This window comes from Malus domestica, chromosome 06 (genome assembly GCF_042453785.1).
Source record: "Malus domestica chromosome 06, GDT2T_hap1".
In the NCBI taxonomy this organism is placed as follows: domain Eukaryota; kingdom Viridiplantae; phylum Streptophyta; class Magnoliopsida; order Rosales; family Rosaceae; genus Malus; species Malus domestica.
In genome coordinates, this window is record NC_091666.1 from 27114984 (window position 1) to 27180514 (window position 65531).

At 38.0% G+C, this 65531-nt stretch overlaps 6 protein-coding genes, 1 long non-coding RNA gene and 2 other non-coding genes across 16 annotated transcripts; 4 read left to right on the top strand and 5 right to left on the bottom strand.

Annotated features, from left to right (window-relative positions):
• The first annotated feature begins 5319 nt into the window (after positions 1-5319).
• On the top strand, positions 5320-8805 carry SPL2 (squamosa promoter-binding-like protein 13A). 3 transcript variants are annotated; one of them, XM_029103691.2, is made up of 4 exons: positions 5320-5727; positions 6203-6726; positions 7317-7450; positions 7821-8666. In XM_029103691.2, the coding sequence occupies exons 2-4, from the start codon at positions 6299-6301 to the stop codon at positions 8504-8506; spliced, it is 1248 nt and encodes a 415-aa protein (XP_028959524.1). In that variant the 5' UTR covers positions 5320-5727; positions 6203-6298; the 3' UTR covers positions 8507-8666.
• Positions 8806-10326: 1521 nt separating this feature from the next.
• On the top strand, positions 10327-11585 carry LOC103437521 (uncharacterized). Of its 2 annotated transcripts, XR_011581818.1 has the most exons (3): positions 10327-10671; positions 10794-10902; positions 11171-11585. It is a non-coding gene; the product is annotated as an uncharacterized lncRNA (long non-coding RNA). The 2 variants fall into 2 exon arrangements; XR_011581817.1 differs by lacking the exon at positions 10794-10902.
• A 13124-nt stretch (positions 11586-24709) lies between these two features.
• On the top strand, positions 24710-29252 carry LOC103437520 (F-box/LRR-repeat protein At5g63520-like). Of its 4 annotated transcripts, none has more exons than XM_070824031.1 (10): positions 24710-25090; positions 25187-25294; positions 25410-25502; positions 25601-25744; positions 25943-26044; positions 26161-26200; positions 26381-26536; positions 27231-27412; positions 27613-27731; positions 28552-29252. In XM_070824031.1, exons 1-10 carry the CDS (start codon positions 24851-24853, stop codon positions 28985-28987), a joined length of 1620 nt encoding a protein of 539 aa, XP_070680132.1. In that variant the 5' UTR covers positions 24710-24850; the 3' UTR covers positions 28988-29252. The 4 variants fall into 4 exon arrangements, with proteins under 4 accessions (XP_070680132.1, XP_070680135.1, XP_070680133.1 ...); XM_070824032.1 differs by having other exon boundaries at positions 24722-25090; positions 25187-25213; XM_070824034.1 differs by lacking the exon at positions 27613-27731.
• A 508-nt stretch (positions 29253-29760) lies between these two features.
• MIR171H (microRNA MIR171h) lies at positions 29761-29836 on the bottom strand. Its single transcript, NR_120910.1, has one exon. It is a non-coding gene; the product is annotated as a microRNA MIR171h (primary transcript).
• An 8120-nt stretch (positions 29837-37956) lies between these two features.
• Positions 37957-42003, bottom strand: LOC103409653 (gamma carbonic anhydrase-like 2, mitochondrial). The gene is made up of 2 exons (XM_008348463.4): positions 40897-42003; positions 37957-38617 (listed from the first exon to the last, which is right to left on the bottom strand). Exons 1-2 carry the CDS (start codon positions 41267-41269, stop codon positions 38241-38243), a joined length of 750 nt encoding a protein of 249 aa, XP_008346685.1. The 5' UTR covers positions 41270-42003; the 3' UTR covers positions 37957-38240.
• A 172-nt stretch (positions 42004-42175) lies between these two features.
• LOC103409652 (agamous-like MADS-box protein AGL19) lies at positions 42176-44728 on the bottom strand. Of its 2 annotated transcripts, none has more exons than XM_029103824.2 (8): positions 44347-44728; positions 44168-44255; positions 43333-43394; positions 43110-43209; positions 42934-42975; positions 42772-42813; positions 42542-42627; positions 42176-42431 (listed from the first exon to the last, which is right to left on the bottom strand). In XM_029103824.2, exons 1-8 carry the CDS (start codon positions 44556-44558, stop codon positions 42392-42394), a joined length of 672 nt encoding a protein of 223 aa, XP_028959657.1. In that variant the 5' UTR covers positions 44559-44728; the 3' UTR covers positions 42176-42391. The 2 variants fall into 2 exon arrangements, with proteins under 2 accessions (XP_028959657.1, XP_008346684.3); XM_008348462.4 differs by having other exon boundaries at positions 42542-42633.
• A 793-nt stretch (positions 44729-45521) lies between these two features.
• On the top strand, positions 45522-46121 carry LOC139196906 (uncharacterized). The gene is made up of 2 exons (XM_070823261.1): positions 45522-45605; positions 45783-46121. Exons 1-2 carry the CDS (start codon positions 45522-45524, stop codon positions 46119-46121), a joined length of 423 nt encoding a protein of 140 aa, XP_070679362.1.
• An 11476-nt stretch (positions 46122-57597) lies between these two features.
• LOC103409651 (uncharacterized) lies at positions 57598-58324 on the bottom strand. The gene has a single exon (XM_008348459.4). It carries the CDS (start codon positions 58168-58170, stop codon positions 57961-57963), a length of 210 nt encoding a protein of 69 aa, XP_008346681.1. The 5' UTR covers positions 58171-58324; the 3' UTR covers positions 57598-57960.
• A 2298-nt stretch (positions 58325-60622) lies between these two features.
• LOC114825689 (U6 spliceosomal RNA) lies at positions 60623-60724 on the bottom strand. Its single transcript, XR_003774521.1, has one exon. It is a non-coding gene; the product is annotated as a U6 spliceosomal RNA (small nuclear RNA).
• Positions 60725-65531: the final 4807 nt, after the last annotated feature.

Consider the following 65531-nt stretch of genomic DNA (forward strand, 5'->3'; position numbering starts at 1 on the left):
TAAAGACTCGAGCTTTGTTCCGAATAACATGTTACGTGATTGATTTGAAATGTGTATTCGTGGTATCCATATTTTTATTTATTTATTATTTTATCAAACAATAGAAGGGAGTTATTAATCAAGTCGAATAGCAATATTTACATCGATAGTTAAAATATGAAATAGAAAATCAGGAAACAATAACCCTCATCTATGAGATAACCCCTCTTCTGATTGACATACAAAGCCACCGAGTGATTGCAAGTGTGGGGCACAAAGGTAAACTCAATGGCATCCATTCGAGAAGCTAGTTTACAAATATCGAATAGGATGCACTCAACCATAGCTTCAGAGACCACAACTAGTTATTTTTCTTTTCTTATACAAACGATATTAGTTGAAAGATGGTAAAATTTTGAATACAGTAATAACGCTCTCTATTACTTGAATTACAAATTTCATGCATGGTATAGAGCCATGGGTATGAACGTGGCTCGGTCAATTCAACAATCACCAATCCTTATAATTGCAAAAGAATATTAACTAGGTTTTGAATGGTATGAAACATAAGTGGAGAAAAACGATTCCAATTAAGAATGTATGAACAACATCTATTTTGAAGGCATTGTTAAAACTAAAACCACTTTTTTGTTTTTTATCCTTCAAAAATTAAAAACCTTTTGCAAGCTGTGTTTAAAATATCCACGAAATTGTTGATATTTCTGTCGATATGAAAAGGGGTGAAATGCAAACTTCACCCTATGTCGGCAAAATTTAGGAAACTCAATGAATATCAACTAAGTCTGAATAAGTTGATATACCCACCCCATTGCAAATTTTTTATAATTTCAGTAGAAGGCAACCGATATCAATATATACATCAGTATTTTCATAAATTGCATATCAAATATTTTCACTTGTTTCTAAGTTGGTTGTAGCTCAACTGATTAAGAGCATGCACTTTGCACCAGATTTTTTGTGTTTGAATCTCCCTTTTTAAATATATTTAGTCTTAGATTATCATATCGTTTGTACAAAAAAAAAACTATAAATCTTTCGATGTTATTAACACTCCAAAATTCTTATTGTACACTCCAAACTTAGAAAGAAAAATACACTCGTGAGTAGTGTCCAATTAAATCTCCAAAATACAGATAACAATTTCCGAAAATAAAGAATTTTAAAAGGAGGTGTCATGACACAAATTTAGACGTTGGATCTTTAAAATGAAAAAAAAATAAAAATTATACAGTATACTGGTGGTTTATTCCTATCTCATTCTCTATGTCCTTCATAACATATTCCTCAGATTTCAAAGATTTTGGCCCTAAAAACAAATAGTAAGCAAGAAATTCCGAAATTGAGTTGTCCACATATGACGGATAATATGAGCATGTCGACGTCGAGCTAGCTAATATACATTTTTTATGTTAAAAAATTTAGCATTTGCTAATTAGTGAAATGACATCTTGTACCGGCTCTAGAATTCACGACGAAACTTGACACACGAAATTTTATGTGACTCACGAATCCTATGCTATCTGTCTAAATCCGGAATCTCGCCAAATCTTCTTTGTGAGGATTTTAGGAATTTGTAAATCGTGTTCGTTTATCGTATATTGTGCAATTAGAAAGTATTTTAAATATTTTTATTTAAAATTCAACACAAACCGTACCTGACAAAAACAGACTATACGATGTACGATGAACAGACACGATTTACCGATTTTCAAAATTTTCATAAAAAAACTGAAGATAATCTTGTTGGGGTCCGTCAAGATTTTCGTATAAATGTGTCAATCATGTTCGTGTAGATGATGTACTTTGAGATTGGTGACAAAATCAATATGACTTCATGGTAGCATGGCACACCCGACAACTGAAAACTACACTTCAGAATTGTTTTTTCTTCGAGGTGATGGAGGTAGAGAAGGAAATGGAATTACTTTACGTTCTTTGATACATTACCGTGTCATTTTAAATTAACAAAATTAATGTAATTTGACGTTTTATTGGTTTAAGATGCTACGATTGCATACTAAAAGAATCTCTCTCAAGCGAGCGTTATGTGACATCTTAATCAAATAATATAGTACGACTACGTTGAACACGTTTCATACCAGTTGCTTTCCTCTAAAAAGGAAGGTGGGTAAGGCGACGCATGACGAGTAATTTTCAGCCTACTCTCTAATATCTATGAAGAAACCATTTCACCAGAAAAATCTCGATGAAGAAACCTTTCTTCTCCTACTGACAAAGAGTTTGGACCCACGGACAGTGTCAATACAGCTGCCCACACTGACTTTTTTGGTTGTTGCAGATTTAAAGGACTTGTCTCGCTGCTAGAGCATGACTTTTTCACCCTTCAATAATTTACACATATCACACCTTTTTTCATTCGAGTCATGATGCTGGTAATTTTTTTTTTTATAAATCATTTGTAAAAATCATAAAAATTGTATTAGAACTCCCACTATAAGTTTTTAAAGAGACTTATCATATATTCTGACTCTCGAAGCCTCCCCTCATTCTAAACTTTTTTGTACCGAAAAAAAGTTATTAACTCCTTATTGGCCTTTCTTTAAATTAATAAATAAAAAGAAAAAAAAATCACTTAGTACTACAATTACCGATATTTATTTTTACTTATAAGTGAAAGGTTTAAAATTCAAATATGATTAATGACGATATTTATTTTTATTTGTAAGTAAAGGGTTTAGAGTAGATACATTGTTGTACAAGTATGATATACCTCCAATTATTATACTAATGTTGCTTTCCCGGGGAAAAATTGTATGGTGATGAATATTCCACAAATCATATATTTTCATCTTCACACTTAAACAGTTACGCATGTAGCAATTTACTCTTTTACATCTAAATTTTTTCTTACATTTTTTGTTCTATATTTAAGATATTTTTTATTTAAATAAACTAAAGAAATAAGGGAAGAAAAAACTACCCAGGTAGTTTTACATCTAAATTTTTTCTTGCATTTTTTGTTTTATATTTAGAATTTTATTAATTAAAATTGTTATATATATTTTTTATATTTAATATATATATATATATATATAGTCAGACAAAAAAGGTAAAACATTCATAATTTCAAAATTACCCCTCTCTAATTAAATTTTTATAAAATTAGACTATAATCATATTTCTCAAATTAGCCATATTGCTCAAATTATTTCATAAAATTAGACTATTATCAAACTATACCTGGTCATACTTCTATTTTTCATGAAATTAGCAAAAATAGTAAATCAGATTGACATAACTCCTCATAGAAATTTGAAATCAATATGAGTGGTTCCTGACACCATCAATCATTTTGGTTATTATGTGAAAGTTTCTGTTAAATAAGGACCAAAATGACAAAATACCTCAATTTAATAAACAATGCGCCAAAATAATTTGACAAAAATTGAGTATTTTTATCATTTCACCCTTATTTAACGAATATTTTTTACGGAATTACCAAAATAATTAATGATGAACAAACTAATAAACTAGTACTATCGATTTTAAATCTCAATTTCTAAAATAAGAAATCATAACAATTTCAGGACTGCTGTACCTAAAAAAAAATCGAGAAATTTAGGTCAGGAGTTATATTTTGGGCCATGAAAATCAAAGTTGGAGGTGAAGTTTTTGGAGTCCGACTCTGACAGCGCCTACCTTCCCTTCTCTCTTTCCTTCCATGGGCCTTCAAAGATGCACAATGATTACATTTATATTTAAGTCTCACGCGCTCGGCTAGCAAGAAGCGAAACTCCTCAAAAGTCCAGGGACCTAATATTTCTAGCTATTTGGTTGTCAAATTTCCAAGGACCACAACCATTACCATGTTTGAAATTTCAAAGACAAAGAGTAATAGGAACATAACGAGAAAAATATGTTATTTACATCACATTGTAACGCCTCTTTCTTATATAAAATTTTTGAGAATCACAGCGTGTGGCCGGATAATACTCAAATGCATTAAGACTTGTTTCTTTATGAGAGTGTTGATTATCCAACTCGTATTAGTGAACAATGGCAATACATCTATTAAAAGGTGTTCCAATATGCGGTTCAAAAATGTGTTCGCTTTAGCGGTCTGCGATAATGGAAATTAACCTAAGTGATCAGGTTGAGTAAGAAAATATGTTATGATTGCACGGAAATTAGTTGATTTTAATTTATCAATTAGATAGCAAAGTCTCAAAAAGCCCAAAATTATTCATGTCCATGGAATCCATTACATTGGTGAAATTCTTCATTGTCAATTTTGTCAATATGAATGCAACAAACCCAACCATTCGATATCATTGGTATGGCACACACAAATAGACAAAGAGAATTTGAATATTATACCTTTGGCTAATTGACTCCCTGACCTGAAATTGATGTAAAGTACTAATGTAGTTAATCAAATTCAATTGGAAATGTGATTCATGCCCAAAACTTGTCCCACATTTTGCATGTTTTGCTCTCGATGTCTTACTCCTAAATCTTTCTCCTCTTATTCGAGAGATTTTTTAGTATGCTCGGAACACGGGTAGACCAATTATATAAAGACATATGGTGTTTCATCCTACTTTATAGACTCATTGAAAAATCTCTCATCTTATTCTTCTTCTTCACCACCTAACATAACATGGAAAGCCCCTTCCCTTAATGTCCCAAGACAGGTCGATACTAATCTAGTTATTTTATGGGAATCTTAACGAAAAACTCTCGGTACTGTTGACTTTAACGAAAAACCACATTTCTATACTAAAAAGTCAATCATGGTATTATTCACTTTACCCTATATTTTGTCCTTGTAGTTAAAATCAAAGTTTTTAAACAATTTTCATTAATTTTCCTTTATTTTATTTATGTTTTGGTAATTAAGGTAGACAATTATTAATCCAAGCTATTAAGGGACCCATTTATCACAACCCTAGCGACAGACAGCCCAGCAAAAGTCTTGCATAAATTTTTCTAAAGTTTCAATTCAAATGAAAGCAAAGCATTGGAATTTTAGTGCTTTAGGCTTCATCTTGAGAGACTTACTTGGATCAGGTACGTAACTGGAATAGTATTTCAAGGTAATATCGTATAGTTGTGTAAGAAAGTAAAAGCGTACGACTAATGTTATTACTTTAAGAATATTAAGACAACGATGTATCCGCTGTAATTAAACCTTGAACGAAAAAATTGAACGTGGGGTGTGAGTTTCCCACTCGCCATGAGAGGGGCGTGGGGTGCACAAGAGGGGTTTGAACTTTGAAGTAAAAGAACCCAAAAGGAAGGACATGCCATGAAATGTGAAACACAATGCCACATGGGTTGTCCTGAGCATCCATCCTTGTACTTCTTTTTCTTTGGTTTGTGAAAGTCTGAAAGCTACAAGCAAACTGTCGCTATTTTCTCTTCTCTCCTCCCTCACCAAAATTTCATACAAACCCTAAAATGGACAAAAAGAAATATTTTAATAAAGCTCAAGTGAGACTGGCCCCTTCTTTGTAGTGCCTCTCTCTCTCTCTCTCTCTACTTTCTCTTCAGTGTGTGTTGTGCAGCAGATACCTCCAATGGTATTTTGCAGACGGGTACAATAAGTGATTCTTCACTTCCTAACCTACACACCCCCAACTAATCAATTTTTAAGCTTTAGCTTTATATTTTATTTCCTTTACTACCCACTTTATTGGTTATTAATGCAATCCATGTCAGTGAATAAATGGCTGGAAAACCATACTTCTTCTGCACCACTTATCTGTAAGTTTACTCTCTCTCTCCTCCTCCTCTCTCACTCTCTCTTTGTTCGTTTGTTTTTATTTATTTGTTTAATAATGGTCTAAAATAGTAAAGTTTTCCATCTTCTTAGCTTCCCAAATTCTTGGGAAAACACTGCTTCCATATCATTAATTTATTGGAAAGAACTGAAGTCTCTGACTTTCTAGTCTGGGGTTCTAAAAAATTGCAATGTCCAGAGCTGCATTTCTTGCTTTCCTTCTTTGTGTTTTCTTTGTTAAGTAGTCAATTCTTCTTAATTCTGCATATTGCTGTTTTATATGATGTAATACATTAATACCCTTTTGAATTTGAGAGTCCATAAGCTAATCCGGAACTAAATCTTTGCATAATTTGATTTCTGATGTGGTTAATTTTGGTAATTTTAATCCGTTCATGTTGTTTGTTGTGTGAATTTTTGAAATTGCATTCTTATTAAAGGTGTTACAATTACAAACAGCAAGATAGAAGCTTAATTGAGGGTGGTTGAGGGAGGGAGGGTGGGGAAAGCAAAAAGGAGTAGTCAGAACAAGCAGCTTTTGAAATAAGTGCTTTTATGGACTGGAACTTGAAAGCAGCTTCTTGGGATTTGCCTGAACTAGAACAAGGAACCTTTTCTAACTTAGACACTATAGTTGATGGGTCTAGCAGCTTTGGAGATCATAGGACTTTCAAAGGCAGCAACTTTTCGGTTGATTTGAAGCTTGGTCAGTTGGGTGGCTCTGGGAATAATGAGCTGGTGGGTATGCTGAAGGAGCCAGGTGGTCTGAAAACTACCTCATCATCTCCTTCTGGACCATTAAAGAGGTCTAGAGCGGCTTACAGTGGATCTCAGATGGTTTCATGCCTCGTTGATGGATGCAATTCGGACCTTAGTACTTGTAGGGATTACCATCGGCGGCATAAGGTCTGTGAGCTACATTCAAAGACTCCTCAGGTCACTATTAACGGTAACAAGCAACGATTTTGCCAGCAGTGTAGCAGGTATGAGATTTGATGAATGTTTCATTTGCATATTTTGAATTTGCATTTCGATTTCATTTGTAAAACGATCATCCGAAATTATTGTCAATTGGAGTTTGTTCATCCATCTTGCATTCTGCTGCCTTAATGGATCATCATGTAGTTTTGTTTAGTGCTATAATTGTGGAGACATCACATAAAAAGTGCATATTTAAGGCCATCTTATGTTTCCGCAATGCTTCATTGAATTCGTTTAGTGCGCCGATCCCTGTTACTTATGAGATAAAGGTTAAGCTAGTTGATCAGTGTTGTTTCGAAGGATCCTCATACAGAATTGCCACTATACTGAGCTGAAATTTTCTTTCCAGCCGCTTACTTGCTTCGATATAGAACAAATTGCACATCCTTTTTGTTAACTCCTAATTTTAGCTGGACTCTTGTATTGTGTGTATTATTTTTTTTATGGAACTTCAGTGATAAGCTAGCAAATGTTTCAACTTATATGTGCGTATTCGATAGCTTCATTCGCATGAGTTATTCCCTCTGTTTTGAGCCAGGATCCTGGCAAGATCAAGTCCCTTACGTGAGCTTTTTTTTTTTTCTTTCTGAAGGTTCCATGCTCCGGAGGAATTTGATGAGGGAAAGAGAAGTTGCAGGAAACGTCTTGATGGACACAACCGGCGGCGAAGGAAGCCTCAACCAGAACCCTTGTCACGCCCGGGAAGTTTTCTGTCCAGTTACCAAGGTTAGCTGCAACCTTTGTTTGTGGGGAAGTACTTTATCAAAATTAAAGCTGTGAAAGCAGGCATTTTATTTGAACATCCACTTGGTTGAGTGCTTCATCAACTATGTGTGGTGGTCCTGCCACAGTTGATGATCTAGTGGCCATCTAGCAGATCCTTCTCTTCAAATCATTTTTTTTAAGATTCTTCGGAACTATTAATCTTCCTGTCAGGTGCTGCTTAATTTCTCTGCTGTCACTAAACTGATCATGAATCACAACCTTGTATGAGTGTTTAAATTGAACTTTCGCACGAACGGATGCTGAGAGGGTAAGCTGAGAAAAAACCAATGTGGATTTATTGCACTAAAATTTGATTTTCCACTTGTTGCAGGTACACAATTGTTACCATTCTCTAGTTCACTTGTATACCCCTCCACCAATGTCATAAACCCTACCTGGGCCACCGGCATTGTCAAAACTGAGCCAGATCCCGGAGTTCATAACCTCCAACTGCCATTGATCGATAAGCAAAACATGTTCCTTGGGTCCTCAGTCAGCACTAGCAGCAGCGGTTACAAGGGAGGAAAGCAGTTCTCACTCTTCCAGAGCAGCAACAGCTCTCCACTCCACCACAACCACCAAACATCTCATCATCATGGCACTTCTGTCTGCCAACCCCTTCTCAACACCATTTCATTCTCCGAAACTGCTAGTGGTGGTGGTGGGACAACAAAGAGCAAGATGTTTTGTGACCGGTTAACAACTCAAATCCATGATTCGGACTGTGCTCTCTCTCTTCTGTCATCACCGCAGACGCAGCAGACATCTGAAATAGGTTTGAGACACACAGTGCAGCAGCCTAATTCAATCTCTCTGATGCAACAACGACTAGGCCCCAACGGTCTACGCAGAAACAACAGTTCCATGGAGCCCATGGATTCAGTTATGGTCTCCAATGGAAGTGGTGATGCAAATGTCCATTGCCCTGGAATGTTTCGGTTAATCTCTGATGGTTCTCAGGGCAATGGGAATCAACACCATCAATCCCCTCAAACACTTCCTTTTCATTGGCAGTAGCAAAAATTATTTGCAGGATTTCCAGATCAGTTGTTGCAGAGTGGAAGTTAGAACCTCTTTGTATGATTTTAGATGCCTTTTCTTTTGTTCGTGTAAACATAAGTATACCATTTATTTATACACTCTTCAACTAGGATTAATTATATGGGCTCCTTATTAATCGTGATGGACAAAAATGCTTTTGCATTCACAATTTCTTAACCTTGCAATCACTGTTGTGCAAAATTTAAATGGTGGTTTTTTTAAAGGGAGGCGTTATTGGCATTTAAAAACAAAAATCAAGAGACTAATTTTAAGAATATTTTCTTTCTTATATTTCTAGAGAAATGATGAACACGCATCATTTTTTTCTTTTTATACTAATCATGTCCGTTGTTTTCTTTGATTTATTCACTCCAATGGTTAGAAATAAAGAGAGGTGTATAAGATGTTAAAAATAAGGGAACTTTAACGAAAAGCACCCGGTACTGTTCACTTTAACGAAAAACCACATTTTTACACTAAAAAGTCAATCCTTGTACTATTCACTTTACCCTTTATTTTGTCCTTATCATTAAAACTCAAAGTTTTCAAGCCCTTTTCATTAGTTTTCCTTAAAAATAATTGTGAAAATTTCTAGATGTCTTGAGTGAATAGTTGTTGGCATTAATGTGTTTATTTAGTGATATGATTGAGTAAACTTAGAGTAGGGTCCCAATAGGTTTTGGAGATCAAATCTTTATAGAGTTTGTATTACTTTTAAAGCAAGAATGCCCATCATGATTAATATAAATAAAGGTAAAACATCAGGGGGTGACCATACAATTCTCAAACACCTTGGCCCTTCTTTCTCTCGGTCGTCCTTGTCTCTCACCCTTCTCAAAGTTAGTATTACAACACGTTATCAGGATGAAATGTCTCTCTTTGCGAGAAGGAGAGATCCCCGAAAGAAACCTCACGAAAGCTTTTCACCATCTTCATCAACATCCAAGAAATTCTAAACCCTATCTCTTTGGTTTCAAGTTATTTTAGGCTATGAATACTATGATTATTGTTCTACGCTATATGCATTTTATATGTTGATCTAGATGTGTGGGTATATCAAAAAAATAAAATAAAAGAAAAGGATTCCTAAACCCTAAATTGCAGAAGTTGATAAAAACATGCCAAGTCCAAATCTTAAATGCCTAAAGCACATAAATCATTCATAATACACCTAAGGAAGCTCCAATAATTACATGTTTTTAGAGTTTCGTTATTGTAATTCGCAATGGTTGTGCTATTAGCACTTAAATATCATGTAATTACATTTATGTTCAAATCTTAAGCATAATATGAGCTTAAAATTAAATTATTTGTGTGGAACAAAGGATTTAAACACAAGTCTGCAAGAACAATTAGTATTTAACTAGGTTTTAACATTTATGTCAAAACTGACATACGAGTTAAAAACAACTCAATGAGTCTAGATTCAATTATTACGTTTCCGTGACGAAAAAGACATACGACTTTTTAAAGAATTCAATATGACCAGATACGAATTAATTGTGTTTCTAATATTTAGGTAAAAACCGACAAACTATTTTAAGACAAAATTTGCCATAATTGAATATAGATATGATTATAGTAGAATCACAGGTAAACACCGCATTGGAGCGCACAATCTGAACTGTACATCAATATAGGCTTCACATGAATGTACGACTAAGATTAACTCTATAACACGCTGACGACGCTCATTCGTAACGTACTGCTCACACCGAAATGGTAAATTCAGAGAATCCAAAACCCCATTAAATTTATGCTTTTCCTTGTTGGCTCCACATGTAATAGAATGTTTTATTGGATTGATCTCTTTCCCAGAGTAGATAGAAAAGTCTATGGTGTTCATGCAAAAAAGAACCACCTTTTGATGATTAACTCAAAACAAAATCATGTTTTGTTCTCATAGACAAAGCAGAGGTGGTAAGGGTAATTCGATGGCGGTTGAACAACTGAAAATTGGTCGTGAACAAGGAGTGTTTTCTCGGGTCGACGACGAAATTTTGCAGAACATTCTGGGGAGGCTACCGGGGGTTGAGTTCTCATCAGCAGTCGGCGTCAACACAAATTGGAACAAGAACTTTGGCCAAATGCTCTCTCGACCCAAATTTTCTTCTGCCCTTTCTCTTAACCCCGACCTGCACGTATGTCTTTAATTACTCTGTTTTACTAAATGCTCTGTTTTCCTTAAATACTCTGTTTTCTTAAAATTCTTTGTTTCCTTAAATGCTCTGTTTTTTTAAACCTTGGTTGTTCATTTTTGAAGAATGCGATAGATGAAGTTCTTGACGAGGTTTTCTCTAAAGCCAATTTGATTGGACATCATTGTCGCATACATTGGAACAAATTTCAGCTTGGAAGAAACTCACCAACTTGTAAATTTTAGTTTTTTTTAGCCTTTTTTTTTTGGTAGTTTTATTTTTTATTTTTTATTAATTGTTATGGCATCAACAAGCAGATCACTGAGAAAATAGGTTGTGGAGTTCCAATCATTACCAACAGAACTATGGGATTAATCGGCACTGATGTCGAAGCTCATAATCTGAACGAGGCATTTTCTTAATTTTATGAAAATTTTAAAGTTTTAATAACATTTGGGCATCAATTAAGATCATGTTGTTGAACATTATAATGTTTGTGTAGGTGAACTGGGCTCAGGGTAATTATGCACGGAACGCAGAAACGATCCACCGAGGCATTGTCGTCTCGGTTGGATATGTGCCCGGCTTGAGAGTTGAAGTATTCCCCCAACCGAGATGTGAACTTTGTTGCAATGCTAAGATCAATGTTTCTTTTTATTCAATCCAATTGTTAGAAATAAAGTGAGGTGTATAAGATGTTAAAAATAATTGTGAAAATTTCTAGATGTCTAGAATGAAGAATTGTTGTCATTAATGTGTTTATTTAGTAATATGATTGTGTAAACTTAGAGTAGGGTCCCAATAGGCTTTGGAGATCAAATCTTTATAGAGTTTGTATTACTTTTAAGGCAAGAATGCCCATCATGATTCGTGTAAATAAAGGTAAAACATCAGGGGGCGACCATACAATTCTCAAACACCTTGGCCCTTCTTTCTCTCGGTCGTCCTTGTCTCTCATCCTTCTCAAAGTTAGTATTACAACACGTTATCAACATGAAATGTCTCTCTTTGCGAGAAGGAGAGATCTCCGAAAGAAACCTTGTGAAAGCTTTTCACCTTCTTCATCAACATCCAAGAAATACTAAACCCTAATCTCTTTGGTTTCAAGTTATTTTATGCTATGAATACTATGATTATTGTTCTACGCTATATGCATTTTATATGTTGATCCATATGTGTGGGTATATCAAAAAAGAAAAAAGAAAAGGATTCGAAAACACTAAATTGCAGAAGTTGATAAAAACATGCCAATTCCAAATCTTAAATGCCTAAAGCACATAAATCATTCATAATACACCTAAGTAAGCTCCAATAATCACATGTTTTTAGAGTTTCTTTTTTGTAATTCGAAATGATTGTGCTATTAACACTTAAGTATCATGTAATTACGTTTATGTTCAAATCTTAAGCATAATATGAGCTTAAAATTAAATTATTTGTGTGGAACAAAGGATTTAAACACAAGCCTATAAGAACAATTACTATTTAACTGGGTTTTAACAATTTTGTCAAAACCAACATATGAGTTAAAAACAACTCGGTGAGTCTAGATTCGATTATTACGTTATCAAACATCCGTGACTAACAACACTTAAGTATCATGTAATTACGTTTATGTTCAAATTTTAAGCATAATATGAGCTTAAAATTAAATTATTTGTGTGGAACAATCTGAACCGTACATCAATCGACACTGATGTCGAAACTCATAATCTGAACGAGGCATGTTCTTAATTTTATGAAAATTTTAAAGTTTGGTTAATAACATTTGGGCACCAATTAAGATCATGTTGTTGAACATTGTAATGTTTGTGTAGGTGAACTGGGCTCAGGGTAATTATGCACGGAACACAAAAACGATCCACCGAGGCATTGTCGTCTCGGTTGGATATGTGCCCGGCTTGAGAGTTGAAGTATTCCCCCAACCGAGTCCAAGACATGTGAGCTTTGTTGCAATGCTAAGATCAATGTTTCTTTTTATTCAATCCAATTGTTAGAAATAAAGTGAGGTGTATAAGATGTTAAAAATAATTGTGAAAATTTCTAGATGTCTTGAGTGAAGAATTCATGTCATTAATGTGTTTATTTAGTAATATGATTGTGTAAACTTAGAGTAGGGTCCCAATAGGCTTTGGAGATCAAATCTTTATAGAGTTTGTATTACTTTTAAGGCAAGAATACTCATCATGATTAGTGTAAATAAAGGTAAAACATCAGGGGGTAAAGTGGAAGAGGGAAGACTAGGGAGGCCACCACAAACCCTTAACCCTGACATCGGCTCTTTGATGAATTTACACCCAAATTCCTTCAAATTCTAGGTGGATATGGAAGAGGGAAGACTAGGGAGTAGTTTCTAGGTAGTGGTTTGCTTTAATTCGTCGGAAAATGGTCAAATTTGGCTGTGGCTTTCTTCGAGTCACGCGGGTCATGGGATGACTCGTTTTCCCCCTTCATTTTCTCTTTTCCTCCTTTCCCTCCTTTCTTCTCTTTCTGATTTGGTAGTTTCTTCCTCTCCCCTCTCCCAATTCGTCCATCTCCCTCCTGTGCTCTCTTCCTCCCCTCTCCTTTCTTCCTTCCTTTCCAAAAGCTCATTGGTTCTTCCTCCCATAAGATGGGAGTTCCATTTAATTAACACTAAACTTAAAATAACCAATTTCGAATGTTCGTAACTATACCGATATAAACTGGACTTGTAAACGGCTTTCGCCTATGTGTTCGTACCAACGAATACTACACAAATACGCTAAAGGAATAAGTCTTACGTTTCTCTAGACGATGGCCAATGCAAGTCAAAGTCCTTACCTCTAGGGTATTTTCGTAAATTCATGCTTTTAAAATTAATAAAAACGTACAATTAGGGACGGGTTGTCACAATTTCAATCTTAAACAAACAAACAAGAAAAAAAACTTCAAAAACTCTAATTTTAAAGTTTCATTTGAATATATAGCATTATTAAATAATAAAATTGAAAAAAAAAGAAACCTTTTTTCAACGTGTTGTCATTGACACTCCATGTATCTCATTATGCATTCCAAATTTTAATACTTAGAAAGAAAAGAATTTACACATATAAAAACTACACAATGATATTTTAAAGTGCTAATAAAAGTAAATTTTTTAATATATAGAACTATTACATATAAATATTAGATGACAAAAATTTGGAGGTCCTTTAAAATTGAGGCATGTGTGATTGCACTTTTTGCTCGCTCCAATGCCCCCTTTGATTTACACACACACCCCATCTATGTTTGTGTTTGAAATTTGTAACAGGGGATATGGGCACTTCATTCTTGTTGATGGTGTGGGAATCCAACCCGACGACGTCTTCTTCTTCTACCATTCAGATGCTGCAACTGCATTGAACATCATTGATTATGCATCTGATAACCTTCAAACTTTTGTCCATAATGATTCCGAAATCCAGCCAGAGGTGTTCGGAGGGTTTATCTTCTCCAGCAAGAAACGCGGCGCGTTGATGTTCGATAGACCTAATGTTGATTGTAAGCCGTTTGCTGACAACTTCCCAGGAGTTCCGGTAGCCAGAATGTTTGGCAATAAGGAGATCGCGTGTGGTGAAGAAGAAGATAATGAACTCGATCATCCTCGTTCTGTCCATGCTTGTAGCTCTATGTACTTGGCCATGAATTATGTTCCTCCCCAAGCTCCATATTACTTGAAGGAGTAGATGTTTGGTCGGTTTTCTCCCATTGAAAAAGAATAAAGTTCGTTGTTTTTGTTGGGGTGTTGGGCATAAGTTGGTGTGTTTGTGTTGTCATATGTTGTAAGTGTTAGTGTAAACACGAAATTTTCTTGAAACAAACGAGACAAGAACACGTGTACAAAATAATATTTTGTATTAATGATAGGGGTTACAATCTCTCTCAAATTTGATCCTCTGATTCGATCTCCGTAAGGTGTTGATTTGTGGATTGTGATGCTGATCCAAGGGCCGTCGAGGCTTGACCTCAGATGAATGGTTGGAAGTTTCTTCAAGAGGGCCTTTTGGGCTTGATCTTGAAGGTTGATTGATGAACGGATCTTCAAGGGCTTTTGGGCTTGATCTGAAGAACTGTTGATGAACGGATCTTCAAGGGGCCTTTTGAGGCTTGATCTTGATGAACAGTTGATGGATGGATCTTCAAGGGCTTTTGGGCTTGATCTTGAACAACTGTTGATGAACGGATCTTCAAGGGCCTTAGGGGCTTGATCTTGATGAACAGCTGATGAATGGATCTTCAAGGGCTTTTGGGCTTTATCTTGAAGAATGGTTGGATGTGTGGATTTGTTGATGTTGTTGATCCAAAGGGCCATTGAGGCTTGATCTTAGGATGAACGGATGATGAACGATAAACGCCTTATTAAAGGTCGTCGGGGCTTGATCTTGAATTGGTGGAAGTTCCTTCAAATGGCTGTTGGGGCTTGATCTTGAAGGTTGGGTTGACGAAGAATGAAGAGAGCTTTCTTGATCATTTGGGATTTGCTTGGGAGCTTTGGAGTTTTAAAGCTTCAAGGTTTTGGTGTGAGGTGAATTGATTATGAATTGGTTTTCCGAATTCCCCAAAAATGAATGAAATGGCTTATATTTATAGAATTTTCCAAGGCCTAATTTTGAATATAATATGCAGATGAAATAAATCGTTTCTGCCAGGTGTTGACATGTGTCCTATTTGATGACTTTTTCGATTTATTTTGATTTTTCGTTTAGTCACACGCTACGTGTAAAATTTATGTGAAACGTGAGCGTTGAAATTGTAACTATTGGTCAACATTTATTTCATCGAAATTTCGATGTCTACAAATGCCCTCACTTCAAGGCGCGTCGTATACATGTGCTTGTCACGTGTAGGAGATGCGTTTTGAAGTCCCTTAGTGTAGATGTCGATCCAAGGGCCATCGAGGCTTGATCTTGAATTGGGCTGGAGATTTCTTCAAGGGCCGTTGAGGCTTGATCTTGAATTGGGCTGAAAGTTTATTCAAGGGTCGTTGAGGCTTGATCTTGAGGGTTGAAATTGGACCACAAAGAGCTTCATGTGGTAGATGATCTTTGGCTTTGGTAGTGGATGAATTGGCACGTATTTGTTTTTGCGCTTGTTGACTTTCCACAGCTTTGATCTTGAACTGGGTTGGAGAATTTTCTGGATTCCTCAAATTGTTGACTTTCCTCAGCTTATTCTTAAACTGGATTTGATTCAAGGGTGGTGGACGCTTGATCTTGAATCGGACTTGTGATTTCCTCAAGGGCCATCGAGGCTTGATTTTGAATTTGGCTGGAAGCTTCTTCAAGGGTTGTTGAGGCTTGATTCTTGAAGGTTGACTCGAACACATGGCAAGCAGGCATGAGGTGAAGGTGATGACTTGTTGCTTTGTTCAATCTTTCTAATTCACACATGAGCAGTTTAGTCAACGGTATGATCTTCAAGATTGATGGGCTCTTTTTCCAGTTGGTGACTTGATCTTTAAGGATTTGATTCAAGGGTGGTGAATCGGCACGTGCAGCCCACAACGCCTAGCGAGTCGACCCAAGAATTTGAGGGTCAAAACGAGTCATCCACCCATAGTGATTGCAACCTTGATGATATGAGATACTTTTGATTTTGAAGCAGTATCGGATGAATCGGCACGTGCTTTGTTGTGCTTGTCTCCACATGCTTCAATGTATCATTTTCCCTTGCCTTATCTGTTCTTTAGGCAAATGTGGCATCTTCTTGAGTTCCTCAACTCAGACTCATTCTGCTGAGTTGACTGTGCAGGCTGCATTCTTCTCTGCTTGTTTCTTCTGCATGTTGTCTCCACATGCTGCAAGGTATCATTTTCACTTGCCTTATCTATTCTTCAAGCAAATGTGGCAGCTTCTTTGGAAGTACAGTAGCAGTGGAAGACGAGTACTTGAGAGCAATACCATGTAAGCAACCAGGTAAAGGTTCCAGGTAGTCAATTCCTTACCTGAGTTTGAGTGGAGGTTCCGACATATTGTTTTCTTTATCCTTGTCTTTGCAGGTAAGAACAAGGACAAAGGAAATGACAAGGAGAACGCATGATATGAGATACTCTTGCTTTATACCCTGATGATATGAGATACTTTTGTTTTGGTGTCATTTGTTTGTAGAGGTACCCCAAGGAATAAGGAACACTGAGTGACTCGAGAGGCTTCGTTGGGAAGGTATTCTCGGAGATGAAGAAAGGTTCTGTATGTTTGCCTTGCTATGAAGGGTGAAGGTTGACATTTATATGGATTAATAACCGGTACTGTTCTTTCACTCTTGTCGGCAACTGTTGGATGATTTAACGGTAAACTTCACGTGCTTTCTACTTCACAAGAAATCTTCGACAGAATTTCTGCAAGACTGAGTGTGCATGTGACAGGCGCTGACATGTCTGGAAAAGCAGATGCCTTTCCGATTTCTGATCTTGCCTCTTCGAGTTCTGAGCTCGCCTCTTCGACTTCTGAGCTTCGTCGAGTGCAGAGGTTACATGTGACAAGTGCGGACAAATCTGGAAAAGAAGATTGGCCCGTGGTTTCTGAGCAAGCCCAGCTTTTGAGAAAGCATGCGCCTCTTCGATTTTTGAATTCGCCTCTTCGATTTCTGAACTTGCCTCTTCGATCTCTAAAATCCCGTCGAGTGTTGATTTTTATATAGGCACGCAGTACGTTTTAAAGCACACTTGAATTTCTGCCTGTAGAAACTCCCTTCTTGCACTTCTACGATCTTGACTTGTCCGACCTTTTCTTTCTTCAACACCTTTGAAAATGTCTGACCCCTCCGACCGTCGTTTTGACTTGAACCTTGATGAAGAGGCAGTCCCGCCTTCTTCAAACAACATATGACGCCCATCCTTCATATCCCTTACTGGTCCTTTTACCGTTGGGGATTCGGTGATGAAGAATGATATGACCGCTGCGGTGGTGGCCCGGAACCTTGTCATTACCAAAGATAACATACTGTTTTCCAAATGGTCTAATGAGTTGGCTGTTAAGGATTCTCTGGATCTTAGTGTGCAGTGTGCATGTTCTGTGTCTAATATGGCCCAACGTCTATTTGCTCGAACCCGTCAAGTTGAATCATTGGCGGCTGAAGTGATGATTCTCAAACAGGAGATTAGAGGGCTCAAGCATGAGAATAAACAGTTGCACAGGCTCGCACATAACTATGCTACAAACATGAAGATGAAGATTGACTAGATGCAGGAATCTGATGGTCAGATTTTACTTGATCATCAGAGGTTTGTGGGTTTGTTCCAATAGCATTTGCCTTTGTCTTCTAGGGCTGTACCGCGTAATGAAGCTCCAAATGATCAACCTTTGGTGCCTCCTCATCCTGGGGTTTTGCCTAGTACTGAGACTCTAAATAATCACCCTTTGGTGCCTCCACCTTCTGGAGCTCCGCCGAGTACTAAGACACCACCTGAGCAATGAAGACTCCCTCCCGTTTGTTTGCACATTTTTTTTTCATGTAAACGTACGTTTCTGTAATTTTTTTTAGAGAAATCAATAAACGAGCTTTGTTTCACTCAGTGTACATTTTTTTTTCACATGGTGTCAAAAGCACTAAAGGACTCTATGATTACTTTTTTTTTTCACATGGTGTCGTCCACCATCATTTTTTTTTTTGCTTTCGGTGGTGCTCACACCCACCACCATCATGAACCCTTCAACTTTTATTTTTAATTTTTTATATATTTTTTATTATATATATATATAATTTTTTTTCTGTCTGCTTTCGATGCCAGATGCACCTTTTTTTTTCACGTGGTGCCAGTACCACTTTGCTCCACTATCTCATTTTTTTATTATATTTTTTTTTTTGTATAAATTTTGATGATGGGTGAGGAATTTGCAAGGAGCGGAGCAAGGAGGCTGAGAAGATTGTGCTTCGAGCTTCACGACCGGCTAGTCGTTTGATGGCGGTCGTTGAAGTTCTTTGTTATCATGGTGGTCATAGTGACGAGCTCGAGGGAGGCTAGGCGCTGCGATGGAAGATGGGCAGAGATGCATGATGGCAGAGCTTTGTGGAAGAGATGGAGCACGATGTGGGTGCAAGGTCGTTTGACAGCGGTCTTTGATGTTGTTGGCAGCTGCGAGGCAAGAGACGGAAGAGGTCTTTGGGTGTGTATTAATAAACTTTGGTTTTGTCAATCTCATTCAAAGGCGGCAGCCATGGCGGAGGTGCAAAGGAAGAAGCTTCACCACTACCTTTACTGAGCACAGCCACTGAGCACAACCATTGCACTGTCTGCCGAGCACAACCATTACACACCCGTTGCACTGCCACTGAGCATGGCCACTGAGCATAGCTACTGACCATAGGCATAGAGCACAGCCACTGCCCGTTGCACTGCCTGCCATCGCGGAGGAAGGCGAAAGAGAGAGTATGAAGGTCATTGGGTGTGAGTTGGCAAACTTTGGTTTTGTCAATCACATTCAAAGGCAGCAGTCATAGCGGAGAGCTGGAGCTTGCGCTGTTGTTGTGGAGACCGAATCAATTGTTACTAAGCATGAGTAGAACCAGGCTGCTATTGATTTGAAGTGGTGGGCATGGCTCGAGGTAGAGAGAGGAGGAGGATGCAGAGCTGGTGGAAACTATGTAGTGGGCTGACCTGAAGCGAAGCATCCTCGCTGGGCAAAAGGAGTGGGAGAGCCAAGTGGTGATGAAAAGTCCTGCTCGTGACTAGCTGCTGTGACAATGGCTGCTCTTTGCTCGCTGTTGTGGAGGAAGGTTGAGCTTCGCATGCTGCAAGGGACCAGAGACTGTACTTGGAAGGACCGTCTTGTAGCTACTGCTGTGCTTCACCGCCACCTCACTGCTTGCTGCCCGTTACCTCATGAAATTGGTGGTGTAGAGAGGGTGGCTACCAGTGCAGGTTCGAAAGGAAGGATCGCAGCTGTCTTTGGAGGAAGAGCGGGGAAGAACGAGATGACGGTTAAGCAACCTGAGAACGCTCGACCTGAGTTACAACCTCATCGTCGGAGCAATCTTTTCCTCTTCAAGGCCTTGTTCATCACCAGCAACTTCCAGGCTCAACAACAACATCTTCATACAACAAAGTAGAAGAAGAAGAGGACAATGAGAAGCATGGACGGAGAGCACTGAACAATCCAATCGTCATGGAAGTCGAAGCTCAAGAATCCAATTCCCAAAACGATGTCGTCGTCAGTTTCTCCTGCGAGATCACATCTACATCGAAGCAAGAAGCCATCTTCTTCGTTGAATCCCACAACTGGAACCTTGATGCTGCCGTTTCCACATTTCAGGACAACAATGCCGCCGTCCTCGCCGCTGCTGTCGAGCTCGGAGTCGAGAATCACGCTGCTGGTGCTGACGTTGCTGATGATGTTGAGACCGAATCAAATGTTGTTGAGCAGGAGAAGCACACCAACCTTCGAACCCAAGACCCTCCACTTGAGCGGAGCATGGAAGCCAGTTGTGGTGCAGCGACGATGGTGTTCACAGATCTTAGATCTGAGAATGAGCAATCGAAGTTGGCGTTGGTGTCGAGGCCAAATATGGTGAGTACGAGGTTGGTGAGGAAGGACACGGGTCCAGTGGTTGCTAGAATTAGGTTGCGCAGGTGCTAAAGAAAACGGAGGAAGCAGAGTGGCGTTGTCTTGTTCAGTGGGCTCCTCGAGGAAGTTGAGATCCTCGTCCTCGCCGTCGGTTGGGTGCGAGCCTTTGCAGAGAACCGAGTTGACTCACCATTCTTTGAATGCAAGAGAGAAAGTGCAGTTGCAGTTAATATATATATATATATATATATACACACACACATATATTGTGCAAACTGTATTTTTTTTAATTATTATTTTAATTATTATTATTATTTTTTATTTTTTATTTTTTTATAAAGAATTATTGTATAAAATTGACTCTCAATAGTCAAACATTTTAATCAAACCTTATTGTTTTATTTTGATGTGACTGAACTCGAAATTGGATGTTCGAGCTTCCTACGTACCCCTCCAAAGAAGAGATCAAGTCATAACATAGTTCAAATACTTTTTTTTTTTTGGTGCCGTACGCAGTTTATGCTCTTGCGGGCCAGGAGCGTCTTGATGCCATTTGCAGTTTCAACTCATGCAGGCAGGGAACATTGGTGTTGCCTTTTATGCTCGTGCAAGCCAGGAGCTTAGTGCCATGCAGTTTAGGCTCGTGCAGGCGAGGAGCCTCGTGTCCTACAGTTTAGGCTCGTGCGGACAATGAGCTTTGGTTCGTGCAGTTTAGGGTCGTGCGAACAAGGAGCATTGGTGTCACCTTTTATGCTCATGCAAACAAGGAGCATTAATGTCGCCTTTTGTGCTCGTGCGGACCAGGAACGTTTTGGTGTTGCCTTTTATGCTCGTGCAGACCAGGAGCTTTGGTGTCCTGCAGTTTAGGCTCTTGTGGACAAGGAGCATTGGTGTTGCCTTTTATGCTCGTGCAGACTAGGAGCTTTGTGCCATGCAGTTTAGACTCATGCGGGCGAGGAGAATTGGTGAATTTGTCAAGCAATTTTGAAGAGGTGTTCCTCACAATCTTCATAGCAAGGAGCCTTAACCGAGTGATTGAAGAAGTCTTCGAGCAAGAAGTCGCGCATCGTGATGGCAACATACGATCTTTGTGTCGCAATTTCATCATCTTCAACACTTTCATGTAGCCTTAGAGGTTGACGAGAGCTGCTTTGCCCCATTTCCAATTGGTGAACTTGTGGAGGAAACGTATGCTTCTTGTGCAGTTTCTTTGGAGTAACATGCGTCCATCCCTCAACTTTACTTTGCTTGACTGGCATGGTTTTGGAGCATGCCCCCAGCGATTGAGGTGAAGATTTTGAGTCGACAGAGCCATAAGTGATGGTGGTATAATTTGACTTCACCACATCGTCAAGATCTAGCTCAATGATTCCTTTCTGAGCCAACTTCATGATGAGATCTTTCAGTACGAAGCACTTTTCCGTTGGATGACTTATGAAATGGTGGAATTTACAGTACCTTGGACTGTCAGTACGATTCATCTCTTCCGGCCGTCTGCACTCAGGTAAGTCAATCACCTTTTTGTCAAGCAAGTTTTTTAACATGGCAACCACATCAGAGTCGGGGAATGGATAAGTCTTATCCTCAAGCTCCTTCAAAGTACGTCTTCGCATCTCTTGATCACGAAAAGCTTCGGCTTGAATTGCCTTGCCTCGTGTAGAGATTTTGACGGGAGTTATGTTGACCGTCATTGCTTCCTTGGTGGATTTCCACGCAGCCTTTTCCACCTTTGTCCCAAGAACTTTGTCATTCTTGTAGTCGGTGATCGATTCATTTATTTGAGTCAATTGTTCTTCAATTGAGGTAACGCCGATGGTCATGACTTGTACAACCAATAGACGTGACTTTCTTTTAGACATCCAGGATGCTGACGAAGAACGTCGTTTGATGCTTTGGGATGTCATCTTGTGTGCCTCAGCAGCATGCTTCGGTGCCCCCAGCGAGGTCAGGTTAATGACGGACTCATGCATTTGATGCTCCCTTTGCTCCTTTAGCAGCACCAACTTTGAAGTGGCATGTTAAGGAGCGGTTGTGGTGCCAATGGATTGTCCGTTCGCGGCAGAAGTGCTCAGGATCCTTCCCTTAGTGGTTGCGAGAACGGCTTGTCCCTTGCTTGATGCCATTGACTTTGAGGTGTGTTTGGATTCCTTAAACGGAGAAAGAGATGAGAGGTAGAGATTGTCCCACTGGGCGTGCCAAATTTGTAAACACGAAATTTTCCTGAAATAAACTAGACAAGAACACGTGTACAAAATAATATTTTGTATTAATGATTTAGGGGTTACAATCTCTCTCAAATTTGATCCTCTGATTCGATCTCCATAAGGTGTTGATTTGTGGATTGTGATACTGATCCAAGGGCCGTCGAGGCTTGATCTCGGATGAATGGTTGGAAGTTTCTTCAAGAGGGTATTTTGGGCTTGATCTTGAAGGTTGATGGATGAACGGATCTTCAAGGGCTTTTGGGCTTGATCTTGAAGAACTGTTGATGAACGGATCTTCAAGGGGCCTTTGAGGCTTGATCTTGATGAACAGTTGATGGATGGATATTCAAGGGCTTTTGGGCTTGATCTTGAAGAACTGTTGATGAACGGATCTTCAAGGGCCTTTAGGGCTTGATCTTGATGAATAGCTGATGAATGGATCTTCAAGGGCTTTTAGGCTTTATCTTGAAGAATGGTTGGATGTGTGGATTTGTTGATGTTATTGATCCAAAGGGCCGTTGGGGCTTGATCTTAGGATGAACGGATGATGAACGATGAACGCCTTCTTCAAGGGTCGTCGGGGCTTGATCTTGAATTGGTAGAAGTTCCTTCAAATGGCCGTTGGGGCTTAATCTTGAAGGTTAGGTTGATGAAGAACGAAGAGAACTTTCTTGATCTTTCGGGATTTGCTTGGGAGCTTTGAAGTTTCAAAGCTTCAAGGTTTTGGTGTGAGGTGAATTGATTATGAATTGGTTTTCCGAATTCCCCCAAAATGAATAAATGGCTTCTATTTATAGAATTTTCCAAGGCCTAATTTTGAATATAATATGCAGATGAAATAAATCGTTTCTGCCAGGTGTTGACATGTGTCCTATTTGATGACTTTTCCGATTTATTTTGATTTTTCGTTTAGTCACACACTACGTGTAAAATTTATGTGACACGTGAGCGTTGAAATTGTAACTATTGGTCAACATTTATTTCACCGAAATTTCAATGTCTACAGTTAGATCCCACATCGTTCAGGGAAGTGGATCCTCTATGCCTTGTATGTACATGCCCATCTCTTCCTAATATGAGGCCTTTTGGGAACTCACTGACTTTAGGTTCCATCGGAACTCCGAAGTTAAGCGAGTTTGGGTGAGAGCGGTCCTAGGATGGGTGACTCATTAGGAAATTCTGTTTGCGTGAGTTCTCTGGATCCCAGGTTGGGATGTGATAATTTGGTATCGGAACCAATCCATGGGCGGCCGAAAGTGTGCCAACGAGGACGTCGGGCCCCTAAAGGAGGTGGATTGTTAGATCCCACATCGCCTAGGGAAGTGGATCATATATGCCTTATATGTACATGCTCACCTCTTCCACACACAAGGTATTTTGGGAACTCACTGGTTTCGGGTTCTATCGGAACTCCGAAGTTAAGCGAGTTCGAGTGAGAGTGGTCCTAGGATGGATAACCCACTGAGAAGTTCTGCTCGCGTGAGTCCCAGAAACAAAACCGTGAGGACGTAGTCGGGGCTCAAAGCGAACAATATTGTGCTATGACGGACAATAATGTGATGAAGCCCGGATCGGTAGGTGACACTAAGTCTTTTGATTAAGTACTAGGTCTAGGGCAAGCATTTCACTATGGCTTCTGTAGTCAAATAAGAAGTGCTTGTAGAGTTGATAATTAGTAGGGTTATGTTTATGATGTTTGTTACAAATTTAAGAAAAAGTGGTACAATTACTTGATGTGTATTTTTTGCTTAATTTTATGGCTAACAGTTTGTAACACATAGGCTTTTATAATTCGTCTTGTGTAAATTAGCTTTGAAATATCCGACAATTTCTGTAGGAAAAAATTATCAGCCTTATTTGGCTTGTGATATTAGTTATATATAGGATGAATTGAAGAAGATCAACAGATATAAATTATCAAGAGGTGTGTGAGAAGTAAAATGAAGAGTGTGGATAGTACACTCCTGTATATAAAGTTGATTTTGACCAACCCGTCTCAGAGTCAGATTCTCTCTCTTACATTAATGTAAAAGAATATAAATTCTTTTCGGATCCTCTTTGTGAGAATTCTGAAAATTTTCAAATTATGTCTGTTTATCCTACATCGTGCATCATAAATTATTTTAAATACTTTTATTTAAAATTAAACATGAATATTTTCTGACGAAAACTGATCGCACGATATTTAAAGAACATACACGATTTGAGAATCTCTGAATCCTTACAAAGAAGATTGTCAATCAATGTAAAATATCAACGGTATTAAAATAATAAAAACAAAATTAATAAAATAAATAAAGTGAGAAAATTACCGCTATGTTCGATTTTTCCAACCAAACAAAGGATGTGTTCGATTTTTCCAACCAAACAAAATGGAAGAAAACATGCAGACACCAAAGCTTCAGACTTTTACAACTACTTGAGACTTGAGACTCTGAAAGTCGGCATCTTTACGAAACAAGCAGCTGTCCGATGGACGGGGCATCGTCGTCGGCGGCGGCGATAAAAACCGACACAAAACGGTCCCAAACGGCGGCGGCAGGGTTGTTTTCGCCGATAAACGACGACCTTCTCCACAACATCCTCTCGCACCTACCCGCCTTATCCTTCGCATCAGCGGCGTGCGTTAGCAAATCCTGGAACCAAATCTGCAGCCGAATCCTCACTCGCCCGAAGCTCGCCTCCGCCCTCTCTCTCCACCCCTCGCCTAAGGTTGGTTTAGAGTCTAGACCCCTGTTTGGTCTCCGAGAAAATAACAAGCTCAAATTTTGTCGCACATTTTCTCAATTTTTGTGTTGCAATTGATAGGTTGCAGTGAAGGAGGTTATCGAGAAGGTTCTAGCTGAGCCTATACGGCCTCATTTTGTTGTAGCTAATATTGGAAGTGGGTTTGGATTGTATGACATTTCCAAGCTTGTATGTGTTCCTGCTCTTATAAACCCCTTAATCCTAATTAGTATATGATTGGATACATTTGAATTAAGAGAAGCAAATTATGGATTTTTATTTTGTTCTATGTTTGAAATTGCAGATATCGAAAAAATTGGGGTCCAGTATTCCATTCATCATTTCTACTTCAAGTGGAATATTTGGAAGAGATGCTCTTACCCATGAATTCAAAGAGGTTTCGTGGTTGTGTTTTTCGGGTTTGCCGGGTTTTTGTTCATTAGTTTGCAGCAAGTTTATGTCTTTACTGATTTCAGATGAAATGTGATTGTTTAGGTTAAGTGGGGAGAGGTTTGTGGTGATGGACGTGATGAAGATTGCTCTATACCAACAAAGGATGCGAACTACGGCATCCTTTTGACTGTTGGCTTTGTGCCAGGATTGAAAGTTGATGCCATCCCGCTGTTACGAACAATAAAGGTGCCAAATTTTACAGTATAACTACAAATCTGATTTCTTTAAGAATTCCACAGCGGTGAATTTCAAATGAGGGAAACTTAGGGCACACAGTCTTTGGTTTTTATTGTCGTTTTTGGGAATTTGTAGAATCTTTCAAGCTCTTTCTGCAGTTTGAATAATGGATTTTCTTGATACATAAATAGTTTCTAATGATATCAGGATCCTCGAGAAGTCTTGCTTGATAAATTCATCATGGATATTAAGGATTACACAGCCTCTGTTTCAGATTGCACGTCCCCGGTTGGAATTATGATGTTTGGAGTGAGTGGCTGTCCTCATACTTTATTGCCTCTTTATTTCACTCCTTCTTTCTTTCTTTCAATCAGATGTAGCTTCCCTTTGCCGCATTGCTAACATGTAAATGATTAATGGTACAGGATGGGCTCCGTGACATGAAACCGATTGTTGATGCATTGGGTGAGTAGTGAGTCCTGAGGACATAATAAATAAAAACAAGAATCATTTATTTACCGCTCGAAACATTAGGGAGATAAGCTGCTGCTTTCAGATTATGTGTTGTGATAAACTTTTATGTTGCATGCTCATGCTGGGACTCAATTTTTGTTGATTATATCTCAATGTCTCAATTTGTTGCAGATTATGCTATGCCTGCGGAAACTGTCATTGTGGGTGATGAGAGATGTCGCTTTTTATATAGAAGTGAGAACGAGTCTAGAAATGTCTGTGGGAATGCAAAATACTTTACCGATGCTGTTGGTCTTATATTTGCCAAGGATAAAGACAAGCCACATGGTAAGTATCTGGTTTATTCATTTATACAGCATCGTTTTTCCCTTGTTTCCAGCATAGGTTTCTGTTCAAATAGCTACTTGCATGCCTTCAGAAGTGTCAGATACAAAGTAAAGAAAGAAATAAAAGGCACATATCACTTCTCGATAGGGCCTTCCAATATCAGAGCCACTGCAGATGCAGTCTATTTTGCAATCTCCCTAGAAGATTTGAAACACATCAAGATGTATTCATTTGTGAACTAGTCCTTTTCGTGTTTAATGTTTTTTTCCTAGGTAAACATGTTTAATGCTTTCATGCTTTATAAAATTTCTTTCGGTTTCAAACTTTCAATTACAGTATATCTCCAAATTTTGGAACCATGTTTTATCAAAATTGAATAACTTTTAAGGGTTCTCATATTTGAGAGATGCATGCTGATCTTTAATTTTCACAAGTGAAGATTTTTCATCGCTCTTTCATGCATAGCTTTTTCCAAATTTTTTCTTATTTTATGAGTGCACTTTCAGATATATCGTATGCCTCATTAGGCACTCGTAAGGATACACATTTGCTTCTGTTTTTTCCTTGTAACTTATTTGCTTCCTTCTTACTCTAACAACATATCTATGGTGGCTTTCTTGTTCTGTAAAGTTATCATGTCAAACTACCCAATGTGTTTTGTTAGGCACTTATTCGGTTTTGTATAAATGAAAAGGTATTGGAGACATTCAATTCCAAATTGCATTATCAAATGGAGTGTCCACGGTCGGTTCCCGGCACAAGGCTGTTTCTGTCAAAGTGAATAACTGTGAGCGTTCTACTTGGCTTACTGCTAGAAGAGAGGGACACCCAGAAATTCTGGACGGTCAACAAATTCTCGATGATATCAACGATGAGGTAAAACTTACAGTTAAATTTTCCATGTGGTGCATTTCAAAAGTCTGCTGAAAGTGCCAGTTGACTTGAAGCGTTGTTTTACGTTAGTCTAGTGAATTAGATATATTACAAGTGAGTTATGTTTAAGAAATCTGATTATTTTGGAACTATCATGCTTCTTACAAGTGCTTGTGTTTGTTTTTCAAATGAATATTTGACAGTTAGCAAATCACGTAGATTCTTCAGATCTGTACATTGGGGTTACGAAACATAGAAAAATCTCTATTGGGTCAGAGAAGCCAAGGTGGATCACGTCCTTGGAATACCATGGAGTTGTAGGGTAACACTCAGGACTACTTTTTTAATTGGCTAGTATTGTCTAATTGTTGCTGCATATGTTCCTGTAATGAAGAAATATGAAATTCTTTAAAACAAGAACATCCTTCTCTGCGTCCTACACTTCGATTTATGGTTCGTCTGCTCATCCCTGTCAAACTCCTCGCTCCATCTGCCACTTCACTGTTGTTACTGTTTGTTTTCCACTTATCAAATTGTGGTTAGTACAGGATCATAGCTGGAAAACCAATTTAAGAATGTAAAGTAAAAGACCTTAATTTGGAGGCGGTACTACGATCTTATTCTTCATATATTATATATCCCATGTGCATCTGCCTTTGCTGAGAACTTGCTGAGACCAATCTGTGTTCTCGTGTGGTCTCGGGTCACTGGCAATAACATGTATAATGCCACAACTATTTTCAGTAATGACCATCGTTTAATGGGCTTCAGAATTGTTCTTATACACACACACACACATGCTTTTTTCTTATTATGCTCCATCTGAACCATTCAGACATGGAATTCATAAAAGCCTCTACGTCTAACCTAAACGTAGAAATACTATTGTGGGCAATGACTATAAATTCCTGGTGGTGGTAAAGTGATTGATTTCTAGGAAACTAGTAATAGATCTCAATGGATGAATTGAACTAATTGATCGGAAATATACTTCTTAATATCCTTTTATAACTTTTTTTCATCTTGGGATGAAAACGTATTTCCTGCACATTTCCGCATGGATAGTTGATTGAAGTATGTTTGATGATTTGATAAATCATTTATGATTTTGATTTAACTATTAACATGATGCTATTCTGCAGAGGAGATGATCAGTACCTTTATGTCAGTGGCGTTGGCATAAAAACTGGTGATTACTTCAACTTCTATCGTTCAGACCCCGAAACTGCATTAGCTTCATGTAACAACATCTCTTCAAGCCTGAAAAAATTGAAGGTCAATGAAACTCAAAAACATCGCTGTCACATGAGCGAAGTATTTGGGGGTTTTCTGTTCGCTTGTTGTGGCCGTGGTGAGCCATTCTTTGGACGCGCCAATGTTGATGGCTCTCCTTTTGTGGAGAACTTCTCCAGGGTTCCGTTGGCAGGAATATTTTGCGGGGGAGAAATTGCACGTGGCTCTTTGAGGTTGACCGGGGAAGCTCAGAAAGATAGTGATGCTCGTTGCACTCTGCATGTCTACTGCACCATTTATCTTGTGCTGTCATATACTCCAGCACCAGCACCATTGGAGCATTAGATGTTGCCTGCTGCTCTTCCCTTGAATCTCTTTTGTTTTAGTACAGTAACTGTTTATACATTTCGGTTTTACAGTCGGTGATCGATGATCGGCCTGTATGGCCGTAATTTAATTTGCAGTTGGGTGTTTTCTTTTCTGCATAGCACGCTTTCATGCGATATACAAAAGGATTTATAAACGGTTGATGATCCTGGCATTTATATTATGTGCGAGATTATTTTTCAAGAAAATACAGAAAAGCATGAATGGGAAGGTGCGTTGATCATGTTTGGTGTATTTCTGATAAAAACAAGATTTCTCTCAGTTATGATTATGTATACGTATATGTTGTACTATGTATGTGTGTATGTGTGTATGTATACTAATTTGAAACAAGGAAAGCTGCAAAAACAGAATCGGTTATAAACTTTTAATCAAAAATATTTCTCAAACGACACTAAACATCCAATAAACCCGACACTAAACATACAATAGAAGGGCATCAACTTGTGTGTGTACGACAACAACAAAAAACAATAAAGCCTTATCCCACTAAGTAGGGTGGGTTGTATGAATCTTAGAACGCCACTACGCTCAGTTTTGCACCAAGTCTTCCATTAGCTCTAAATACTCCATATTTTTTCTTAAAGTCTCTTTCCAAGTCTTTGTACGTCTTTCATGTACGACATAGTACAGCTTCTAATTCTACTTTGTTTTGTTTATAACTGGTTCTATTCTATTTGTATATATTTGCTTACTTTAAAAAAAATGCGATAAAGTTAAAATGCAATTGTGATATTGGCACGGCTCAATCAAATTAAAAGACCCAATCCTTTGGGAGATTTTATTTGATTGAGCCATTCCAACATCCCACATTTTCCAGCAAAACAAGAACACAAAACCCCAAAGGCACGAGTCTTCACTTCCACCTCCATGGATCATATCACTCTCTCAAATACTTCCTTCTTTATTTGGTTTTCGCCGTGACCCATATCGATCGCCTTGGTCTCCGCCGTGACACATCCACCGCGAGGAAGTCGATGATGCAGAGCGAAAGAGAGGTGATGGATGTGGAGAAGCCATTGAAGTTGCAAATGTGATGAGGGAAAGAATGGAATTTATAGAGATGGGTTGCAAACAAATAGAAATATAAAACTGTTGAGTGCACCTTTAGATATATATACTTTATGTACATGTAAAATAAAATCGTAAATGGTGGGCCTCCCGATCGAAGAGTCCTGTGTAGTAGCGTCACTTGCACACCCTCAAAGCCGGCTCTGTTTAAAACTCTAATGAACGAATTCAAATTATAGTATTATCAACGAAAAACAGTGAGGTTGAACAGGCAAACCATGAAATTAAACAGCTAACAATATTGTATGAAATCATTGCCGTCCGAGTTAGATGTGTTCTAGTGAAGGTCTCATTTGTAGTTGGTGCTTTGAAAAGTTCTTAGATTCTCATAACTACGACTTTAAAATGTATACATTAAATCGGTTTATAAATGGAAGATAATTGAACTCTTCACCTAACCAATCATGTTTTTAGGGGTGCAACTGCAAATTGTAACGCTTGAAGAATTTAGAGGGAATGCTTTCATTTGGTTTATTTAATCTTTTCGGCTATCCTTCTCAATCTGCATGTTGCACCGATGGTTCAAACTGTCTATTTTCTATGTCATCCCTTCAAAATCATTATTACAATAAATTAACTATATCCAATAAATAGGCGAATCATGTTTCTTACTTGAATGCTAAAATTTTGATAACGTTAATCAAATGATTTCTAGTTTGGTTGATTTCTTCTTCAGAATTGATCTTTAAATGTAACCTAAACTTTTCGTTCATCAAGCAACATTGTATGATGTAGAAAAAACTAAGAAATTAAATGTCTGAATGAAAAGATTGCTAGCATCCGCCAAATCAAATACAAGTCGAAATCCACACAACTTAAATATAGGCTTAAAATCCAAGTTGGAATTAATTATGTTTAGTAGACTTTTTAAGTGCAGAGGCCGTCTGATGATGCATGGCAATGGCGTGTTCATTATCTCACAAAAGACACAAAAACTACGTTTGCATATTCGCCAACCCATTAAGCCAAAACAGTCAATGACTTGACCTAATTTCTTGTCCCATTTTCTTCATGATTTAGTGCATGTCTTTGAAGAAAAAATGAATATATCTATAAATAACAACCCAACTGAAAACGAAACTAGATTTGATCTCAGGATTACTTAGAGCCACCCTATAGAAGAAAGTGGTTGCAGCATTGTTGTTTGTCCCGTAATGTTACACGATGATCTAAACCGACTATTGCTCCTATTTCTACTCACAATAGAGAGCGAGAGAGAGATTTTATAAGAGCTTTCTTTATTTAACCTTAGACACTGCTCTTGGAATAGAATCCTACTTTAGCTTTGATTACCATAAAAGAGAATTAAACTCTTAACTTAGTCGAAAAATCTCTCTATTTTCTTTTGATACAAATGAACGGAATTCAATATAGTCTCTCTTTTGTAAAAATATAAAATTGCGTGTCCCCACACTAATCGAATATTGCAATAGTATACATTGCAGGTATAACAGTAATTTAAGAAGAATCGGAAATAGCCATTTTCCATTAATCAAATCAAAAACATAAAAACAAGTTATAGCCGGCATCTGACCAATAAGAAAAATGGAAATTAGTAAACAGTCGGCAGCCGACAAACAAACAAACAAACAAAACAACAACAACAACAACAACAAAGCCTTTTCCCACTAAGTGGGGTCGGCTATATGAATCCTAGAACGCCATTGCATTCGGTTTTGTGTCATGTCATCCGTTAGATCCAAGTACTCTAAGTCTTTTCTTAGAGTCTCTTCCAAAGTTTTCCTAGGTCTTCCTCTACCCCTTCGGCCCTGAACCTCTGTCCCGTAGTCACATCTTCGAACCGGAGCGTCAGTCGGCCTTCTTTGCACATGTCCAAATCACCGGAGCCGATTTTCTCTCATCTTTCCTACAATTTCGGCTACTCCTACTTTACCTCGGATATCCTCATTCCCAATCTTATCCTTTTTCGTGTGCCCACACATCCCACGAAGCATCCTCATCTCCGCTACACCCATTTTGTGTACGTGTTGATGCTTCACCGCCCAACATTCTGTGCCATACAACATCGCTGGCCTTATTGCCGTCCTATAAAATTTTCCCTTGAGCTTCAGTGGCCTACGACGGTCACACAACACGCCGGATGCGCTCTTACACTTCATCCATCCAGCTCGTATTCTATGGTTGAGATTTCCATCTAATTCTCCGTTCTCTTGCAAGATAGATCCTAGGTAGCGAAAACGGTCGCTTTTTGTGATCTTCGCTAGATTGCTCCGGTCATTAGTGTGGATAAGTATATAAATGGATAGAGATAGGAAAGCAAACACAAGATGTACGTGGTTCACCCAGATTGGCTACGTCCACGGAATAGAAGAGTTCTCATTAATTGTGAAGGGTTTACACAAGTACATAGGTTCAAGCTCTCCTTTAGTGAGTACAAGTGAATGATTTAGTACAAATGACATTAGGAAATATTGTGGGAGAATGATCTCGTAATCACGAAACTTCTAAGTATCGGAGTGTGGTGTCGTCTTGACTTGCCTTATCTGTCTCATAGGTAGATGTGGCATCTTCTGTGGAAGTACTTTTCCTCCATCCAGGGGTGGTATCTTTAACTGGTGGAGATGCACAAGGTAATGTATCAATTTCACTTGAAGCTTACTTGTAGTTTCAGGCTTGGTCGAGCGCGATACAAACCATGTAGTAGGAGTTCCCCAAGTCGCCGAGCTAGGGGGTCTGCTGAAAGAGGTGACAGACAAGGTAAGCAATCAGAGCTCCGACTGATTGTTCACCTTCTCCCCATCTTGCAACAGCATGAAGGATAAAGAGAAGAAAAATGAGAAGAGATGATATGAGATACTTTTGCTTTTGAAGAAGTAACTTTCCACAGGCTTATTCTTGAACTGAGCTGGAGGGTTTTCTGGTTTCCTCCAGAGTATAAGGCCGACTGAAGAATTTGAGGGTCAAAACAAGTCCATCAAATCTAGAGTACGTTCCACCCTGCTGATATGGGATACTTTTGCTTTTGACAGAGTAATGGATGTATCGGCACGTGTGCTGTTACGCTTGTCTCCACATGCTTCCTTGTATCCTTCGCACTTGCCCTATCTGTTCCTCAAGCAGATGCGGAATCTTCCCTGGAAACATAAGATGTTGAAGATGAGTACTCGAGAGCAATGCCAGGTAAGTAATCAGGTAAGGGGTTCCAGGCAGTCAGTTCCTGGCTGGAAGCTTGATTCCAAGTGCTGACTGATTGCTCTCTTTCTCCTTGTCTTGCAGGTAAAAACAAGGCCAAAGGAAAAGGCAGGGAAAAAGCATGATATGGGATACTCTTGCTTTTAACCCTGATGATATGAGATATTCTTGCTCTAGTATAGCTTGTTTGCAGAGGTATTATCGGGGGGAAAGAAAGCTGAATATTTCGAAAGGCTTCGTTGGGAGTGCCCTCTCAGATATGATGGAGGGTTGAGCATTTTTGCAGGTCTGCCTGTCCGTTGGGGATGGAGGTCGACATATATAGGCGTCTCCCTAACAACAAGTAGTAATGCTATTCCTTTACCCTGCTTGGTCATAGCACGGTAGTGGGAGCTGCCAGCTTCACATGTTTTAACTCTGTCAGAGCACTTTGAAAAAGTGGTCTGTGGTATCTGGCTCTCGAGATTCGGAGAACGATGCCTCTTCGATTTTTGAGAAAGCAATCATGCTGGGGTCTGGCTCTCGAGATTCGGAGAGCAGTGTCTCTTCGATTTTTGAGGAAGTAATCATGTTGGGAGTCTGGCTCTCGAGATTCGGAGGGCGGTGCCTCTTCGATTTTGGAGCAAGCAATCTTGTTGGGAGTGTTGTCTCGAATTTGAGTAAAGGTTGGGCATGTTTGCTAGTCTACCTTGCCACGAAGCACAAAGGTTGACACACAGGGACTTTCCAATTATCCAGCAATGGTACTGTTCCTTTACCCTCTCTTCGATTTTGAGAAAGTAGTCATGTTGAGAGTCTGGCTCTCGAGATTCGGAGGACGGTGCCTCTTCGATTTTGGAGCAAGCAATCTTGTTGGGAGTGTTTTCTCGAATGTGAGTAAAGGTTGGGCATGTTTGCTAGTCTACCTTGCCACGAAGCACAGAGGTTGACACACAGGGACTTTCCAATTATCCAGCAGTGGTACTGTTCTTTTACCCTTGTGGGTAATAATATGGTAGCTAGACCTTCAAAATTTATGTGTCTAAACTTTGTTAGTGCTGTTTCTTTGCTATTCTTTTACCTTTCTTGGTCAGAGCGATGTAGTGGGAGCTGCAAGCTTCACGTGCTCAACTTTGGCAGAGAACTTTGGCAAAGTTATATGTGGTACCCATGAGCTATTGTTGCGTGTGGAAAGTGGGTAATTGAACAGTAAGATTCATGTGCTTTCTACTTCACCAGAAATCTTCGACAGAATGCCCATAATTTCTGCAAAGCTGAGTGTGCGTGTGACAGGTGCTGACAAGGCTAGAAAAGTAGGTGCCTCTTCGATTTCTGAGATCGGCCCTCGTGGTCTCTGGGCAGCCCAGCTTTTGAGAAAGCGAGCGCCTCTTCGATTGATTCGGAGAACGATGCCTCATCGATTTTTGAGAAAGCAATCATGCTAGGGGTCTGGCTCTCGAAGATTCGGGGAGCAGTGTCTCTTCGATTTTTGAGAAAGTAATCATGTTGGGAGTCTGGCTCTCAAGATTCGGAAGGCGGTGCCTCTTCGATTTTGGAGCAAGCAATCTTATTGGGAGTGTTTTCTCGAATGTGAGTAAAGGTTGGGCATGTTTGCTAGTCTACCTTGCCACGAAGCACAGAGGTTGACACACAGGGACTTTCCAATTATCCAGCAATGGTACTGTTCCTTTACCCTCTCTTCGATTTTTAATAAAGTAGTCATGTTGGGAGTCTGGCTCTCGAGATTCGGAGGACGGTGCCTCTTCGATTTTGGAGCAAGCAATCTTATTGGGAGTGTTTTCTCGAATGTGAGTAAAGATTGGGCATGTTTGCTAGTCTACCTTGCCACGAAGCACAGAGGTTGACACACAGGGACTTTCCAATTATCCAGCAGTGGTACTGTTCCTTTACCCTTGTGGGTAATAATATGGTAGCTAGACCTTCAAAATTTATGGGTCTAAACTTTGTTAGTGCTGTTTCTTTGCTATTCTTTTACCCTTCTTGGTCAGAGCGATGTAGTGGGAGCTGCAAGCTTCACGTGCTCAACTTTGGCAGAGAACTTTGGCAAAGTTATCTGTGGTACCCATGAGCTATTGTTGCGTGTGGGAAGTGAGTGATTGAACAGTAAGATTCATGTGTTTTCTACTTCCCCAGAAGTCTTCGACAGAATGCCCATAATTTCCGCAAAGCTGAGTGTGCGTGTGACAGGTGCTGACAAGGCTGGAAAAGTAGGTGCCTCTTCGATTTCTGAGATCGGCCCTCGTGGTCTCTGGGGAGCCCAGCTTTTGAGAAAGCGAGCGCCTCTTCGATTTCTGAGATCGGCCTTCGTGGTCTTTGAGCAGCCCAACTATTGAGAAAGCAAAAGCCTCTTCGATTTCTGAGATCAACCCTCGTGATCTCTAAACAGCTCAGCTTTTGAGAAAGCAAACGCCTCTTCGATTTCTGAGCAGGCGCCTCTCCGATTTCTGAGCAGGCGCCTCTTCGATTTCTGAAGCTCCGTCGAGTGCAGATTTTTATAGGGGCTGGCATTAAGTTCTAAAGCACACTTGAATCTCCACCAGTAGAAGCTTCATTCTTGCACTTCTAAGATCTTGATTTGTCCGACCTCTTCTCTCTTCAACACCTTTGAAAATGTCTGGCCCCTCCGACCGTCGTTTTGACTTGAACCTTGTTGAAGAGGCAGCCCCGCCTTCTCCAGACAACATATGGCGCCCATCCTTCGTCTCCCCTACTGGTCCTCTTACCGTTGGGGATTCCGTGATGAAGAATGATATGACCGCTGCGGTGGTGGCCAGGAACCTTCTCACTCCCAAAGATAACAGACTACTTTCCAAACGGTCTGATGAGTTAGCTGTTAAGGATTCGCTGGCTCTCAGTGTTCAGTGTGCAGGTTCTGTGTCTAATATGGCCCAACGCCTATTTGCTCGAACCCGCCAAGTTGAATCATTGGCGGCTGAAGTGATGAGTCTCAAACAGGAGATTAGAGGGCTCAAGCATGAGAATAAACAGTTGCACCGGCTCGCACATGACTATGCTACAAACATGAAGAGGAAGCTTGACCAGATGAAGGAAACTGATGGTCAGGTTTTACTTGATCATCAGAGATTTGTGGGTTTGTTCCAAAGGCATTTATTGCCTTCGTCTTCTGGGGCTGTACCGCGTAATGAAGCTCCAAATGATCAACCTCTGATGCCTCCTCCTTCCAGGGTTCTGTCCAGTACTGAGGCTCCAAATGATCCCCCTCCGGTGCCTTCTCTTTCTGGGGCTCTACCGACTGCTGAGACTTCTCCTAAGCAACCTTTGTGAAGGCTCCCTCTTGTGTGTTTATTTTGACTCATGTATATGTACATATTTGTAGCTTATCGGGGATATCAATAAATAAGCTTTCCTTCATTTCAACGTATTGTGTTAAATACACCAAAGCCTTCTTCGCTAAGTTCTTTGAATTTTCTTTTGTTGAAGCTTGTATGTTGAAGCTTTCTGAGTGGAGCATGTAGGTTGGGGTAGTGTTCCCTTAATTTCCCGAGTGAGGAAAACTTCTCGGTTGGAGACTTGGAAAATCCAAGTCACTAAGTGGGATCGGCTATATGAATCTTAGAACGCCATTGTGCTCGATCCTGTGTCATGTCCTTCGTTAGATCCAAGTACTCTAAGTCTTTTCTTAGAGTCTCTTCCAAAGTTTTCCTAGGTCTTCCTCTACCCCTTCGGCCCTGAACCTCTGTCCCATAGTCGCATCTTCTAATCGGAGCGTCAGTAGGCCTTCTTTGCACATGTCCAAACCACCGTAACCGATTTTCTCTCATCTTTCCTTCAATTTCGGCTACTCCTACTTTACCCCGGATATCCTCATTCCTAATCTTATCCTTTCTCGTGTGCCCACACATCCAACGAAGCATCCTCATCTCCGCTACTAGTTGCAAATATAGCTAGAGTTTCGTAACCTCGTGATATTCTTATATAATTTTTCTTTTCTTTTGGGCTTACACCCTGTTGTCAACCAAAAAGGAGAAGTTATCCACCTTTCAAGTTCACACTTAGGCCACAAAAAAATTGAAGAGGGGAAATAAAAAGATTTAGGGCTGGTTTGATATTGTTGTGCTTTGAAAAAAACTGTTTCTACTGTGCTGTGAGAATAAGTTCATTTTTGCTGCTTCACGTTTTCAGTTTTTTTTTTTCATCCAAAACTGTGAAAATAAGATGTTTTTAAGTATTTACCAAACACCTTTTTTAGTTCAGTTTTCATTTTTTTTTATATCCACTTTTTATAAAATCACCTCAGTACTAAACCAGCTCCAAGATTCAGTATCCAAGTGTATTTTTGGATCAGTCATTGTCTGCATTGTGGGATGAGTATCTCGGATGCATTGTGGATATGATCGAGTAATTGAAGTCTTTTACATCATTTGCGGAAGGGAGAGTCGAATACTGAATCTCAGACGCAGAAGTGAATGTTCGAGTAAATGATTGCTTTTAGTGAAACAAATGATTTCTCCATGAAAAGTAGATAAAAGTTTTAGTTGGTGTTCTGGATTGCTACACCAACCAAAAGGGGAAAGGAAGAGGAAGTGGTCAGCTGGGTGGAATATTTTCCACCAAACCTAAGAATCTATAATCCCAGACCATACAAATGAATAGTGAGAATTTCATGGACGATAATTGTTGAATTAAATGCGACTCAAAAACTTTTTAGATGCCATCGCGATATGCCGATATGGATATATGACTTTAAAAGAACAGCAATGGTGAATCTTTTATATATAACATCAAGTCAGCTACAACCACACATTGAGCTTAAACAAATGGGGAAACAAGTGATCAGAATTTTCGGACAAGTGCTGGCCGGAAACTACTATTAGACATCCGATTGTCGGTTGATATTTCAGAACAATCCGATCGAAATACAAGGTAGACACCCGAAAAAGATAGCTCTGCTGTCTCGGAGCTGCTTATTTCCTTACAAGGAAAGCCTCCAACTAAACGATACAAGGAAACACGACGATGAAACTGATCAAATGGAAATCCCCAAAGACTTCTTGAACTTTTCAACCTCCAAATATACCGTGGAGTAAGGGAGGAATTCTTGGAAATATTCTTTGCTTAAATCATTTATCGCCACCGCGAGTTTGGGGATCTCCAAGGTCTCTTCATGTGTCAGAGTTCGGACAAACCTTGCCGGGTTTCCAGCCCAAAGTTCACCAGTTGGAATTCTCCTCCCTGGGGGAACTACAGATCCAGCTTCAAGAATAGCGTGGGTCTCCACCAAGGAACCTTCCATTAGGATTGAATGTTGCCCGATAATGCATTCTGGCTCAATCGTGCAGGACCGCAACAGACTGTATGCGCCAATAGTCACGAACCTCTCAATGGATGTCTCTGCTGGAAGTCCTGAGATAACGAAAGTGGTTGCGTACTATAAACTCAGAAAATCCCAGCAGATCAAATAGCAATAGATTCCTTGCATATTTAAACATATCCTAACAGAACATGACATGCATGTCAAGAAACATCGACTAACAACAATGGCATAAAAACGAATCATTATTGCTTTCACAGGATGGACAAACAACCGAAGTATTTTCAAAACAAATTTGATAATATTAACATCTGCTCTTTATACAACGACAATGAAGATCATAGATGAGATCATTATGCAATTAAGGTTGGTCTCTGGGTAGGACCAGGAACAATGTCGAGATCTGTGGAAACTTGGCCAAAAACGAATTTAGAAATACGGTGCTCTAGGGCTATATGCTAAATGTTGGAACTTAAGGAAATTCCAACTCAGGATTTACGCCTGACGTTTAAGTCTTTAAAGTTCAATAAGTTTCAAGCAAGGAGATGTAGCATGGATATAAGTTCAGAAATGGCCAGATTCCCATAAACATTCACCTGTTTAAAAACATTAAATACAAACGCCAACTAGTTGACATTACAACTTTCTCATTTATCACTTGAAATAAAAAACTGTGCACAAATGCTACTGATCTTATCCATCAACAATTATTGGAACCAGCTGTTCCTCACAAAGAAGAGAGTTTCTATATTGTATAATGATAGACACCCATGCCTAGCATATCTGTCTACCCACGAATCCAGAAAATGGAGAATGGACTAAGGATAATCTAATAGGCCCCATATCTGAACAGAAACTCCCAATGACAGGCGCAATTTCACTCTGCTTCTGAAAGAACACTACCTCCTGCCCACATTTGTTTTTAAAAAACCCCTTTTATTTATTTATGTGCATACCACGTAGATGATAGCATCACACTACTTCCACAAGACAGTCGATTTCTTCCCACCAACAAAAGCACAATGAATCTCAAAGAACAAAGAAATGCATGAAGCTGGTACCACCCACCACAACAACTTTGTTTCCCTTATCAACTTGTGCCATACATTCGAAGCAATATTGCAATCAAGAAAAAATGGTCAATATTCTTGCCAACCTTTTCGTACATAATGCACCAACAGGGTGACCTTTCCTCTGAATGATATCCCAATTCCTACTATGAGCAGTAATGCAAGCACAAATTTTTTACCTTCAAAAGTACTCCTTCCGAATTATGGCATAAGGATTAAAACTAGGAAAGGAAATCTTAAGAGTCACTACTCAACCGTGGTTGCATGAAAATAGACAGACAGAATCAATTTCCCAAAATCTTTTATTAGTAAGGAGAAATTTATATCCATGAAGGTAAAGAAGAAAGCTGCCTAACTTCCAAATCATTCACATTCTACAAAAACTAAAGCTTCAACTGCACAGCACAGAAGAGACAGCATACGCATTGGCAAATTAGGAAATAATTAGCTAATTCGCACAAAGAAGAGTTTCCGATCCACATATCCTTCCCGTCTAATTTTATTCAAATCCCCACAAGTTGAAGAGTGGGAAAGGAGGAAATAATGAATAACAACCTTTCGAAGTGTCTTTACAAGGACATTGACTCAAGGCTCTAACCACTATATTGCAACCCCGTTATTGACATACAATCTATATTTTCTTGAGATGACACTATGGCAAAGGGAATTACCCCTTTTTTTCTTCTAAAAAGAAATCGCAACCACCATATCATAAAGGAGTAAAATTTATGACCCTTCCACGAATCATGATCCATCGTACATGAACAACACAATTTCCCACCCTACACACGATGCCTTTTTTCCTTCTCCAAAGCCCTCCCACAAAAAATCTCCCGCTAGTTTCTAATTCTCCATCCGTTAAATCACTCTGTTCGAAATCCAAATGAAGAGATGAAAATAGAACCAAAAAGCCACTCAAAATTCACTGAATTAGTGTAAATTCACCTCCTTTAAATATGTACACCTCTTTCCATCTTCCTATTCTCCACCTTCTCAAACCGAACCCGAAAAACTAATAGCTCGCAAGTTACATTACACCTAGTGAAAGGCCCAAATGTACTACGAAATTCCAGTATTTGCTTACAAATTTCAATTTTTTCTTCGAATTCTCCGCTAATTAACCTCAACAGCTTAACAAATACGCAGCAATTATAGGCAGTGCAGCAATCCAAAACTAAAATTCAGCTACCAACACACTTTTAATCGAACAATTGACAGAATCTCAAACAAAAATAATAGAAAAAACAAAAAATAATCAAATGGGATAGAGAATCGAAAAGCTAGAAAATTGAAGAACCTACCTGTGGGTGAAGACCAAGCGGCGTGGAGGACACATCGTTCCTGAACATTGGAGCAGAATCCAACGGTGATCTTATTGAGATCCCCGCGGAGGACCGACCCGGGCCAAACGGATGCTCCGTCGCAGACCGTGACCTGACCCGCCAATACCACGTTGGGTGCCACGTATGCGTCGACGGCGATCTTCGGGAGCCACTGGCCGAGTGGAATTATCCTTCTCTGGCCTCTGTAGTCCCACTTGACCCGATCCGGCGAGGGTGTTATTGCCGCGGCTTTTGCTGCTTCGGCGGAGAAGGTGCGGTGGAAGGCGGATGGCTGGGCTGAGCTGGAGAAGGAGGTTAAGGCTCTCCTGGAGACGCGAGCTATTGCTGCCATTGGAGAGGAGCAGAGAGAGAGAGAGAGAGAGAGAGAGAGAGAGAGAGAGAGGTGGCTTGGGAGTGGGAGCTGGAAATGGAGGAGAGAGCGAGGTGGGCGAGTCGGGTGGGGGTTTCATTTGGATGTGGGCTGGAGATTATGATGTATGTATTATGGGCGGAAGCCCGGGAATTTTTATGCCAAAAGCCCAATTATTATGGTCCAATCAATGTAAGCCCCAACCAAGTGGAATTAGAATACTCTTGGATACGACAACGAGAAATTTTCCGTCACGTAATGTTATCATTCCCACTCATGTATTAACATATGAATCAACGACAAACGCTATTATGTTATGGATACATAGTATAATGTTGATAGGCAGATATACGGATTATAACATAAGTAAATTAATAATATCACGTGGCGGTGTGACAGTCACACTGAAAAATTTCTCATGAATCAAGCTTAAACTCTAGTATTAAAAGTGAATATATTACTTTGATACTTGAAAAAGTGTTCATTTGTCTTCGGGAGGGCAATCCGAATTCGAATATTTCAACATTTGGAAGAACAATTTGATAAATTAAGAGTTAGTTGATAAAAAGCGTTTGTGTTGAATACATATATTCTTATGTTCTACAGAATTTTGTTTGCAACTTTACCTAGTTAATTCGTGCTTCTTTAATGTTATGGCATGCTTGAGCCAGTAGCCAATATGTTGAGAATCATTACTTCTTCAAGAGTTTTGTGCAGAAGTACTTCTCCGTTAATGGATTGTGGAAGTTCTTGGGTGATTTAATAAGAACTTTTTCTGTTTTTCTCTGTGGGTTTTAGTTTAGTTGATCTTAATCAGTCTAATTTGTATGAGTTCTTTCTGTAGTTCTTGTTTCTTTGAAATAAGAAGATAAAAATTATGTGCGTACGTAGGCAAAGAAATATTCCTTTTTATCATCGTTTATATGGATAGAAACTTATGCATAACGTCGATCCACAACATCATACAATGTACATTAATTTCCACGAACTTCATATAGTTCGTACACAAGAAATTAGAAACACACAACAGCAAAAGCTATGATCGCAGTCCCTCACAACAGCAAAAGCTGGAGCCACTAATTATATGTAAGCAGCTTTTTCAAATTAATTGGGCAGCAGCTGGTGTTGCTGCGAGAACATAACCCTGAATTTCAAATTAGTTCACTCACACAATAAGAATATAATTGATTAACAGCAAGCTTAAGTAGTGATCAACATAATTAACATAATACTTAGTTTAGCAAATATATATACCTTGGAAATGCACTCATGCATGCATTTGCTCCCAAAGTAGTTGTCGAGGTCGACGAGGTGACATCAGCAAAATGAAACTCCTGCAACTTAACCTCAATTCACAAGACAAAGTAGCATGTGTTAACCAAAGGAAAATGTCCAATTAACTATGCATTACTATATGCTTGATTGCAATTTGCAAAGCACTTAGAAACTAATTAATAGAGGAAATTAGGGCAATGTTTACTCACTCTTTTTTGCAGACGCTTGTTTTCTTCTCGCAATTCTTTATGCTGTAGCAGCATTTTATACAACTTAATTACACGAACTACTATTTCCGCACGTCCAAAGTAACAATTCATTTGAATTAATCGAAACAACGTAATTAAGTAGGAAATTACGAGGGTTGTTACCTTTCTTTTCAGCAAGTTGACGTTCTCCGAAATGATCTGTCTCTGAGTTAGTTTAATCACATATCAGTTAAGCATAAATCTGTAGGTGTTCACTTTGGTACTACAAACTAAACCTAAAATATAGTACTAGTTGTGACTGATTAGTTATGTATTACTATTTTTCTATGAGTATATACCGATTTAGAGCGGATGCGTTCAACCCCAGTTTTTAACTGTCTTTCCAATTGCTTTAATTCTTGCATACCAAGCGTTGATAGCTCCTCTCCAGCCAAGTGCCTACATATAGATGTTCATAATACCATGTTAATTATTTAAAAATATGTTTAGAACAACCATATATATACATAACCTCCGATACGATGAACGGAATAAAATTGTTGTAGTTGCTAGAAGACCTACTTCAGCCGCATTTCGAGGTTTTGTATTGATCTTCTTAACTCTTCGGTTTCATTCCTCCAATACTGCAAAATAAACACAGCAGATCAAAGTAATTTATTTACCATTTGTTGCAGAGACAAGAGATGTGATAGAATAATGACAGCAAATTTAACTCTGAAAAAGTTTTTTTGGTTCACTACTCTTTTAGAAGTGATTAATAACTAGATAATTAGAGGTGTTTTTCTTCCCTCTAGGGACCAATTGGGAATAACTCTCATATATTTGTTTAGCTTAGACAAAAGATCAGAGTGGTTATCTTGGTTGAACAGAATTAGGATCTACACTAAGGACTCATTTGAATTGAAAGAATAAAATATTTTACCATGGACGAGGAAGTACCAAAGAGTTTCAGACTGAATTGTTAAAAATTAATGTAATGCATGCAGGAAACTAAACAAAGAACAAAGTACCAGTTAAACCACCACGTGAAAGGTGTCATTTGAAAGCTCTCTCACATGATGCTTCTAGTCATTTTTAGGTCCCTCTACATAATTTTTTGCAGCCTAACAAAATTAGCCTAACTTTCATGAAACTTTGGAGTCCATCGTCTAAACGTACCGGTTAAGAACCTAGATCATTTTTCTCGACCTATTATATTCTTCTTTTTTATTTACTATTACTCCATATTACACATGATCTTGTTAGTGGTCACACTGATAGGACACAAAATACCCAAATATTAATCGTGTTCTTCAGAACTTCATGACATGTGAATTATTATTGTCTTGTTTAGGTGTTGCGTACAATCATGCCATAAATTTTTAACCAAAAAGAGCAATATATAAATGTATTATACCTCCATGGTTCTGGCCCTTCTGAAGGTTGAGTTGTTTGGTTCAGGCAACCCTACTTCACGTCTATACATGGCAATGGTCCTATTTATGCTGCATCACAAGTTAACATAACAAATTATTAATTAATATGATCATCATTAAACCTACCTAGCTAGTTTAATTACTTGTTAATTAAACGTACTCGTGGCTTGCAAATTCGTAGGCCTTGCCAGAGTGAGAGAAGACGATGACGGCAACTTCAGCATCGCAGAGGATAGAGAGCTCAAAAGCCTTCTTCAGCAGTCCATTTCTTCGTTTGGAGAAGGTCACATGTCTGCTTGTTGGGTTATCTATTCTCTTCAGCTCCACTTTCCCCCTCCCCATTTTTACTAATACCTTATTATATTTGTCCATTGCAACTTACTCACCGTTCCATGTACTATATATAGAAGAATATTCATGTTAATTTGTAATTAATTAGGAGATTGATTCGTGATTAGCGCAGATGAAGGTGCCGGTTAATAATTTTTTTTTTTTATTTTTGACACGACGTCACTACCAAATTCGCCTTTTGCAATCATCCTACTCTCTTTCATTATTATTAGTACTATATATACAAATGACAAACCCTAAACTGTTGCTGTTACGAACCCTAATCATTCAGTTATGTGAAGCTTCGGCCTCTTTCTCAAACGTAACTTCCTCAGTCCTCTCCTCACAAACCTCTTTAATATTAGGCCATCTCCAACCGAAGAAGGGCCAGAAGGCTCGTTTTAGGCATCTGGCCTTCCAAAAAATTAATATTTTAATGAACAGTGCATGCCATATTTCTTAGGTCATCTCCACCTGAAGGCTAGCCAAGGGCTTGTTTTAGCCATTTGGCCCTCCAAAATATTAATTTTTTAATGAACAGTACATGACCATATTTACCTCAATCTCCAATCGAGGGCCAAAAGGCCATAGGATTTGTTTTAGCCTTGTTACAAAAAACCTTCTCCAACTGAGGGCCAAAGGATCATATGACCAAACGTAATTTATTATTTAAATTTAAAAACTACAAATTAAATTTAAAAACTACAATAACTTAAATTTATAGAAAAAACTGAGAATTTTTTAATATTTTTTTTAAAAAATTTTGCCAAAAAAATTTAATTCAAATACAACGGTAACTGGCGTCGGCTAGCCGTTGGATTTGAATATTTTTGGGCTATATATAGTGTGGATATTGGGTTATAATTCACACACCTTTGAATTCAATTTTTTTTTCAATTCAAACTCGTTCAATTCAAGTTTGCAATGAATTCCAACTTTGGATCCTCTTCGAATTCCAACTGGGGGTCCGAATCCAATTCCGAATTGGTAGAAAAATGGGCACAAATGAGACAAAAAGATGAGGAGTCTGATGAAGAAAATGAAGCATGGCGCAATACACAATATGTGGCAACCATGGCAGCGTCCATGGTGTGTCAGCCAACTGAGGAACAACCTCAATGAGGCGGCTCTGTTGCTGGTCGCTTTTACAAACCACGAAACAGAGCGATGACACATGACAACTCGGTGTACACAGAAGAGGATTTCAGACGTCGTTTCCGAATAAAGCGTCATGTGTTCGAGCGTTTACTTCATGATGTCCAGTAGGTCAATCCATACTTTCGACAGAAGCTGGATAGAGCAGGCCCTCCTGATTTGTCACCTCATCAGAAGGTTATTATTGCACTCCGAATGATGGCTCATGCCTCCCCAGCTTATGCGATGGATGATATGTACGGTATATCTAAGTCTACATGCCTTGATACTCTTGCTGAATTTTGTGACACAGTTGTTCATCTTTACAAAGAGGAGTACCTCTGTGAGCCAAATCAAGAAGATCTGGATCGGCTCCTTCGCAAAGCTGAAGACCATAGCTTTTCGGGCATGATAGGGTCATTAGACTGCATGCATTGGAATTGGAAGAACTGTCCCACCGGATGGCGATGAGGCTTTAGCGGAAGGTCAAGAAAGCCAACTATTGTGTTAAATGCGGTTCCCTCGTATGACACATGGATCTGGCATGCTTTCTTTGGAGTCACTGGATCCCAAATTGACATTCCAGTTCTTGGGCGTTCACCCCTCTTCAATAACCTGACGGAAGGTAAATCACCTCAACTTGACTACTACATCAACGTCCGTTAGTACAATATGGGGTATTACTTGACAGATGACATCTACCCAAAGTTGGCGACACTTGTCCAAGCAATTCCAAACCCTGCGAATGACGCCAAAAAGTGTTTTATCTTACACCAAGAGGCATACCTAAAATATGTTGAGAGAGCTTTCGGTATTCTACAAGCATGGTGGAAGATCATCAAGGAACCGGCAAGAGGGTGGAGTCGAGAAAATTTGGACTCCATCATGATGTCTTGCATCATATTACACAACATGATTGTGGAGGATAAGCGAGATGGATATATTGATGGAGAGTTTGATGACGACCAAGAGGATCCAAATAGGTCAAAAATAGCTCATGCAAAAATATATGATGGGCCTAATTTGCCTTTCAATCCAAGAACTGGTAGTATCTCTTTAAATTAGTACATGAAGCGCTATAGGATGATACGTTCCTTTGCCACAAACAAGTACCTACAATAGGATCTTGTTGCACATCTTTGGGCCAAAAGAAGCATGGAGTAAACGTTTAAGTTTTATGTTGTTTAAGTTTCATGTTGTTAAATGTTTTTTCCTATGTTGTTTTATGTTATTTAATGTTGTTTAATATTGTTTAATGTTATTTCATGTTGCTTAATGTTATTTAATGTTGTTTAATGGCTTAAGAAGTTATAGGGGAAAAAAATTGTAAAAAATAAAAAAAAAATTCAAAAATAACGACTAGCTAACGTCAACAGTTACCGTTGTAATTCAAATTTTGGCCTTTTTTGTTCAGTGAGACCCATGAGCCATTTGGCCTGTCCCTTGGTTAGAGACGGCTTTTAGGCTATTTTCGGCCCTTCGGTTGGGGATGGCCTTATAATTTGGCTTGCGGAGTGTGTGTCTGTCCTAAAACTACAGTACTACAGTAACTCAACGATGGTGTGGAAAAGGAGACATTTTCTTATATCACAAATTCAGCTTGTATTAATCGTTTATAGATAGTTATTGCACTTTTTCAATAAGCAGCAAATATTTATTGGATGGTGATGTCATTGAAAATAAATCTTGACTAGATAAGAAACTATCTCCGTCGAAAAGGCATCGGATCCTTGAGTTGTGCTATTCCCCAGCTACGTGCCCATGTTTATGAACCCTCAAACCAATTAACAAGCTTATGTACGTAAAATTATATTATTCTAGATAGGGTTACATCTAAGCATCATTTCTCTTATAAAGATAGAACGATAATGAACCTCGTATATATGTTTCTTATTAAATAAATGAGAAATTCGAACTTAATTTCTCTTTCAACTTTAACTCAATAGATTATGAATCACATTTGAACAAGTTTTGTAGACCATATTGTTAATAAGTATTAGCTGACCACATGAAGTGTTACTTACTAAACATCACTAATTTTGAATAATTACCGTATCAGGTAAGCTAATTACTAGCTAGTGTGATTTAACAATGCAACCCCTCTAAAGAAAATGTGATGAACAATGTAGTTAGTAATTATTAATTAAACGCATAAGAACAATTTCTCCACTAATCTATATATAAAGCGAGAGGCAGTGAACAGTGGGATTTGGTGTTACCGGCTTCGACAAAATAACTGGACCAAAATGCCCCTCAGCCCAAAAAATTCAAAACCAACCCAAAATAATATATCAAATCATGCAAAGGTAATTTGGTAATTTGATCATCATAAAATATAATATCAATATAAGTGGGAAGAGAGAAAACAATAAACAAATGACAAAGTTGATGGTGCCCACGTGATGGGGAAGAAAAATATAATAAAAAATAAGAAAAATTATGAATTTTGTGTTCAAAACATCTTAAGAGGAGCATAGTGCTGTTTATAAAAAAAGAAAATAACGAAATAAAAAAATATAGAAGCAATTCACACATATAAATACATTTAAAATGTATAAATCGCGTATAGCGCGCTGTGATTCAAAAAATGCATTTTGCACACGGTTGTTTATTAAATATTATTTCTCAATTTTTAAACACTTAAGAGGTGTGTAGTGCCGATTATAAAAAAAGTCTCTCGCACGCGCATAATAATGTGATTCAATTAGTTGTCAAATGATCATTTTTTTTAACAAACAATGTTGTTTACACGAAGGAGATGGAGCGGCTTTAGCCTCACAATTGGCTAATAATCAGTTGTTTATTAAATATTATTTTTCTAATTTTAATGTAAATTCAATAAAATGTAGATGGAAATTTAAAATTTGTTTTTATTCATATGGATTTAGTTGTTTTGATTAATTAAAAGACCGATTTTATTAAATGTATTTATTATTCATTTCCATCTATATTAATAAATACATTTAAAACATGTAAATCTCGTATAGCACGTTGTGATTCAAAAAATGCCTTATTCACTTGTCTGAGCTCGTGCATGGAGGCTAGTATATATAAATTGCATTCGAGATTATATCAATCAGTTGTTGGCATGTAAAACTTATAACTCAAAAAGTTCATGAAACCAAACATTACCTTTTGAATAAAATACGCAAATAAAATGAGAGGTAAAGAACTTTTGTTGGGAAGAGGTTCGTTCCGGATCCTCTTTCTTGGGATTTTCACATTTTATTCTTTTGCGATCAATTTTTATTAGATACTATTTGTATTTAATTTTAAATTAAAATAATTTAAAATAATTTTTAACTACACGATGTACGAAGAACGAATAAAATATAAGGATTATCACAAAAAGCCACAAAGAGGATTCTAATGAGATCCAATTCCCTTTTGTTGGGTTTACATGAAAAATGTGGTGACAAGCGTCACCGTCAAACTATGGCTTATCTTAGGGGAGATGAATGGAGACATGTTAAGTCATGATTGGAGCTGTGCCTCAATGGTAGTCCACCTCAATATGATGGCCATGGACATAAACCTAGGACACCACAACATTAAAACTTTTTATCGATAGGACATTACAAAAAAGAAAAGTGGGAATCTTCCAGTGCAGATGTATCAAGTTTTGTCTCAAAGAACATAGATATCTCCTCTTATAATTAAAGTTCTAAAAGATGTATGACAAAAAATAAATTTAAGCGGATCTAAACAAATATAAATAAATTTATTATGTATTATATAAATAAATACATATTTATACTCCAAAAATTATACTTGTATTAGAAATTAAGCTCATAAGCATCTAATATATTAAGAGTATCTCCAACAATAATAGCTAAATTTTTGCCATTATAGTTAGCCAAATGGCTTAGACATTAATTTAGCTATTCACATCTTCTAGCACTACTAGCTATTTTAACTTAAAGTTAAAATATTTTACCATTACTTTTCCTAAACCTACCCAACTCCTTTTTCAGTTGAGGTTGGCACCCACCTTCTTCCTTTCCCTTCTCTTTTCTTCATTATCTTTTTCTCATCTTTTGTATTATCTCTCTCCCGAAACCCCAATCTCACTCATCCTCTCAGTCCACCACCATAGATATATCACCCCGCAACACAATACATATCGCCAACAGATGCACCACCGCCGCAACACCAGACCCATCGCCAGCAGATCCACCACCGTCGCAACACCATACTCATAAACACTGACCACCAAATCCACCTCCTCCACAAAGCACCATACTTACCACAAATGTAGTATCAGAAGCAGCATCACAGCAGACGCCCTGTAGCATCAATGCAACTTGTAGTAGACAAACCGCCTAGACTGCCTAGACCGCCTAGACCGCCTAGGCATCCACCTAAATCCTCTCCAATTAGTGAACATTTTGACCTAAGTCCACGGTCTAGACGCCACCTGGACCTATTTTTAGAACGGTGCTTATAGTTTTATGACAGTATTAACTCTTTTACACTTAAAACACACACACAAAAGAGAAGGGATTTTAGGAGATATCCTTCCCATTTTTATGAAAAAAAACACAACAAAACCAGTCATATGAGTTTCACACCTCCTGAAAATTTTTCTTCATATTTGTCAACTCAACTTCAAGGTCAATTATATATAGCATAACACCTATACACGTGAGAGTACCAATGATAGTTAGACCTAGTACGTGAATAGCAATATGTCATCAACATGTTTTACGAGGATTTGCACTCTTAAACGTATTTAGACTCCAACTCCAGCTCGCAACTCATAGACTTAAACTGAAATCCAAACAATAAAATTCTCATGTGACCATATCTCTTTTATCAACCACTTTGTTATTTGAATTGCTCATCTGCTCATAACATGTGATTTAAGAGAAAAATGTCGACATGTCTCCCACATTTTCCTTTCCATGGCTCTTAACTCAGCTAACAAATCATCAAATCAAAAGCTTTATTATTTTATGATTCCAGCAATAATCGAACGTGGGTTAACATCTTTTCAAGTACGATCGAAAAAAAAAAAACATCTTTTCAAGTTGCCCTAGAGGTCAAGCATGTTGATTGGTATAGCTTAAGCTGAAGTGGAAACATGTTTAAAGTGTTGGATTGTGCTGCATCAAAAAGAGATGGAATCCAAATGTGTTGACGGGTCATACCTTTATTAGATAAATTGTATAAATGATTATACAAATAAATGGTAAGTAAAGCCCTACTCTTTAATCAAGGATTTACTAACGTTTTGAGAGATCAACTTTTTGCTCTTCGTTTTTTATATTTTCCGAAAAAAAATACTAGTTACCTTCGCCATCTTCCTTTTCCTTTGTTCCTCTCCTACTCCACTTACTAAATCTAATAATGTGAAAAGACATTATTTTCTTTCCTCTTTACCCTTATAATAAATCTAAAAGTTGAAAATAAAATAAAATATGGGCACACACACCTCTCTCCCTACCATCTCGTCTTCCCTCACCCTACCCCAACCCCAGCCCCATCATTCAACTATCAGAATTTGTTGCCTGGGACTTATCATCAACGACCAATGATCAAAGCTGATAAACGTGTTTAATATATTCATTCGAATCTAAATTTGTAATAGTCGGTGACTCTGTGTGTTGTTCAAATTTTGATCAGGGCCCTTGAATTACAAATTTTACAAGAAGGCAAATTTGGAACAAGCAAGCAAGGTCAGTGACTTTCTTACGAGTTAATAGTTTAGGGTTTTGATTGATTCATTTTGTGATTGAAAATTGGATGTGATTGAAAATTGAAAATTGGATGTGTGCTATTTTGAAATGGAGATGTGCTATATTGATATATGTTGAACTGATGGTTGTGATATATTATTGTGCATTGTTAGGATGGATAGGACTAGTAGCCAATTTAGTACACCTACGGTCTTAGGTAAACGAAAATAAATAAGCCAATCTAGTGCACCTACACCCCTCAAGTAGAAACTCCCTCAAATGAAGAATATCTTCACGATGATCCTAATTTGAATGGTGATATACAATTAGAAGAAGTAGTGGAAGAAGAAAGTTTGGGGAGGGTTGCAGAGGGAAGTATGGAGAGGTCGGCCGAGGGAAGTAATCGGAAAAAAGGTAATAGGAGAAAGGGCCCAAGTCTGGCGTGGCAAAATGCCACTAAGATACTATTCGCCTGTGAAAGTGGGGTGACAAGGGTGATGGTGGAATGCAACCTTTGCAAATTGCAAGTACAGACAGATTCCTCCAAACATGGAACAACGAGAATTTTGAAGCACTTGAGGAAATGCCCCCGGTTGCAGTCTCTTCGACGGTCCCAATTAAACCAACCATTGTTGTCACATGGGCGGTTCAATTGTCACTCATACTTTCAATAAAAAAAAGACTTGATATGACATGTGTGAAATGAATTATAAAGGCCGAGATGTCTTTTAGGGTGGTTGACCAAGAGGACTTCAGAGATTAAATCCATGACTTGAACATTAAGTGAAATGGGTCAACCATCAACAAAGGGAAGGGGCTGAAAGGGGAAATTCTTCATGAACTTGAACTTTCAAGTTCAAACAAACAAATTAAAATTCATTTGAAACTTTGGTTTGTAACTTTAATTTGTTGATTTTTGGTTTGCAACTTAATATTAGGGGTGGAATTTTTTCCCGAAAATCCCGAACCGTCCCGATCCCGTCCCGAAATTTGACCGAAAAAATCCCGAACCGAATTTCCCGAAACCTTCGGTACCCGAAACCGAACCCGTCCCGAAAGTTTCGGGTTGGGAATTGGCCACAGCTTTGAAAGTTTTCGGTAATCCCGAACCGAACCGATTATTATATATATATATATTTATTTATTTTTAATTTTTAATTAGAAATTACTTGAACCGTTGGATTTGTTAAAATCAAATCTAACCGTCCATTGAGTTAGGTTAGGTCATTTGTTAGGTGGGTGTTCTTTCTCTCTCAGACTCGCTCTTGCTCTCTCACTCACAGTCCCTCTCTCACAGACCGAGCGAACCCTCTCGCTGTCTCCTTCCTCTCCAGACGTAGTGTCCTCTCACACTCGGTCGTGGTCCGATCCAAACGCTATCCTCTCGCACTTGCTCTCCCGGCTGAAGTCCAGGTTGGTCTTCGTCTTCTTCTTCGTTTGAATCCCACCAGTTATTTGTGATTGCCTGTAAGGTGTTTGTCTAATTTCCTGATCTTTGATTTGTTTATTGAGATTTGTTTTATTTTTGTGTGGAATTATGATTGCCTGTAAGGTGTTCGATGATATTTCTGATGCCCTGCTATTATTTCTTTTGTTTTGTTAAATTAAATGTGTCAATGGAGAATTGTGATTGCTTGGAAGGTGTTTGATAAAGTTTCATAGTGTTTTGTTTTGTTAAATGTGTCGATGATATTTCCTGCAAGGTGTTTGATAAATTTCCTGAGTGTATTGTTATCGTTTCGGTTGTTTGGTTTTATGTGTCCATGGAGTGTTGTGATTTCCTGCGAGGTGTTTGATAAATTTCCTCAGTGTTTTCTTATCGTTTTGTTCGTTTGGTTTTCTATGTCCATGGAGTGTTGTGATTGCCTGTGAGTTGTTTGATAAATTTCCTCAGTGATATGTTACTATTCCATTTGCTTTGTTCTTAATTGCCCGCAAGGTATTTGATAAGTTTCCACAGTGACTTGTTACTTCATTTATTTTGGTTTATGGGTTCATGTAATTCAGGTTGGTTTTGTTTGGAATTGCAGGGTTTTAGCTAATGGCAGTTTGTTTTTAGCTCAGATTTTCAAGCTTTGTGATACTTAAAGCAGTTATCAGAGACAACTACCAACCAGGGACATTCTAAGTTTAAACAAGAGCTCAATAACAAATAGGTAAGTTAAGTAACATCATTTACATCTTTTAGATAATTTTTTAAAATTTATTCGAAACTACCAGGGAGATTCTTATGCATTTTGGTTTGATGAAGGTGCATGGTTTAATCTCATTTGGACTTTTTTTATTGGTATTCAATTGACTTGATTATATTCTGAGATAAATATGTGTTTGACTTTGATATAATATATGTGCATGCATGATCAGATAGTGCCCATTTCCATTAGTATGATCTTGCAATGAATCAAATTCAGATGTTTTTTTGGTCAAATTGTGATTAGATCAACGCATAATTGATAACAGTGTTATCTTATGTGATTCTGATCAAGAGTGGAACGAGGAATTTTTAATAGGGTGCTTACTAGTTAGCTAACTTTTTTGCAAGTGAGATCGGGTTTGATGAAGGTGCATGCTTTAATCTCATTTTGACTTTGATATAATATATGTGTTTATGGATCAGTTTATGGAATGTGTGTGATATATTATGGAATGGATCAATTTATGGATCAATTAACATGCTTTAATCTCATATGAATATTATATATATGCTGAACTGTGTTGTGATATATTATTGTGCATTGTCAGGATGGACAAGTCTGGTAGTAGTGGTAGTGGTAGCCAATCACAATCTACTAGTACACCTCGGATCTCTGTTTTAATAAAACGAAAGCCACAGTACATTCAAACTGAAGAATACTATGAAGATTATTGTGATGATGATCCGGATATAGATGCTGATATAGGATTAGAAGAAATAGATATAGAGGAAGAAATAGAGGAAGAAGAAGGTGAGGAGGATAGTGTTGAATTGGACACGCAACATATGCCTTCGGTGGCCACATTAGCAAGTAGGGTGGGTCAACGGAAAAAAAGTAATAGGACTAAGGGGCCAAGTCCGGCTTGGAATGATGCCATTAAGGTAAATGTGACCGATGAATTTGGAAATAAAACGGTTATGGCGGAGTGCAATCATTGCAAAATTCAAGTGCCGGCGGAGTCCTCTAGACATGGGACGAAAGGTATTCTTAATCATTTGAAGAAATGCCCGGAGTCTAGTCTCTACGAGGCTCCGGATTCGAAACAACCATTGTTGTCACAAGGGGTGATGGGGGGTCAAGTTGTTGCTCACACTTTCAATCAAAAAAGACTTGATATGAAATGTGTGAAGTGGATAATAAAAGCGGAGATGCCTTTTAGGGCGGTTGATCAAGAGGACTTTAGAGATTGGAGGTGAGGAGAATCCCACACAAAGTGAAATGCCACCTCCTCCACCACCTCAAGTTCAACGCCGCCCATCACTACCTCCACGACCACCCATTTCAAGAGCATCAACACCAACACAAAGGAGGGTTCAATTATCAACAAGAGGAAGGGGTCCACCATCAACACCAACATCAACGGGCCATTCATCAACAAGGGGAAGGGGTCGAAGGGGCTAAAGGGAATGAATGAACTTAATATAAACTATGTTTTGCTTTTGGATTGTAACTTAATCTAAATTCATTTGGAGTTTGGTTTGTAAAACCTAACTTATTTCATTTTGGTTGCATGCACTTTTAATTAACTAGTTTGGTAGACAATTTGGAAGTTTGGTTTGTAAAACTTAACTTATTTCATTTTTGTTGCATGCACTTTTAATTAAATAGTTTGGTAGACTTGTTAGGTGCTTCCTTTATATGAAAATTGAAACATGTGGTATTGTGATATTTGTGGTGAAATTGAAACAGGTGGGTTGGGCTGTAACCTTAATTTTTTTTTTTTTGGGCAGTGGCTGGCTGCAATCTTAAAAGCCCAACATTTTGGGCTTCAAGGCCCAATCCCGAATTATCCCGAAAATCCCGAAACACTTTCGGGAATCCCGAATTTCGGGAAATGCACAATTTCGGTTCGGTTTCGGGATATAAAATCCCATCCCGAAATGTTTTGGTTTGGGATTTGGGAAATGAGTTTCGGTTCGGGATCCCGACCCGAACCACCCCTACTTAATATATTCCATTTTGGATTGTAACTTAATTTGTTGCTTTTGGGTTTTGGTTGCATATAGTTTTAATTTAAGGAAAAACTAATGAAAATAGCTTGAAAACTTTGAGTTTTAACGATAAAGACAAAATAAATAGTAAAGTGAATAGTACCAGGATTGACTTTTTAGGGTAAAAATGTGGTTTTTGGTTAAAGTAAACAGTACTGTAAGCTTTTCGTTAAAGTTCCCTTTAATTTAAGTAGTTTGCTACTTGCTAGTATAGAGATAGTAATGAACATTAAATTTAAGTAGTTAGCCTAAACTAGATTTTGTAAGGAATTGTGTATGTGACAAAGGCCCAAAACTAAGGTTGTAAGAATAATTAAGAACTGGCCAATAAAAAATTACATACTTCAGAAGCCCAGAAAAATTGGGTTGATTAAATTAGAGCCCAAAAACGAGTTCAAATCAGAAAGCCCAACAAATTGGGCCTAAAGGCCCTTTCCCGACTCCAAACCGAAAAACCCAAATTGTTTCGGTGTTACAGAGTTTCGGGAAAACCGAAATTTCAGTTTGGTTTCGGTATTCAGTCCCGTCCCGAAACATTTTGATTCGATTTTCAATCTTCAAGTCTTGCAATTTCACACCAATTCTTGCTTGCAAGGGCCCAAAAAGGACCAACGCCGTCTGGAACAACTGAAGTGCAAGTGACCCAAATTCTTGTACACCATGAATTACAGGCCCGCAAAAAGCTCAAAATCATGGCCAAGATTCAGAGAATATACATAAGCTTTTTTCTTGTTTATTTTGTGCGCTAGACAACATGTACATTGGGTTAACCCAACTGCTATTTTACACCCGATCCGTCACGCAATTGTCAATTTACCTGCCAATACACGATAGTTCAGAGGTAAAACCGCAATTTGCCCTTGAGATATTGTTTTAACCCCCAAGGGGACGTTTGTTTGCCCTTCTTAGCCTTCACTGGATTGGATTGGATTAAGCATTAATGTAATCTTGTGTTTGGTGGCTTGCGAGACTAACATTAATGGCACTAGGTGAGACTCACTTTCACAAACGGCTTCACTAGTCGGTCTTAGCGAGAGACCCCGAAACCCACGGGACTAGCTAAGACCTTCCATTGTCCTCTCTTGCCTTTGTCCACTCTCATTGCATCCTTTATCACCTTTGTCTGCTTCGCTGCCTTGGGTTCATCGACCTCGATTTTCGACGGCATGGGCTTCAATGAAAGCTGGAGCTTGGAAAATAGAAAATTTTCGACGACTGGGTTCATCCATCTCTGTCTCCAATTTTTGACCACATCAATCTCGATCTCATTTTTTGACGTCTAGGTTCATCCATCTCTGTCTCTAATTTTCGACGGCATCAACCTCGACCTTGATTTTCGATGGTTGGGTTCATCCATCTCTGTCTCCAATTTTAAATTTCTTAAATCTAATTTGCAATTTATCCCAAATTTTCATTAGGAAAATAGAAAATTTGGATCTGCATTTCATGTCAAGTTTTAGAATTTTCTGGTCAAGCATCAAGAGTTAACTCGAATTTGGGGATTAGATTAGGGAGAAAATTGTGATTTTCTCACAATAGAAGAAGCAGATTATGTAGGAAATTTGTTTGGGATTGTGGGAAGAAAATTGCAATTGGCTGTTGCTGCTTGTAATTTCCAACGAAGAAGAAGAAGAAAGAGTCCTGCTTGTAATTTCCAGCGAAGAAGAAGAAAGAGTCCTTGTTTGGACCCAATTTAAGTCGTTTGTGCTAATTTGGTGTTAGATTTGTGAATTGCATGTTGAAAATTTTTTATCCTACTTCTTAGCCCAACAAACGTTTCACTAAATTAATTCAGCTTAGTTTAATCTAAATCAGTCCAGCTTAACCCTCAAAATTAGTTTAATCCAAGATAGTATAGTGCAACAAACGCACCCAAGTGTCCAACCAATTAAACCCCAACAATGCTTACTATTATTTTGATCGACATTCAAACTCGAAGCCCCTTTCTAAACGCTTCTTTTGGGTAAACCCTCATTCAAATGTTTTAAAATAAAAATACCGCTAAACTAGGAGCCAGTTGGTCTAAAATGCGTAAGAAAAGTACAAAGCTTCATGATCAGATTCAAAGATAAAGAAACAAGACTAAACCAAATTAACATAGATTATAATAAACAAACTAATTAAACAATATAAGATTAAGAACTCATTTAGAAGTCCTTTTAAAATGACTGAAAGTGTTTTTAATAAAAATAATTTTTGAACCAAATTCTTAGCATAAATGCAAGTAAATCTTGAAATAAGGACTTCAAGTGCTTCGTGATGAAAGCAAATAACTGGTGCAGACAGCACTTTTAAAGCACAAAAACAGTTTTTTCTAAAAGTGCTTTCAGATATTTTAAAAGTGATTTTCAAACGAGAACTAAAATGTTGATCGAGTTCACACACTCTAAAAATCTAATCACTCAACTCACATAAGTAAATAGTACATAAATAAGAATAAAACAGCTTAACCAGCATAGATGTGAACTCCAATGGCAATAAGGAAGATGGTGAGGAGGCCAAAGTAGATGATGGCGTGCACCACGATGGAAGCGCCGCTGGTCTGCATGTTCCCGAACTCCACCAACCTCCCACGTCCGGGTATCTGAAACAAAAGCCCGGGTGTCAATAGCACAAACAGCACCACCGCAATCACCACCGGACCCCAGTCTGCCATTTTTGTTCTCTGCAAAACCAGAACAACGACGAGGAGAAGGAGGAGAAGGAGGAGAAAGTTACAGATGGGTTTGGAAGATCTGAGGGGAAAGTGGGTGGGTTTTGGAAGTTTATGAGATTGGAGATTGGGAACACAAATTGTGGGACAAGTGCCTAGGTTCCATGCGTTTCTCTCGTGACAATGGACGAGTGCGTTCGTGCCAATGCTCTGACGTGTCAGGATCTTGACTGTTGGAGTTTGACGGCTGTGATCTTCTTGGGAGGATGAGGATGGATTTGAATTGGAAAATTTATTTGAACCTATGTAACATCTTTCTACACCTAACTTACTTTCTACACTCATATTATTTTTAATTAAAGAATTAATCTCTCTTTAAATCCAAATTTATTACCTAGAATATCCTCTCATACCCAATTCAAAATGTTAATTTCTCTTTACACTCATTTATAAAACAAAATTTCAAACTAAGTAGTTTTGTTTTCAAAGAAATTCGAAAGTTGAAAATATTTATGGGTCCTATGTACCTACTCGCGGATGCAATTGCAGTAGCTGAGGCAAGAAAAAGAAGGAAAAAATTCACGAAGCTATAGAACGTTCATGGCCGGCAATGTTGGACATAGTGCTAAACTTCGATTCGTGTTGACTATAAATTCTCTCCTAGTTTTCATGCAAGTCCTTTTTATTTTGAGGGGACTCCTTGAAGATTTGAGTACAGAGCACAACACCTAACCATGATTATAGAAGGTTGTTGAGTCATTGACGTAAAAGATGTGGCCTGTAACTTAGGTACATCTTCAAGGCTTTTGCTTGTACTTTATATGTTGTTTATTTAATTCGAATGGTTTGAGAGTGAGGTGTTGGTTCATCCAGCTCCTCCATCCTTGCTGGAAGGGTTTTAGCCATCAATAAAAAAAACTTGTTTTTCTCTATAAGAGCTATTAGAGTTTTAGTCGGAATGAAATATGTGGGTTTATTGATAAATTGTAGTTTTATTGTTAATTTCATCTTGTACTTGATGGTAATTATGCAAGATGATAAAACAGACAATTAACATTTAAAATTTAAGTTGGGTGTAGAAAGATGTTACATGAGTTTAAATAAAAATTTTCCATTTGAATTTAAGCTCTTTTGGACTAAATATTTTTATTTTTAAATTTTAAAAGGAAACTGCTTTTTTTAAGAATTTGATGTCTCACTGCATATATTGGTTTACACATTTTTGGACATAAGAAATTTACAGAGAGTGTCAACCAGTTTTAGGAGTTGGCACTGCCAAATTTATGAGGTTTAGATCATGGAAAGTGGTTTTTATCTAAAAATTGTAAACTTCATGAGCAAAAAACATGAGAAATTTTTTTTTTTTTTTAAACAGAATTGCCCAATCCAAAACATGTTAATTAAAATTAAAAGAATCACCAGTTTAAAATCTTTCATTTTTACCTATGCTCTTGTGGTTCTCAGTTCGATTCACCCTTTTTCTTTGTTAGAAAAAAAAATTATTACTTTTTTGTTATTTTTGCTTTTGGAATTGGGTTTTTAGGCCTGCCTTTAAAGGTTGAGATTTCTGTGTTTTTTTTTTAAATTGCTTTTGATGTGTTTTAAGAATAATCAGATGTAAAAATGGCAATTTAGTTTTTGATAAACTGTATTTTTTTAAAGTGTTATGAATATGAAAAGCAATGTAAAAGCATTTGGTAAATTTTGCTGTAAAGGTGATATGATCGTATATAATAACAAAAATGAACATAGTAGTGGGGTGGTGACAATGACAGTGGTGGTGATGGCAACAACAATGGTGGGGGTGTGATGGTAGTGCCAATAATAGGGTGTGGTAGTTGTTGAAGTATAGAGGTAGCAGTGTTGGCAGCAAAGGCGAAAACTACGGCGGTGGTAACGGAGGCAATGGTGTAAGGCTGGTGGTTGCAATCGTAGGTAGTGGCGACAACGCTGGTTGCAATGGTGGTGGCAATAGCAATGGCATTTGCGGTGGGGCTATCGGTGGTGATGGTAATGACGGCAACAATATAAGGGTATAGACTTATAGTGGTGATGCAAATAGTGAGGCGTAATGGTTAAGGTGCAGAGGTTACAATGGTGGAAGAAGCGATGGCAACGGTAGTGAGGATTGTGGTTGTAGTGGTGGTATTGGGCCTCAGCAGCATGGTGGGTGATGGCACGTTTTATCAATTCTATCTTTTTTCCGGTGGCTCAGTTTGGATTTCTTAAGTGGCATAATCTTGCATTTTGAATCAACTTGTAAATGTTTTGAATGACTACATGAACGAAGGAGAGAGAATCTGGGTCCTTTTTCAATTTCTCGATCGAAATATATGGTTGTATACCAAAAATAATTTATATATATGTGTATATATTTTAACTTTGTTTTCTTCCTCATTTTCTTACCTATCAAGCTTTGACGGGTTATGCAATTTGAAACAAATGATCTGAATTGCTCAAATGTTAAAGTTTCTTAATGAGTAATGCTTCCTTTGAGCAAGGGTCATGCTAATCTTCTCTGTATTGTTTCAATTTTATCGGATGTTCCCGAATGAACTCTTAATGGGTAAGGCTAGGTAAACTAATTTTTTAAACCAAATTTGTAAAATATATAATGTTTACCTAATAGAAAATAAGCACTTTAATCAATACTTAAGTAATAATCTAATCATATCAATAATCATGTCATATGGTTTACAAAGTTTGTCCTAAGTAGGTGTTCTCCCTAACATTACCCTTAATTAATTTCACAACACTCATCTATTTCACCCTTCTCTTAAACTAAAGTATTCGGAATGAGCTCATTTCTACACTTTATAATCGAAATCGCTCAATCTCTTGATTTCTATTTGAAGATCATTCATATAAAAAATTATTTGAATCGTAGACCATTTGTCATTCAAATATATCAAAATAAATTACCGGTGTAGGTAACAAATAGCATATTCATGAAGAACCATTGATTTGTTTGATACATTCGAATGACTAAATGATATCTTATTTGAATGATTTTTTGTAAAGATGATCTTCAAATAAATATTAAAATATTTAACAATTCCGATTATAGAACTTTTATGATGAAGATATGTTAGTTGCAAGCAATATCCTAAAATGTATAGTAAAAGAAGGGAAACAAAGACTGAACAGTTCAACTCCAATTAAGTCATGAACAAGAAATTACAAATCAAGGGAAATTTAATATGAAATATCAATCTCTTTACAACTTGTTGATTTTGCGATAAAACTCAACGTCTCCTGAGTTCGACTAGCACATGGATCAGCCGGTGTGGATGTGGATTCCCACTGCCAAAATGAGGATGGTGAAGATGCCAAAGAAAATAAGAGTGTGGACAATAATTGCTCTGCCATTTGTGGTGAAGCTTCCAAACTCAACATGCTTGACATTTCCTGGTATCTGAAACAAGAGGCCAGGGGAGAGCAGTATGAACATTAACAACCCAATCAAAATTGGTGCCCAATCCACCATTTTTCTTCTGTGTTTGTTGTAACAATTGATGGCAAGAAATTGAACACTCTGATCCAACAGGAACATGAGTTTTATACAACACATGTTAAAGAAAAAAGTGGATTCCTACTGAACTATTTAAACTCAAATCAAGCTAGCTTTAACACTTTAATTCTCTTTTATTTTTTTAGCCAATTTGTTTTGTATTTTAGTTTTTGAGATTTTCTTTCATAATTGCGAGCTGTTATTGACACTTTAAAATTGTCATTTTATAGATATATAAAAATACAAAGAAAAAATTCTATAAAATTCAGTGCAGAATAACATTTTTCAAGTGCCGATAACATCAACGATGTGAATTTAGCTATTTGTTTTGGTAATGTCCCATTGGATTTCAAGTTCTGTATGATAAATTCAAGACCACTACTTTTTGTGGAGAAGTTATATACAGATTCCTGAATATAAGGGCAAAATTCGCACGCAATGGGCCTTTTCTTTTCTCTAAAGAAATGCATCATCGATGCTTTGCGCAAACCTTATTAGAAGTTAGAATCTGATTATCATATCATAATTTACTAATTCATACATTAATTTTTATCTTCTACACACACCTTTCAATTTTTGACAATTAGATCGAATAAATTGAACAAAATTAAATAACATAAATCAAAAGAATGTGTGTGAGGTAAAACGAGATGTATGAATAGTGCCACCCGTTGCTAAAAGTCCTAACTTGTTTTTAATCAATACAAAGTTGCCTTCATAATCTAGTCACAAAGGGTCGATACAACTTGGGAGAACTAGGATGAGATACATCTTGTTGATGCACAAAATCAGTGGGGACTTTGGTACAACAGAAAGTGTTAAGTTTGTGACCTTCGCTAGATTGCTCCGGTCACTAGTGTGGATAAGTATGTAAATGGATAAGGACAGGGAAGCAAACACAAGATGTACGTGGTTCACCCAGACTGGCCACGTCCACGGAGTAGAGGAGTTCTCATTAATTGTGAAGGGTTTACACAAATATATAGGTTCAAGCTCTCCTTTAGTGAGTACTAGTGAATGATTTAGTACAAATGACATTAGGAAATATTGTGAGAGAATGATCTCTATTTATAGAAGAGAGTTTCTAGTTTCATTCTGACATTGACACGTGTCGTGTTGTGATTGGCTTCTGATGTTGACACGTGTCGCGCTATGATTGGCTTCTAATGTCGACATGTGTCGTGCTGTGATTGGCCTCTTGGTTGGAGGGAAACTCTTCTGGGTCCTTGACGGTATAACGTTGACCGGTGCTCAGTAGTTTTGGGATTGGTCAAGTATGGTACAAACACATCTAACATGTAAAAAATAATGTCTTCACCTAACTACGATCACAAATAGCCAATACAAATATTTTTGCATAAAATCTAGGTTTAGTTAAACTTTACAATAATTTATGTATGATAGCTTAGAAAAGTGTAAGGTCATCTCCAACTGACCAGCCCAAAGGGCCATAAGCCAAAAAATAGCCGGTTTTGAAATGAAAACCATCTCCAATTGAGGGCTAGGCCAAAGGGCTTGTGGGTCCCACCCGGCTATACTGTGACAACATGTCCCTAATTTTACGATTTTATTTAATTTTACAAGTGTGAATTGACGAAAATGCCCTTAGATGCAAGATTGTTGACTTTTGTTGACCAGCGTATAACGAAACGTACGAAACATTCTTTTAGCGTACCCTTGTAGAACTTATCGCTACGAACGCGTGAGTGCAAGTAGAATCGAAATTGGAACTACGATGAAGATTTTACATAAATACAAAGTAGAAGGGCATTTTGGTAAATTTGCTATTCTAGATATTCAACCTTAGTATTTTATTATTTTTGTATGGGATATATGTGTGCTTGGGACCCACCCACCTGGGTCACTTATCCCTTTTGTCCCCGTGTCTCTCACTCTCTCGAAATCTCTCATTCACTATCCATTTTCACTCTTATTCTCTCTCATCTCCATCCCTCTTAAACTCTTTCTCTATTCTCTGCATACGCAGAAAGGCCGAAGGCCATACACCCTCACCATCCACTCCCTCCCTCAAACTCTTTCCCTAGTCTCGAAGCACCACAATCGCCACCGCCCATCTTTCTGACGTTCCCTACATGAACACCAAGTCACCACCTTTCTCCCGTCCATCCTCTCTGGAATCGTTTCACCATCATCGAACTCCTTCTCTGGTGGGCGTCGTCATCTTAGTTGCGATATATTAAGCCATATTGAATTCTTGTGATATTGCAGACTATGATAAGTATTTTCTTACTATACGTAGTATGTATATTTTGGAAACTATACTTATTTTACGGCGATGGGTTATTATGTTTTCGAAAAGGTTTTTACAAAACTTTATTTTTAGGCCCACTCACCCTTATTTTTCACCCCTCTAGGTTTAGTAGTTGTGCTTTCGTGTCGACGAGGATTCTTGGCAAATCTTGATATAGGTGGCTACCTTTGAGGGTATAATCCTTATCCTATCTTACTATACTTTACTTATGATCTGACATCACGTGTGAAATGAGTTCATTCCTGCTCACCAGAGCACTCTTACATTTAGGCAATTTTAGGTTTAAATTTACGCACATTTTCCACATCACTACACACTATGACTTTGTCACATTCCAGATATCGGCCAACACAACTCGATTTGGAGTCCAGGTGGACATTTCGGTTCGGGGTGTGTATACCCCATCCACAAAGACAGCGGGCTGGCCATAATCAATCAGCCAACCAGCTTGATTCCCCCAACCCAAACACATGTTACCTGACGTCAGGTTACTGTTGGATTTATTTAATTTTTATTTTTATAGACAAAATTTAAAAAAAAAATTCATAATTTTCCCCCTATAAATACCTAAGTCATTTCTACACCATTTCTCACATCCTTTTCACCATTCCATACTATCTTACCTTATTTTATTTCAATTGTTCACATCATTTTTCATTATATAAAGATAAAAAAATCCAGAGGCTTATTCATTTAGCGACAAGTGACACTCAAAATATGTCCGAAAATCTTATTTTAATATGGTAGTTTAATTTAATTAACCATATTAATTCAATTAAAATAATAAATTATTGAAGGGACTAAAAGATAGCCCTCTTCGGTTGGAGATGAGATTTTTGTAAACGGGCTATGTTTTGGCCTATGGCCCTTTGACACCCTCGGTTAGAGATGGTATAAAATATGATCTGACATTGTTTATTAAAAAATAATTTCTTGTAAGGCTATAGGGCTAAACATGACCCTTTGACCCCCTTTCGTTGGAGATGGCCTAATGGTCCCCTGGAATATTGGACGCTAACTTCACCACGGACTCTAAGGAGAGACTACAAACTCGCCCATCACACTTGAGTTAAGTTGCTGCAACTTATTCTGCAAGAAATCCCAACTTGTGGTACACAACAATTACCATTTTGCATAAATACATTATCGAGTTTAACATATCCTATAAGATTATTAAGTATAACATGGCATTAGTAAAAATGTAGGATTGATGTCATAGTTATTCGACACGATTAATCATAACCAAGCATATCAAGTACATAGGGGCATGTTTACTTAACTTTTTTAGGTATGAGAATGATACTTAGTTGTTCACATATGGGATAAACAATCTCCTTTTATTGATACTTGGTTAAAATTGAGTATGACATAATTAATCTCATTGTGAGAACTACTTACGTTTTCGTTCCTTATGCATTACTAAACACGTAATACGTCAAGGCTGAAATAATACATATCCTTGACATGCGTAGGTTTTTGAATAAAGTATAAGTGTTTTGAAGGCATTTTGATCAAAATAATCTTTGAGATTGACATAACTCTTTAGTTTGGTTCTTGAGATTTGAAATCGATAAAAGTGGT

Excerpts from the sequence above, each read along its gene's own strand:
- LOC103409651 (XM_008348459.4), bottom strand. The coding sequence starts at position 58,170 with ATGGCAGACTGGGGTCCGGTGGTGATTGCGGTGGTGCTGTTTGTGCTA.
- SPL2 (XM_029103691.2), top strand. The coding sequence starts at position 6,299 with ATGGACTGGAACTTGAAAGCAGCTTCTTGGGATTTGCCTGAACTAGAA. Across the intron at positions 6,727-7,316 it reads TTTTGCCAGCAGTGTAGCAG|GTTCCATGCTCCGGAGGAAT; the intron begins GTATGAGATTTG and ends TTCTTTCTGAAG. Across the intron at positions 7,451-7,820 it reads TTTTCTGTCCAGTTACCAAG|GTACACAATTGTTACCATTC; the intron begins GTTAGCTGCAAC and ends CACTTGTTGCAG.
- LOC103437520 (XM_070824031.1), top strand. The coding sequence starts at position 24,851 with ATGGACGGGGCATCGTCGTCGGCGGCGGCGATAAAAACCGACACAAAA. Across the intron at positions 27,413-27,612 it reads TCGATGATATCAACGATGAG|TTAGCAAATCACGTAGATTC; the intron begins GTAAAACTTACA and ends AATATTTGACAG. Across the intron at positions 27,732-28,551 it reads GAATACCATGGAGTTGTAGG|AGGAGATGATCAGTACCTTT; the intron begins GTAACACTCAGG and ends GCTATTCTGCAG.
- LOC103409652 (XM_008348462.4), bottom strand. The coding sequence starts at position 44,558 with ATGGACAAATATAATAAGGTATTAGTAAAAATGGGGAGGGGGAAAGTG. Across the intron at positions 43,210-43,332 it reads AACCTCGAAATGCGGCTGAA|GCACTTGGCTGGAGAGGAGC; the intron begins GTAGGTCTTCTA and ends ATCTATATGTAG. Across the intron at positions 42,976-43,109 it reads AACGCATCCGCTCTAAATCG|AGACAGATCATTTCGGAGAA; the intron begins GTATATACTCAT and ends AAACTAACTCAG.
- LOC139196906 (XM_070823261.1), top strand. The coding sequence starts at position 45,522 with ATGAGACAAAAAGATGAGGAGTCTGATGAAGAAAATGAAGCATGGCGC. Across the intron at positions 45,606-45,782 it reads CAACCATGGCAGCGTCCATG|GTCAATCCATACTTTCGACA; the intron begins GTGTGTCAGCCA and ends GATGTCCAGTAG.
- LOC103409653 (XM_008348463.4), bottom strand. The coding sequence starts at position 41,269 with ATGGCAGCAATAGCTCGCGTCTCCAGGAGAGCCTTAACCTCCTTCTCC. Across the intron at positions 38,618-40,896 it reads CGCTTGGTCTTCACCCACAG|GACTTCCAGCAGAGACATCC; the intron begins GTAGGTTCTTCA and ends TCGTTATCTCAG.